The 69,494-nt window shown below is 42.6% G+C and overlaps 6 protein-coding genes and 1 long non-coding RNA gene across 14 annotated transcripts; 3 read left to right on the forward strand and 4 right to left on the reverse strand.

Moving 5' to 3' along the window:
- Positions 1-1,648: 1,648 nt before the first annotated feature.
- Positions 1,649-17,598, forward strand: tead3b (TEA domain family member 3 b; the record flags this gene model as incomplete). Its single annotated transcript, XM_034533528.1, has 14 exons — positions 1,649-1,883; positions 8,817-8,881; positions 9,838-9,900; positions 10,080-10,142; positions 12,800-12,811; positions 13,816-13,941; positions 14,081-14,121; positions 14,282-14,338; positions 14,761-14,825; positions 14,973-15,109; positions 15,529-15,702; positions 16,289-16,432; positions 16,546-16,698; positions 17,290-17,598. Coding segments are annotated over 14 exons (1,449 nt in total), but the record flags the coding sequence as incomplete, so codon positions are not given.
- A 2,269-nt stretch (positions 17,599-19,867) lies between these two features.
- Positions 19,868-27,581, forward strand: smpd2b (sphingomyelin phosphodiesterase 2b). Of its 6 annotated transcripts, none has more exons than XR_004609461.1 (12): positions 19,881-20,132; positions 21,420-21,534; positions 21,627-21,723; positions 21,935-22,011; positions 22,395-22,488; positions 23,635-23,724; positions 23,818-23,900; positions 24,139-24,271; positions 25,024-25,128; positions 25,241-25,424; positions 26,110-26,591; positions 27,108-27,581. XR_004609461.1 is itself a non-coding variant. In XM_034532079.1 (12 exons), exons 3-12 carry the CDS (start codon positions 21,485-21,487, stop codon positions 26,532-26,534), a joined length of 1,338 nt encoding a protein of 445 aa, XP_034387970.1. In that variant the 5' UTR covers positions 19,881-20,132; positions 20,719-20,907; positions 21,420-21,484; the 3' UTR covers positions 26,535-27,581. The 6 variants fall into 6 exon arrangements, 5 of the variants coding, with proteins under 5 accessions (XP_034387969.1, XP_034387970.1, XP_034387971.1 ...); XM_034532079.1 differs by adding an exon at positions 20,719-20,907 and having other exon boundaries at positions 26,110-27,581; XM_034532080.1 differs by adding an exon at positions 20,719-20,907 and having other exon boundaries at positions 19,881-20,123; positions 26,110-27,581.
- Positions 27,582-27,684: 103 nt separating this feature from the next.
- Positions 27,685-37,516, forward strand: pkp1b (plakophilin 1b). Its single transcript, XM_034532077.1, has 13 exons — positions 27,685-29,431; positions 29,943-30,001; positions 30,774-31,336; positions 31,467-31,608; positions 32,363-32,570; positions 32,953-33,121; positions 34,234-34,351; positions 34,920-35,096; positions 35,643-35,813; positions 35,906-36,059; positions 36,269-36,455; positions 36,628-36,712; positions 37,066-37,516. Exons 1-13 carry the CDS (start codon positions 29,242-29,244, stop codon positions 37,138-37,140), a joined length of 2,298 nt encoding a protein of 765 aa, XP_034387968.1. The 5' UTR covers positions 27,685-29,241; the 3' UTR covers positions 37,141-37,516.
- Positions 37,517-38,326: 810 nt separating this feature from the next.
- Positions 38,327-41,481, reverse strand: LOC117730396 (troponin T, cardiac muscle isoforms-like). The gene is made up of 7 exons (XM_034532085.1): positions 41,358-41,481; positions 41,196-41,273; positions 40,919-41,020; positions 40,709-40,818; positions 40,537-40,627; positions 40,011-40,051; positions 38,327-38,366 (listed from the first exon to the last, which is right to left on the reverse strand). The coding sequence occupies exons 1-7, from the start codon at positions 41,454-41,456 to the stop codon at positions 38,327-38,329; spliced, it is 561 nt and encodes a 186-aa protein (XP_034387976.1). The 5' UTR covers positions 41,457-41,481.
- A 7,734-nt stretch (positions 41,482-49,215) lies between these two features.
- On the reverse strand, positions 49,216-51,251 carry LOC117730395 (troponin I, slow skeletal muscle-like). Its single transcript, XM_034532084.1, has 7 exons — positions 50,953-51,251; positions 50,373-50,379; positions 50,218-50,259; positions 50,004-50,135; positions 49,823-49,912; positions 49,424-49,600; positions 49,216-49,320 (listed from the first exon to the last, which is right to left on the reverse strand). Exons 1-7 carry the CDS (start codon positions 50,964-50,966, stop codon positions 49,216-49,218), a joined length of 567 nt encoding a protein of 188 aa, XP_034387975.1. The 5' UTR covers positions 50,967-51,251.
- A 2,642-nt stretch (positions 51,252-53,893) lies between these two features.
- On the reverse strand, positions 53,894-57,841 carry csrp1b (cysteine and glycine-rich protein 1b). 2 transcript variants are annotated; one of them, XR_004609495.1, is made up of 7 exons: positions 57,748-57,841; positions 56,749-56,878; positions 56,106-56,274; positions 55,771-55,900; positions 55,536-55,629; positions 54,971-55,114; positions 53,894-54,452 (listed from the first exon to the last, which is right to left on the reverse strand). XR_004609495.1 is itself a non-coding variant. In XM_034532832.1 (6 exons), exons 2-6 carry the CDS (start codon positions 56,855-56,857, stop codon positions 55,038-55,040), a joined length of 579 nt encoding a protein of 192 aa, XP_034388723.1. In that variant the 5' UTR covers positions 56,858-56,878; positions 57,748-57,841; the 3' UTR covers positions 54,545-55,037. The 2 variants fall into 2 exon arrangements, 1 of the variants encoding a protein (XP_034388723.1); XM_034532832.1 differs by lacking the exon at positions 53,894-54,452 and having other exon boundaries at positions 54,545-55,114.
- Positions 57,842-63,718: 5,877 nt separating this feature from the next.
- On the reverse strand, positions 63,719-67,747 carry LOC117730874. Of its 2 annotated transcripts, none has more exons than XR_004609497.1 (3): positions 67,511-67,747; positions 65,386-65,546; positions 63,719-65,227 (listed from the first exon to the last, which is right to left on the reverse strand). It is a non-coding gene; the product is annotated as an uncharacterized LOC117730874 (long non-coding RNA). The 2 variants fall into 2 exon arrangements; XR_004609498.1 differs by having other exon boundaries at positions 65,386-65,595.
- Between the last annotated feature and the right edge of the window lie 1,747 nt (positions 67,748-69,494).

The raw sequence follows: 69,494 nt of genomic DNA on the forward strand, positions 1-69,494 counted from the left end.
AACGTCCCGATGCCTCTGGCCACAGCTGTTGCCGATGCAGAGGAATCAAAACGGTAGAGAAACTGAGCAGGAATTAAGTTCACACAATGTGGAAGGTGTTATTTAAGTTGGACAACATGTGGTTTTATTTAGTCAAATCCATCATGGTCTTGTATGTCATTGCTCCGTGTTGGCATCCAGTTGAAATGTTCTTGGGATTTTCAGCGGCGTTGAATCATAAATGTAAAACGAGGAAATGATAAGAAAGCCGTTTCTGGTTTTTCCAGTTCAGTGAAATGAAGGTGGAACAACAGTGGATGTAGCCTGAGAACAGCTTTCCATGATTCATGAAACTGGCTCATTCAACAATATCGCCAATAAAGCTTTTTTCAGGATCCATCATATGCTGGCTGAGTTCCTCCGCACATAATATGGCGGCTTGTAATTATACAATATGATCGATGTAATGAATTTGATTTAAATGTTGTGAGACAGAAAGTTTTAGTAACACATTTTTTTTACCAGAGATATATATATATATATTATAAGGTGGTGATTGTATTATTATTGGCAACACATGACATGAACGGACCAAAACCAACAATGCGTCAATAGGTCTCTCACAACTGTCTGACTTTTCCGTCTCTGGCACTCGGGGCCCAAGCCCATTAAGTCCTACTCGAGGCATAAATCCTTAAAAATGGGTCACACATCTAGAGTTTCATTCTTAAATAAGACTAAGTCATTTCCTAGAACAGCTGGCCACTGTAGTTTTTAGAAAACGCTTCTCAAACAGGAGTAAAGAGCACGCTTGTCGGGGACTATTTGCGGCTGCAAATCAATACAGAATTGATGCGAGTATTGATCCGCGAGTATTTTTACATGACCAGGAGAGTGTGTGTTGGATTGAATATGTGGCTCACTGAGTTCACAGCTTTCTTAAATACTATGGTCTGTTGTTTCTTTACTTCAGACCGATGCTATGACTAGCAAACCGTTGCTCTGGAAGCAGTTAAGATCTCCGCACACAACGAGAGGACAATATTGTTTTGGCGGAAGGAATCAAATATTTTCTTTAATTAATGAGATATATTTTCATTTTGGTTTAAGTAATTTATTTATTTAGTAAGTATCTGTGTAATAAGTGGACTAATGAACACTTATTACACAGATATTGAAGTCCTGCTCACTCTCTATGGGATTATTACTCAATGATGACCGGCTCGCTGTGCATTATCCTTTACTGAACAATGGAGTGGAGATGACGGATTATTGGAGGCCAATACCAGAAGTTAGCAGCGCCAAATGGGATGTTTTTTCAAAATTCACGCGAGGCTTAATTAATGATTATGTCGTATAACATAACTCGTGTTAGTCCAAAAATGCTTATTCATTTCTGGATTTTAGGACTCATTCCTTCACCACTCTCTCGCAAATATGCTATATTGGGGGTTTGACTGCAATCATTGATGATAATTAATAAATCTTTTTAACACGCTGCCTGGGTGGAGAAGGCGGACCGACCTGTCTTTCAAACTGTTTACACTGTTGTTGGGTGTAGTGTGTAATTATGATGAACATTTTGTATCAAATTCAAATCAATATGAAATGAAAACAGCTGAGCAACTTGATGTGTCTCTACTTCACAGGTGTCCCACCGATCCTTTGATTTTGGGGCTCGGGGTCGGGCCCAGGGGGAGCCGCCACCATTGCGTCCAACGAGTGGAGCGCCAACGGTAGCCCAGAAGATGGGCTGGACGGGGAAAACGAGGACAAGGCCATTGACGGGGACGCCGAGGGCGTGTGGAGCCCGGACATCGAGCAGAGCTTCCAGGAGGCCCTCGCCATCTACCCTCCATGTGGCAGGAGGAAAATCATCCTGTCGGATGAGGGGAAGATGTATGGTGAGTACGCTGGATTCCAGATTCCAGATGTTTATGATCAGTCCGGTTATACAAGTACAATCGTGTAGAATACTTTCCTTCCTCTTGTGCTCATTGTCCTATAGCTTTGACACAGAGGTGAATGTTTTCTTTCCACTCGGAGCTCTCGTTAACAAGTCTGTACCTGTCGAGTTGTGACCCAGGGGGCTGGTTCTTCCAGTCGCACCAGAGCTCTCCGAGCTGGTTATTGCGGTCCTGAGAGCATCTCCGCCGCTCTCCGTCTGATTTACACCTGTCTTTTTTTTTTTCTCCAGTGTTTTTCTTTACAGACCGGCTTTTTATGCTCACTGTTTTACGGCCTTTCAGTCGCGAAACCTGCTCTTTGTGTTTTTATCGCTGAGCGTAATGTTTCCCCACAAAACCGGTATCGCTGGGAGAGTTTTTTTTCTTCTTTTGCCTGTAGGTGACTGGTTGGCGCTGGTTTCTGTAGAAGCGCTGCGTTTGATGCCGGACGGCTCTGTTAAATTGGCAATAATTAGCACAGCGTGATACAAGAACAGGAACAAAAACATCACATTGGCATGTTGGAAGATTTTAAACATCCTTGTGGTTTCAGAATCGTTTCGGCTGTTTCCTGCAAGCTCGTTCATTAAATTGCAGGTGTTGAGCCTTTTAATGCGCCGAAAAAACTCCAGATGGATAAGTTGGCATTGGTCTCCGGTAGAATCACCGACATCCAGGTGTCGGGAATTGAGCGTGTTTGTCTTTCATTATTTTGATCCCACTTTCCCATTCCTATTGTTGAGACAGAGCACGCTCGCCTAATTCGATTTAGCATTTGAAGCTGGGTATTGTGCTGAATGGCAACAAATGTTGATTGACAGGAATTGGGCTGCCTTTCTTTTTTTTTATGTGCCGTTGTCCTCAACAAACCTCTTTTTTGGTTTTGTGAAATTGTATTATTTTCCCCATCGTAATTCAACTCCCTCAAGCCATGCTTTGTAAGCCTTTCCTTCCCTTTAATTATTGTCCACCATGTCTCAGAAACTTGCAATTGATTCCATCTTCAGAGCGGCCACAAAAAACATCAATCATTGCCACCAAAGTCTGGGCTGTATATTTTAGAAGCATTAGTGTTGGTTTTTAAATCACTTTTCTTTTTGTATTTGGGTGTTTTTTTTATTTATTTTTTTCTTGACGTCAGACGAAATTCTTTCGTAGTGATTCACCCGAGATTGGATCTCATTCACTCATTCGTCAGGCAGATTTGGATATTCAAGGACGAGCACATACCTGAGATAACTCAGCCACTGTTGCAGCTTCTGTTCATCTTAAGGAGCGGTAGTGTTGAGGAAACGAGAAAGCGGTTAGTTAACAGAAAAATGAATCGACAACTTTCTCCGATCCAGTTATCTGATTATTTACGTCATTTATCAAACAAAAATGCCAAACATCTGCTGATTCTAGCTTCTCGAAAATGCTGATTTGCTGCTTTTCATTTGTTTTTCCATTACCGTTACTTGGTTAGACAAAACACGGCATTTTAAAACATTCCCTTGGGCTTCAAGGGTAGGCAGACATTTTTGTTACTGTTTTTAAAAACCAAATCAAATGTTCATTCCAGACTCGAGGGACATGCTTAAAACGGTCTTCGTAAACGTATTCCATAATTTACAGAACGACCAGTTCACGACGTGCTTTTAATTGCTGTGCAGCCCTTAAGCAGTTCACTGCAGGCATCTCTCAATGTACCTAAGTAACCCTCCAGGCCTGTTTAGCAGTGTGGCGTTGTGTCCCCGACTCCATACATTTGTCATGAGAATGTCAACAAAGAGGCCGGCCGTGCTCAAACCTGCCCCCTTTAGCAGCACACTGTCAAGACCCCCCTTTCAGAGACCTGCTTTTTTTTTTTTTTTCCTAGAGCACTAAACACCCTCTCCATTTACCATAAGTCATCTGAGGTTCTGCTCGCAAGGCCAAGGCATACCCTAGAAGAAGTCGTCCCACAAGGTGATTACCTCAGACATCTAAAAGCTGCCCTGACGTGAGGTTGGGGGAATGTTAACGATTGCACAGTGTAATACTGTCTACCTTGCAGTCTCAGACTACCAGTGGCCTCCAAAGGAAGGCAAATCATCCCTCCCATTAGGAATTCCACTATTTCTGCCAGTTTTTATTTATTTATTTTTTAAATCTTTTTTTTTTTATTTGGTGGGAAACCTTTTGCAAATGTCCATTGCCTTCGCAAGATGACTCTCTGTACATGTGTGTTCTTTGCTCTTCAAAGCTGTCTATATTTCCCAGAAGCATTGCCAGTCATGTACGTGTGGCTGGGGGGTGACGAAAGGTTCAAAGAAACACTTCATTTTGATAAGTCACACATGTTAATAATCACTCCGGAACACGAACGACACTCAAAGAAACTGGGGAGGAAAGACTTATGGAGTATAAGCAAGTTCCATCTGCTGTCCACCGTGTGAAAACAAGGAGGTCGTGGCAAACTTTCTCATTTAGAAATAAGTGTTTTTTTTATTTTGAAGGTCTCGTGTACTACTTTCAAGATAAAATGATAGTTTCACTTTTATTATAGTTATCAACTATAGCTTTAAACCAAACTAGGACTCGACCGTTCGATGCAATGCCTTCAGTTTGCTTTAGTGATGTTATATTTGTGCTGGTCATAGAGCCAATATGATTAGCGAGCACAATCATGACAACGATTAAGAGTCTGTTATGTTTGTCTCTTAGGATTATGTCTTTCTAACATTAACGGTTTATTTCCAAATTATTGTTGCTGGCTAATATTAAACAGTTAAAATGCTAACTTAGCTCATTGACGAACAAAGTAACAAGTACCAAGGTCCAGATGTATTGGCATATGAAATATAGGGATTAGCACCACCTCCTGACTAGGAGTTATTATGAGTAATAGCACATATTATTGAGAAAGCTGGCTAACATTTGCGCTCCTGAATATTATCAGATCGTCTCAATGTCGGCAAAATTAAAAGTTTGCACACTTGGCATTATGGACTGTATACGCTTGGCACCAGTGTGCGTTTATGCTCTACACGGGGATGTAATGACCCCTCCCTTTTTTGTATATTCCTTGGGCTGGACCCCTTGCAGAGAAATAGTCCGATACAATAATTCCTAATAAACCACAACATTACATTTTTAAACTTTTGGTGTATGTATATTTTTGTGAGAATGATATCAATCTTCTAATGTAACAACTCTCTGTGAGAAAAAAACAAACTTGCATGGAAATGTCAAACAGAAATCCAACAAATAGTTGCGACTCAGAGGCAATCGGCCCTCGTAAAATTAAATATTTTGCACATTTTACAACCGAAGTTCAGAGGAAGTATCTCCAGAAGATCTAAGTGTGTCATTAATGTTGTCCGTCTTGTTTTGCTTTGGGGTACTGACATGTTGTTTGACAGGTATGTAAAATCCAAAGCACACACACACACACACACACACACACACCTCTCTCAGCCCTGCAGCAGTCACGACTGCAAAGCACTTTGGGTAATTTTTCAAAAGAGCGATTTTAGTGGGGAGCGAGGGAGAGGTGTCTTTTTTTACCTTTTTTGAGGTAAAAAAGTTGTGCAAAAAGATGTGTGTGTGTGTGTGGAGGTCTCGGGTAATGATGACTGAGCAGGCCTTCACTGTCAGCCCCCTCACTGAGATGTTAGGAATGTTTTCAGTCATGGCTGGGCAGTATGTTAGCAATTTAGGATTACCTCAATGTTATGAGAAGGGAGGAGGGGAGAGAATATGGGTGGAGAAAAGGTTCAGGAGAGAGACGGAGCAGGAGAGAGAGAGGGAGGAGGAGGAGGAGGAGGCGGAGGGGGGAGTGAGGAGAGATTACCTTTTTGCTCACTATCTTAGAGTGGAAGTGGAAATTTCCAGCGGTCGGTGTAGTAAAAGGGAATAAAAGATAGGCGTGTCCTGTCGGGGGAAGAGGTTAAGAATGGAAGCCTGCGGCGATCTGAGCGGGTGTTGAGCAATCAACCAGGGGATCGTGAGCAGCTCCAAAAAAAGAGAGAGAGAGAGAGAGAGAGAGAGAGAGACCATGGCCATTGTGCAGGACAAGCGAGGCTGTAAATGCGATTGTACAACTGTGTCTGTTTGTGTGCACCTGTCATGTTCCCCCTGCTGCCGCTGCCGCCGCTGCCCTTTGCACCGTCTCTCTGACCTTCGCCAACGTCAAGTCTGAGCACATCTCGGCTGCAGCTGCCATGAACAACCGAGGAGATCGTGTCCTCTATATTCTCTCGTAAAAAAAGAAAATGAACGACTAACATAACCAGTCCTACAGGGTCGCTGTTCCCGGAAAAAAAAAGGGCATACAAATGTGCACGTGCACACACCGTGCGGCTGCTGCTTTGAAGCCCTGACTTGTTTTAATATATGTCAGGTTGAGGTTTTAGTTTTTTTTTTTGCAGGCATCAACAGTGATTCAGAGCCTGTTGAATAAGTTCTGTTCAGCAGTTGATTTTGTCCCTGAAGAGTGATTGTTACCCCTCAAAATATGTTTTACTTTATGGTCTTCTAAGATTTGATGAAGTGGAGGATGAGGCACTTGGGACTGATTACTTCAGTATTTCTAAAATCATTTTAGCCAACTCTTGTTTTTTGTAAATAAGTGTGTTTAGGGATGTAACGGTTAAAAAAAAAATCAAGGCTGTGTTCAATATGTTGCAATGTTTTTCATGATCCAGTTTGTCTCCTTCCACAAAGCAGAAGAAGTAGTGCCGGAGAATGTTTCCCCTCGGCTTCCATTTCCAAATCATTTTAACATTCGACTCCATGAAAGGTTTTTTCGACACTTTGAAATCAAACCCTGGAGTTGTTTGTCAGACTCGCTTCAAAGTGGTGTCTCTGCAGGAAACCGTATGTCACATAAAACAAAAGCTGCAATTTGAAATATCACGAAACCAACCAGATGTTTTTGGAGGGAGAACAACTGGAGATATCATCTCAGCTCCCAACCACAGGACTGCACTGTTCAACAGATGAACAAAACACATGTTTGATTATGCCACACTATGTATTTTCTGTCATAAAAGCAAGTTACAGCACCTTTTTTTTTTTTTTAATGGTCTGCTTACACATCATTGTGAAAGGAGAGATTTAGTGTGTGTTTTTGAACCTCGATGCGGGGAGTCCTTAATGTCTGCTGTGAATTTTAAAGTTTGACCAACAACACCCAGAGACCACCTCACCAGAGAAGTTCTTATCTTTTTCCTTAAACTCACGCTGCAGTACTTTGCAACGAGATATCCGTGAAATCCGTAGCAGAACTCTGTGGTCGGGACGATGCGATGCGTTTTTTTCCCCCCTTCGGCTCCTCTGCTGAAGAGATTGAGAGTGACAGTTGCGCGGGGGTCGAACCAGCATTGTTCTTTCTTTGCCATCCTCTGCTGGGACGGCCGGCAGCAGGTGCTGCCGGCCGTCCGTTGAGCGCAGGGTCACACGGTGGTGTTGTTTTGGGAAAAGGGGGCTGCTTTGCTGCCAGGTGGCAGTTGTTGGCAGAGACAGTTATGGCTTTGTGTTTCCTCCCAAGAGTTACAGCATCAGCTGCCCCTGTTGCCCCTCTAAACCGACGACCCCCCTACCCCAACCTAATGGCCCTCACCCCGGCTATAACCCCTGCTTCTCCCAGAGCTGGAAGAGCTTGTGTGTGTGTGTGTGTGTGTGTGTTCGCCCGAGCTCTGGCTGTGTTCGCAGGCCCGGGCCAATCAGACTGGCTAGCACAGATGTGACAGGCTTAGAGGAATGCTAGGAATGCGGAGGCGCTGGAGCGGGCGTGTCCATCCTTGGCCCGGGGCAGAGGGGGGTTGGGGTGGAGGAGGGGGCGGGCTAGCTCAGTATCGGCAGACAGTTCAGCTCTACTCTGCTGGCCGGCCGCCGGGTTGACTGCTTTTGAGAGTACGGTGAGCGCTGCAAGCCTGCTGGAGATGGTCGGCAGTACTTTTATGGTAATTGCACTAACCAGGGGCCTTCAGGAGGCCAAGTGCTAAAGAGTGTGCAAAGAAACAGGACTCGTTTCTCCTGTGATTCTGTGTCTGGATACTCTAAAGACTCTGAAAACCTCCGAGACATACGGTCTATTGTGTGTGTTCAAGAAGGCATATCTTGACCAGTTTTTTTTATTTTTTTCTCCTCGTCGGTGTAAATTTCTCAGTCAGCAAGTTTCGAAGAGGTTTCGCTCATTATTCATAATGATACCGCGGTTCGACCTCTCCCTCTGGCCCAATTTTCAGCCACAGAAACTCGGTGAACGTGACTTGGCAAAGACCAGAAATATAAAAAGATTGATGTCCTGATTTCCCCCGGTGACAACATAATAATAATAATGCTCTTTTGCACTTCTTACAACCTGAAGATGACTTTAGTTTGTTCCCAGCTGCACTTGAATCTGGTGTACGCCACTGAATGAAAAGAGGGCCTGAATAGGAAGCCTGTTCCCTGCACAACCTGTTTGTGCAGAATCTCGAGAGTAGATGTCATGTCATGAAAAACACGGTTCTGTTTTCTAAGCGACTCTCTATAATTAGACTTCGGGGCCACGTGAGCCGACGATAAGTAGGTGTGAAACGAGCTAATGAAAAGTTTGGGGTAAAGCAAGAAAATCAACCTTTTTTTAAATTGCGGCCTTATTTCACAGAAGAAGAAGAAGAAGAAGAATTTTAAATACGATCTCCTGGAAGAAACAGAGGTGTTATTATGGGCCTGTGACCTGTAACCAAAAGTGTGTTTGCCTTGGGTCTGGGGAGCTCTGGGAAAAGGTCACAAAAGAGCTGCACGCAAACGTACGACAAGATCGCCACCTTCTGGCCATTTCAGGGTATCATCACATATCGACAAATATGCGTATTCTTGTTCTTGATTTTTTTTTTTTGTGACCTTTTTTTTCCTTTTCTTTGTCGTTTTGCTTCACAGGTCGCAACGAATTGATAGCGAGGTACATCAAGCTGAGGACGGGCAAAACCCGCACAAGAAAACAGGTGAACGAGATTCGACGATTGGATGAGAATAATCATGCATGAGTTTGTTTTTAGTTACTGACAGTAAGACATAACAGATACAACACCTGATGGGTGAAAGACATTAATAAACAGCAACAAATGCTATGTAATGGATTTATAGTTCCTGATGGCATGCTTAGTTACAAATAAGAGTAGATTACTAGTTATTTAAAGAATGAATCTGGTTTTATTACATATGTGTCAACAAATCCCATAAAAAGACCAACACCAACTGATCGTTCGTCTTTTAATAGCTATCAACGTAGTGTGTGGCCCCAAAACCCACTACATATGTCAATATTTGAAAGGTGGGTCATAGATATATGGTTTAGCTTTTTTTTTTTAAAGGCCTATTCAGCATACACAGAAGTTTTCTGCAGAAATATTGCATTTACTGGGGACTATTTTCAGCTGCGGATTAATACACAACTTTTTCTTCTTATTCCTATGTTGTTGTAATTTCCTACCAATAATTCCCTTCTGGATTAAAGTAAATATTAGCAGCAGGTTAGTGTATCTGGGATTGACTGAAAATATACAGAACGGACAATGTTTATAATTATGCCCAAAAATGTCACCCATAGTAAGGCTCATTTATTGTCAACAATGAAGGCCGATAATAATATAATAATAATAAGATATTTAAGGCTACACAGGCAGTACATATTGGTAGGATCAGTTCATTGATGGGTTTGGTCGTTTCATTGGATTTATTGACATATATTATATATAATATGGCCAGCCTCATTTCCTTTTATCGTTTGCATGAACTTGTGAGAGCTCTCACAGTGTGTGTTATCTCTGTAAGTGTGTCTGTGTGTGTGTGTGTGTGTGTGTGTGTGTGTGTCTGCACGCGCATGCATGCATGTGTGTGTGCATGCATCTTTGAGTGCATGTTGTTTTTATGTTAAAAAAACTGTTTCACACCCCTTTAGGTGTCTAGTCACATACAGGTGTTAGCACGGAAGAAGGTTCGTGAATACCAGGCGGGTATAAAGGTAGGTGCCACCCACCTGCCTCCCGGCAACACTGACTGGGCGTCTCTTTCCTCTTTGGTTACGGCTTCTCTCTCTCTCTCTCTCTCTCTCTCTCTCTCTCTCTCTTTCCTTGTCTTTTCACTCCCTGTCTCCTTTTCCTCTTCCCTCCTCCTCCTCCTCTCGGCTATTCTTCTGTGCAGGTTTCTAGCCACTTGCAGGTTCTCGCCCGGAGAAAATCTCGCGAGATCCAGTCAAAGCTAAAGGTATGCGCTTCACTGCGGGCTCGGCGGGGGGCTGGTAAAGGCTTGGCTTCGCACTAACCACCTTACTCGTGCACATCGTTATCAGGCGTCACTTTGACGCGAGGACCGAGGGCTCCCCGGATGCAGGCTTGGCGAGGGACATCCATCCGTTGAGGGATAAATCAGATGATAGAAACGTCGTTTTCGGAGCTCGTTCACCGCTTCTGTACCAGCGCACAAACAGAGACAGCTTGTTAACCACTGCTGTAAGCCAGAGTTGCATGAACTGTAAAACTAATCTCCCCCCCTCCCATAGTGAAAGAATAGTATCTGCTTTAGAGGAACGCCACACAAGCCGCTCTGATGAGCCCGGTGGTCCTTTTAGCGGCATGTCGCTCCAGCTCTGAATCTGTCCTCTGTGCCAGCGATGCCTCTGCAGCAGACTGCACTTCTCTAAGACTTCTTCTTTCCCTACAACTCTTTCTACTTTTGATACTTTTAGTTCCTCTACTGTGTCTGTTTGTGATGTGTGTTTTATTTTTATTTTGATCAAACTGAACAATTCACAAAACATCCAAACAAAACCAAATTAATCTTCATCAGATGACACCTTTTGACTTTTGTCTTGTAGCTCTTTCGATCCCTCTGGTCTCTCTTCATGCCTTTTTTTTTTTGCATATTAACTTAAACGTGATGCAGACTTGTGTAAATACCAAAGAAAATGTGGCATTCTTTAGTGCTAACATCAACTTTTAATTAACCCCATTAATGCAGACTAATCCGCCAGTGGACACCAGCATCCACAAGTCACTGTTTTTGTCGTAGGAAGACTCGACTTGTTCATAGCAGGAATCCCCAGATAATCAACTCAACGATACGATGCTACTGTGATTTTTAAACATGTTGTGACATGCAGAGTATTGCGATAACAAACATTGCAATTCAACTGCAAATGATGCAGTTTGTCAACATCTGTTTGTATCTAATAAGATAAAGTGTTCACCTCTTTTTTATTTTATTTTATTGGAGCTAAATGGGTTCGTGAACAGGCGGACAGGATCATAGTCCGATCCGGCTGACTTTACCCAAGACCGCACCAGAAATAAACGGGTCAATTTAGTGATCTGATAAAGCAAATATTACCAAATAGTTATTATGAATAGTTTACGTAATAAAAGATTGATACTTGGCATCAGATAATGCTACGCACAATGTTGCTTATATATATATATATATATATATATATATATATATATATATATATATATATATATATACTATGCTGCCATAATTCCACTTGTTCAAAGGTTTTCCCCTGTGAAGTCACAGGATTGACAAAGCAAGGCCGCCATATTTATCCTCCCCGTCTCCATCCAACGTCTTTTTCCAAAAACATTTTTTTCTCCATGTTGCCGTTTTGCTGGGGTCTGCGTATCTAAACCATACATACATCTGATTGTCACGCTTCGTCTGACATATTTTGTGGAAAGCGTGCCCAAAAGATTTGCCGACAGGCAGCCGTTTTGTGAAATCAGCTCGTCGGTTTTTCATGGCTTGTCATGTATTCTGTGTGGTGACTTTCATCCTCTCTGCTTGAAGGAGTGAATCATATTCACCTCACTTCTGACTTATTGCACACACACACACACACACACACACACACACACAACAATCTGTATTTTGTCTCACGACATATTTGACCGAATGAATATGAATACTTTAAATCACCTCATACTCTTGTGTACTTTTCCCAAATACATATTTCAATTTTGAATGTTTACTCAGCATGTAATTTAGTTCAGCCATTTGTGTTTATGCTTCCAGAGTTCACCTTAGTTGGATGATGGTATTGGCAGAACTTCAATGCGGTTCATCCTTAAATTTATTTTCCCACAAAAGCTTTTAAGTGTCAGATATCAACTAATAACTATGTGTGCCACGTCCAAGTATTAAATAAGGTGTTAGGAGGCAAAGTAGTGTATTTGCCATAGAGAAAGAAACACTAGTTTCCGAGCCACTCTCTTAAGTTAAGCGAATCTTTCCGCTTGGTAATAAAGAGAAATTGCAGCATCAGCTGAACAAACAGGAAGTAAACATGTGGCGTCTGAAAAGGACGCATGCTGTATACCGGCTGTACTTGTGATGTAACGCACTGAAGGCTTGTGCTGCAATGAACCTCCGAGGATTTCACTTTTTTTAATCATGTGTTTCCGCTGCCGGTCTTCTATTGGGGGGTAAATGTTTTTATGGGAAACTTACCGAAAGAAATATCATACTTTCTTTTTTTTAAAAGCGTACAACCGTACGTGTTGCTTTATCGTCGTCATACGTGATATGATGATGATTGTCTGAATTATCGTGTATCGTTTCAACCATTTACTGCTGTCCAATGAAATATTACAATAAGATAAGAATGTACATTATTGTAAAAGTTTTGGCGACATTTCTTCACCCAATAATATGAATATAGTTAAGAAAATACTGTCATAATTTAGTATTGAAGCATTCTTCAAATACCTTCATCTCTACTGAACCTCGTAGCCTCTAAACGAACGTTATGTTATCGCCTAGAATGTAAAAACAACAGATTGTGTCAACCATTTCACCATTTATTAACTCATCTTAACACGTCATTTAGAACTGCACCGTACTAATGGTTTCTCTCTTTTTTGATTCAGGCAATGAATTTGGTAAGTTGATCTGAATTGTGCAATATGCTTCCCTGCTCCGCTTTGTTTGGCAGCACCAGTGCACTGTCCCCTTGCTGTGGCCCTCTGCTGGCATGGCGTGCCCGCCGCCCCATTACTGCCCTGTAATGAAGCAACGCTTTGGAAGCAGCCACGCTTCGATGCACATCCTTTCTGATGTAGTGTAATCCCCTCAGTCTCTAGCGGAAAAGCCAAAGTCTTGCTTGCTTTTTGCATTACGGTGTCGCTCTTTGATTCGGGGTCTCGCTGCTGAGTCATCTGTCCTTTTTTAATTGCAAAGTCATAGCGGAATTGGCCGAAGTGCATTATAAAAAATTTAAAAAAAGAAGGAGCAAGTGGATGCATTTTTGACAATAGTTTTTGTTGTATTCAAATAAAAGCTTGAATGTGTTCGTAGAAAATCCTGAAATAATGTCTCATGCACCAGGGGTAGGAATTCGTTGGCTTTGTATATCTTTCGCTTCGTATTTCATCAACATTGTACCGCTTTCGTCCGCGTAGCAGTAACTTGATGTGTTGACGTTCGCTTTTCCGATGCGGCGCAAATCTGCATCTCCAACTATTGCACTCTCTTCATTCTCTTTTTTTTCCCCTGTGCGGATCCATGCTGACATTCAATTAGTCTTGGTAGCCGAGCTTAAATACCAGTGGGCCTTCATCTTCTCCGTTCTGCCCTTTGCTTCATTCTGTCAAGCTGCTCTTTCAAACACAAATTTGCTTCATTAAGCTTTGAGAATAATTAGAATAGGGGCTTTAATTGATCGTAACATGTTTATCGTAACTCTTAAAAGCTCTCAAGATTAGTAAACGTATCAATTTCAGAATCCAAATGTTTCGGTTGTTAATCAAACAGATACACATAGATGCAGTGTAGACACATAGACTCGGCAGTCCATACATAACTCTTAACTAACACCAGTAGATCATGTTGAGGTTACAGCGCCACCGTGTGGCTGACTCGTTGTTCCTCTTGTTTCACTCCATAGGATCAGGCGTCTAAGGACAAAGCCCTGCAGAACATGGCAGCACTGTCGTCTGCACAGATCGTCTCCCCGAGTATGATAAAGAATCACCTTCCACCACTGCCTCCTGCCCACTACCAACCACCCAGAGTTAGCCCCTTTTCTTACACATACAACACATTTACGTTATATTGTTTCGTCATCAGTAATTTCGTATTTCAACCATAAAACAAGCAAAAACAAACACATAAAACAATAAAACACCTAACAATGTTTTCTTGCTCTCCAGTTCTGGCCTTCTCTCGCGGGACAAGCTGGACCCTCTCAGGAGTAAGTGAACCCCCAACATGTCTGTGAAGGTGTATTTAGATATCTGATGAGAGAGAGTGGTGCGAGAGAGCAGTAAAGAGTAACTAAAGAGTGACTGATAGGTTTGCTACCAGGTGGGTATTGCAGGGCATGTTTAATGGATCACGTTTTTGCACATTAGGCTGATTCTAGATCTCAACCCGGGAAGGACTCCTGGGCTTGGCCGCACCAGCCATGCGTAAGTTCCCCCTAGCCGAGGTCCAAAGCAGAACTAACTCTTTTTCTACACCGTATTGTACGATATTGTTTCCTGCACTGATTAAAAACCACCGCCGGGCAATTTAACTGCCTTCAAATTTGATTGAGGAAAAAAAAAAATGTCTTCTTCGATGTCTCGCGTCCATTGAAAAAGCAAAAAGAAATTCTAAAGATTAGAATTTGTCAGCAAACGCACGATTCATCGATGCTATTCTGCATCTTTAAGAAGCATTGAAGCAGGTGGACTTACGCCTAGCTGGTGCAAAAGCACCTGCTTACGCTTTGACACTAACAGTTATTCACAATATTGATCAGAAATACAAATATAGAAGGACTCGTGTGCCATAAACATCTGCGTGAAGTCGAGCTTGTTGTCTCACTGAACCATTCGTTGTCTTTCAGTCTCAAACCGTTTGCACAGCCCCCGTACCCGAGCCTGTCAGGTCCTATACCACAATCCATACCAAGTAAGCATCGAGTGAAAAGCCCTGTGAGAATGTTTCAAAAATGGAAACCAGAAATGATTTTTAAAAATGCGTGTGTGTGTGTGTGTGTGTGTGTGTGTGTGTGTGTGTGTGTGTGTGTGTGTGTGTGTGTGTGTGTTGGCCATCCAGGTTATGAGCCTTTGGCACCTCCTCCTCCTCCATCTGCTACTGCTGTGCCGGTGTGGCAGGACCGGACCATCGCCTCCTCTAAGCTGCGGATGCTGGAGTACTCGGCCTTCATGGAGGTCCAGAGAGACCCAGACAACGTGAGTGACGATGCACAACAGAGCGTCCCACATACAGACACGGATGGGTTACGTAACGGGCCTTATCAGTCCAGGGCCCGGGAAGGGGTCAGGGGGGGGGGGGCAATTTTTGTTGCCTAAACCTAACCAAACTGTGATTGAAAATAATAATACAAAAACAAAAAAACACAATTAGGAGGCTTTTACATGTGTATGCTGTTGTCTCACAGTCCATCCATGCATTGGCAGTGTCTCCTAACCCGTCTGGAGGGTCCTAATGTTAAAAGCTATCTAACGGACAACAAACAATTGTTTGGGAGACAATGCAATACTCTTTCCTTATTCTCAAAAGTAAACCCAGTCTCATATGAAGTTCTGCAGCTGGCGTTCTCGAGGTTAACCACGTCCTCCCCGGTCTTTTTTGTCTCTGTCCACTGCAGTACAGCAAACACCTGTTTGTCCACATTGGACAGACCAACCCCTCGTACAGCGACCCGCTCCTCGAGGCCGTGGACATCCGGCAGATCTACGACAAGTTCCCCGAGAAGAAGGGCGGGCTCAAAGAGCTTTATGAGAAAGGACCTCAGAATGCTTTCTTCCTAGTAAAATTCTGGGTGGGTTGTTATTCATCTATTATCACCTACCAGTTATCATCATCGTCGTTATTGTCGTCCATTTATACATCATCGGCCTTCATGGAGGTTATATTGTTATTGTGCAATTGTACATCACTTTGTCTGGTGTTTGCCTGTGTGTATATATATATGTACCGGTATATATAAAAAAATCCCATCGCATTACTATCACATTTTTTTATAATTACCTCTTTGTGAACTGATAGGCATACAACTTTTTTTAAACTACCATTGCAGATTTTTCTATAACCGTTAATTACACAGTTTTGCAGCAAAGTATGCAAAACTTCCTTTTCTTATGACACAGAGTTGGTTTTCTTAGCAAAGCGCAATATTTAATCTTAAACAGATACGGAAGGCATTTCACAATAGATTGCTTCATGATGTACAGTTCTCTTTATTTTTGGAAAACCGTCTCTGCGCACGTTGCACAGACACAAAACACCGTGAAACTTAAAATGTTTTCTTGCAACGCCACAATCCATGTTGCTACAAGGACATTTGTCGTCCCATCCAAGTGTGTCGTCATCACCGCCAATCTGATGACACGTTTTCCCCTCTGCAGGCCGACCTGAACAGCAGCGGCATGCAGGACGGCCCCGGTTCTTTCTACGGCGTGAGCAGCCAATACAGCAGCCTCGAGAACATGACGATCACGGTGTCGACCAAAGTCTGCTCGTTTGGCAAGCAGGTTGTCGAGAAGGTAGAGGTAAGAGCTTGCAATCAAGTCTGTATTCTCCTCTCAAACAGCTGATATGCGGCCTCTCATCTTCACTACTCTGTGTGTGTGTATGTGTGTGTGTGTGTGTGTGTGTGTTACAGACAGAATACGCCCGCCTGGAGGGAGGAAGGTGTGTTTACAGGATCCACCGCTCTCCTATGTGCGAGTACATGATCAACTTTATCCACAAACTCAAACACTTGCCCGAAAAATACATGATGAACAGTGTTCTTGAAAACTTCACCATCCTACAGGTAACACACGCTGGGTTTTATGGGCTCGTTGAAGGAACAGTTTGACGTTTCTGGAAGTGCGTGTGGATGTGCACTTTCTTGACGAGAGTCGGATAAGATGCCACTCTCAGGTCTGTACGGTCAATTAGAAGCTACAGCCGGCAGCTGCATAGTGTAGCTTAGCTTAGCACAAAGAATGAAAGCGGGGAAACAGCTAGCTAGCCACTTAAAACTACAACATGTCGGTTTACACTGGTTTTAGTACATTACGCTAAGTAATGTCCTAATTAGTCAGCTTTAGATATGGTAGTAGGAGGATTGGTTACCTTCAGGCCAGGCTAGCCGTTCCCCCTGTTTTCAGTCTTTATGCTAAGCTAAGCTAATCCCCTGCTGGCATTAGCTTCACATTTAGAGCACAGGTGTGCGACTGGCATCGATCTTCTCATCTAACTTTCTGCACAAAAAAAGCCAAATAACAGCATTTCCTGAAATGTCAAAAATATTCCTTTGACAAATTCATAAATTAATAACAGTTTTTCCACTGCAGTATTTCGAAAAACAGACGACGCTGCTTCATGTTTCTCACTTGACAATTTTCCCTCTGCCCCTCAGGTGGTGACGAACCGCGACACCCACGAGACCTTGCTCTGTATAGCGTTTGTTTTTGAGGTTTCCACGAGTGAACATGGAGCTCAGTATCACGTCTACAGACTTGTTAAAGACTAACGGCTCCTCGGGGAGTTTTTTTTTTTTGGAGAAGCCAGACTAAAGCGTGACACAATCTCACTTCGACCAGCTCAACCATCCAGGAAAAAAAACAAACAACAACAACAAAAAAACATTCAAACAATGCCCGACCGAGCTCACATGGACACATTTTCTGCTTTTAAAAAGTCTTGTTTGCAAGGAGAAAAAAAAAAAGAGTAAATCTCAACGTGCCTGCAAATCAATTTTGAAGAATTACGGATTTTTCGAAAACAACCAGCTATTTTCCATGTGTTTAAACATGCTTTAGATGAAGTGGGTCACTTTTTGCCAAGGTAATTGATGGAGCCTGAAATGTTTTATTGAGGGAATGAGAATGTGTTGAAAAGACTCTTGTAGTACAGAGAGAACAGGACCACGGAAGGGGAAGACCAGAGCCAAGTAGTGTTTTTGCAGTAGGTTTGTTAGGAAAGCAAGTGCCTCGTCTCCAGAGATTATATCATCGCCTGCCACTTTGGAGTGCCTTTTTTAAAAAAAAATTTTTTTTACTACCTCTTGTTTTTTAAAACAAACAGAAAATAGTCAGACAGGTGTACTTTGTCCAAAAGAATTGGAAAGAAAACATCTCAGATTGACATCTTTTGAGGCGTATTTTTAATTTATTTGGACACACAGAGAAATGGGATGGGATAACTCATTTTCATGTAGCCTGTTGTTTTTATGATAAAGATCATCCCAAGTTTTACAGTCCACATGTAGAGGGAGAAGGTCAATTGTGTTATTTAGGTTCTGCTTCTCTTTTTTTATTTTATTTTTTAACATTTTTATTACACAGTTCAAAAATCAGGTCTTACAAGCATCTATCTATAACTGCCTTTTGACACTAGGGATGCCTTGTAAAATGCTAGCCTGACATAAAGCCAGGGCTTTGCCATCCTTACGAGATCCACTGTTAATTCTCTCTGTTTGAAGACATGTGCTTGGTTGCACTTAAAAGATCAAGAAGGGGAGATGAAAGCAACAGCAGTGCTTATTTTCTGCCTTGAGTTATGTAGCCTAATTGAAAAAAATGAATTGTTTCTGTACTGTGAGTCAGTGGATGCTAAAGGAATTTGTGTTACATAGGAGAATTATTTTTGGGGAGGGGGGGGGGGACTTTCTGTTCATATTTGTGTTCAAGTAACTCAGCACAGAGACCATGGTTTAAGTGGGAAGGGGGAGAGTTAATCACTGTTTCTTTTGTTTAAAAAAGAGATTGTATGCTGTGAAGTCGGTTCATTTGCTTCACCCTTCTCTGTTGTAATGTGTGGAGAAGCTGCATTCGTTGAATAAAGTTCAGTTTTGATATTTAAGACTTTTTTTTTTTTACTGACATTAAACATAAACTAATTTTTGAAATCAAACGAAATAATTGTCTTGAGAGCTATTGTCTCTGTGCTGTGGCGTATGACCATTGATTGTTATTTATAGGGTTGGAAGAGAAATAGCGGGAGGGCCGGGTGGGGTACTGGAGATGTATTGATCGTTTTCCACTGTGATGGAGATGTTAAAAGTATTGCAGGACTCATATTAGAGACAGGAGAACTGTCCTCCCATGGATCCTGCTAGACAAGTGTCTACTCTGTGTGGTTCACTGGACAATTGTGTTATAAAAGTTCAAATTTAAGATATTGTGCAGTGGGATAATTGCACCTGGCTTTGAATGTCATATTTCACAAGTTAGATACAATAACACTCCTCCTCTAGCAGGTTTCTCAATTCATCTTTTATACAGACATGTTTTCGCCATTATCAAGATTCATGTTTCCTTTTGATTCTGTTGTCTTTTGACTTTCAGTGTTTGCCATATGCCTCACTGAAAATAATGTGTGATTGTGCTGATATTGATAATTAATAATGAGATATCTAATGTATCATATTCTGAATGGTGTGGGCAGTTTTTTGTTTTGTTTTTTTTTGGTTTAAGGTGGTTTACTGTTGTCTTTGTTACCATTGTGCATTGCCATTTTATACTTCAAAGTAGAGGTTGGACTATGTAATCAAACAAATGTATCTAACAATAAAAGACGCATGGTGCCTTTGGGGCCATTTTTCCCCAGAAAACTTATTAAAAGTGTTTGTAAATTTGTTTTGTCCATGATGGGTCTTTTTTTGTGTGATATCTTTAGACCTATAGAAAATACATATTATGTTAATATTGGCTTCCACAATTACTAAAAGAACTTCACCTCCCAGAGGTAATTGCGGCTGCCGAACTCAAACCGGAAACTACTATCAAGTCGAGCCAAAATAAAACCGGATGTTTGATGAAAGCCTCCTAATTAAAATGTTGCCGACGAAATTATTGCTTATTTAAAATTGTATTTTAACTAAGATATTCACAGTTACATTTCACTTTATAAAAAAGTGCTCTATATACATTTACTCGGGGAGTCATGACGGTGAAATACGGACGCGACTCAAGTTCCGGTTTTACTTTGGAGGTACAAACACAACCGGAGGTCATTCACAAGTTCTTTTTTTATCCCAGCTGACTTTACGCTGGCAGGAAAAGCACACAACAATGGTAGTGGCCAAACTCCAATGAGTTAGTGTTGCGGGATGCTATACAACCGACGTCGTTAATAATTACCAAGGATTAGTTACAGTAATAATTAGCTGGCTAGCGCTTCGAAGCTAAACTAACATAACGGCACAGTAATCCGTCAAACGGTCCACTTGACTTCAGCTGACGTCAACAGGTTCGTGAGGTGAGTTGACTTAGCTAGCTAGTAAATAAATATACCATTTTGGTAACAAGTCAACAGCAGCTAACGTTAGGTTACACGTTACAGAGACTAACGTCAGTAAAACGGCTCCACAGCTAGAGTTGTTCAAGCAGTTAACGTCATCGACCCCGGTTACCTGTGGTGATTAACGGTTAATTATTACAGCTAAACGTCAACGTCACGTGATAACGAAGGCGACTGCGGTCTGAGCGGTTTCAGTAACGTATCAGCGAACAAAATACGTAATCCACGTGGTCTGCCAGCCAGCAGGGTGCTCTACATGTGCAGCATTTTGATGCTGATTTTAGCTGGACGAAGAGCTCTCGTGACAACATTAGACCACCTTTTAGTAGATGGTGTCAGAACGCGTGACCACATTTTGGGTTAAAGTTAAAGTCTGTGGCATTGACGTTAACATTTCATATAACTACGACATGTATTGTCTCTACACAGAGAGATGCTTTAGACAACTTTAGGTCCATGTTTAGCCTTATAAACGCAATTGTTTATTTTTGTGTTGTGGTTTTTGTTGTTGTATTAACAACCATTTCTTCATCTGACACTAAAGCCCCTTGGTTTTCACTGCACTGCTGCTCCTCGTGGTGCTCTCCAGGCAGCAGAGCCATGTCAGCACTGTGTTTTGGGGGCTGGTGTGTTGTGTCACTCCCACGAGGAAAGAGTGAATGCAATCGCCTCTTTACTTTGTCTCTTTGGAAATAAAAACTTGACCTCTCCCTGCTGCATGACACGGGGTCAGGTAACTCATTATTTAATAATCAGCTGTTCGGAATTTGTTGTATGCTATTCACAGTCTATTAATATCTAACAAAGCATTCCAGAGGAACACATGAGATTGGTTGACAGTTTTTTTGTGTTTTTTTCCCCCCGGTACAAATGTTGAAAATCTGCTGAAACAATTTAAGACCAAAAACTGGAACTATCGTCAGGCAGTAATCTGTTGCTTCCCATGCCAATTTGAACGTTTTATTTTGTATGTCTTTTACCACACGCATTTCTTATTGAAGCTTGTGACTGTGTGCTTTTTGAATTTCATAAAGTTTTGGAATTTAATTCACGTATGTATTTACCCTCGGTCTGCAAGTTCCAGTTGTCCAACTCTCAAATTGTGTTTCCGTGCTGAATAACTCCAATTCTATTACAATGCTTATGTGTATCTATTGGAACGTTTTTGTGCACTAATGTGTGTTGGATCAGGTAACAAAAAACAGACCGTATTAATAACAACAATCATTTCACGTGTCGCATTAGGAGCTGTCCCAGTCATCTCACCTGATCCGACACTCCATCATCTACTGATCCTCTGATCTGCCAGCATGGCTAACTCAGACTCTGTCAATGTCCGGGTCCTCTCTCTGAACTGCTGGTCAGTCGTCGCGGTTTGTAGTGATTCTAAATGCACCGTTTTTTTTTTTTGCTTCACCTATGTAAAAACTCTGTTTTTGTTTACTTCTTCAGGGGGATCCGCTACGTGAGCAAACACACTCTTCAGCGCTATGCCATGATTGGAGATATGCTGTGCAAGGAAGAGCATGATGTTGTCTTACTGCAAGAGGTTGGTGGATGCCGTCTTTCAGAGATATTAAGTTGCAGTCGACTGATTTTTTTCAGCTCATGCACTCCGTTAGTTTATTTATTTTTTGTAATGAAGACCAACCTCATAAGTCTTAAAACTTCTTGTAAACTCGTATGAACAATATTAATTATGCATAAATGACTGGTATTCTACTTTTCAAGTGACATATCTATTCTTTTTTTTTTTCCAGGTGTGGAGTGAGAAGGACTATCTCTCCTTGAAAAAGAAACTTGCCTGTAGTCATCCTCACTCTCATCACTTCAAAAGGTAATTTTGTTGTTGTCTCGTTTCAATCCAAGATTAAGGTTCATGATTCACACTTCATATTTTGAAAAAGCTCCTAAAAAAGTACTATAAGTGAAGCCTAGGCAGTCCCTAAAGGATTAACTTTTGTGCCTTGATTATTTCTTGGCCTCCATTACTAAAGCACAAGACTGAGATTAAGGAAAGGCCCTAACTTTCTAATCCTCTCACAAAAAATGTAATCTCTATCAGATACATTCTCACGTTGACATCAGATAATACATACTTAGTTAAGAATAATGTAGATCTGAATGGAAACCAGGGATGGGTCTTGTTTCTTTAGACAATAACCACGTACTACTGAAGCTTGACTACTTCTTTTCATGTCCTGTTTCTCTTTTTGTCAGTGGAGTCATCGGCAGTGGACTGGCCATTTTCTCCAAACACAGAATCCATGAGACGTTTCTATACCGCTACTCACTGAATGGTTATCCCTACATGGTGAGTCGAGAGAGCCCGAGACACAGACGGTTGTGTTTTGTAATGTACATCACAAATATGACATGATGATAGAGAACAATGATGAACAAAAATGGTTAAAAAGCCACTATTACACAACATGGTTACAAAGTGCTTCATAAAAGACATAAAAACAAGAGCTGCACCGTGCAATAACATATAAGCGACATAAAAATAAAGAACAATTGAACAAAGGCAGTAAATGCACAGAATATAAACTATTTCAGACAAAAAGTGTATTTTGAGTGCATAGACCTCTGCAAAGGCCAATGACATGCAAATATGCAAGCGCAACCACTCTATACGTAAATATTTCCAAAACTATTAACATGTCAAAATATGGTTATGGCTATAGCGGAAGTGTCGTAATCACAACTGTGCATTTATTATGCACTTCTCAATTTAGAAATATCACAAACACATTTGTAAAAACCAGAAAACACCTCATCATGTGCACATGTCCATACATGAAATGCTAATGCTTATCAAAAACAGTTGCTACGAAAAAATGTAGGTGAATTAATTACTTGAATATGCATATTATGAACAAAAACACATCACACAAACCGCTATGATTTAGTAACTTACTATTTACACTCGTAGAAAAATAATTGTTTCTCTTCAAATGCGATGGGTTGTCCCTCGGCCTGTGCGACACCCTTCCACCAAGTTGTGCACAAGGGAGAAGTTTGCCCTCAGGGCTTTCTGCCAGGAAACTGCTTCTAGTTTAGGCGCCACTCGTTTAGGTTGAGGAAAGGATCATGTTTGAGGATGTAATAAACTCTGTCTTGCAGAAAGCCCTGAAGGCACACTTTTCCATTCAGCAAATTAGGTCGGTAGTTTTTCAATAATTTAGCTTGGAAACTGAAAACATAACCTCCCGGGCGGAGATAAGAAATGTAGATCTAAGATAAATTGCTAGTTTGTCTCTAAGAGAGACCAATTGGGGAATCCCAGGCTGCATTTGGACTTAGTCTTGTCGTACAGGTGATTATTATGACTGAAGACCACTCTTAATTAAACATACAGGCCACCAATATGGATCGTCATCCCCGTCCGAGTGGATATGGGATTTTCTTTTGGTGTCGTCAACCTCTCATAACGTATCGTGTTTTTCCCAATACTCAGGCTCAACATGGCGACTGGTTTGGAGGTAAAGCTGTTGGGATGGCGGTCTTAAAATTCGGCAGCCTGACTGCAAACGTCTACGTGACTCATGTGAGGTTTTCCCAGCATCGGTTCTCAGCCCTGCCTATGTATCATAATACAGTTATTGATACATGCTCTGCCGGCTCTGTGTATTGATTTCAGCTGCATGCAGAGTACTGCAGAGACAAGGACTCCTACCTACCTCACCGCGTGGTTCAGGCCTGGGAGCTGCAGCAGTTCGTTCGGTAGTGTGTCTTTGTCTGTTGATTCTGCACAAAGAGTTTGGACCTCTGTTTGTTCACTCTGGAGTATATTTTGCATATTTTTCTCAGGTGAACTTCCCCCTGTTGCTATTTGAAGTTACTGAAGTGCTTATTAAAACAACACTACAGTGCCTGCCAGTATTCCTAAGAAGTACGTACTTTTAAAGTTAAGTTTCATCTCGTTTGTGTCCTTTTTGTATTACTGTATGTTTTTTTTCAGCCACACCTCTGTTGGAGCAGACGTGGTGATTCTAGGTGGCGACCTCAACATGCACCCTCAGGACCTCGGCAACAGACTACTGATGTCTTACACTGGACTCCGAGACTCTTATTTAGAGTCTGCTAAATTTGACGTAGGTAGTAACACTAGGGCTGCACAATTAAACACCATTTTTATCATAATCACTTTTTTTTTGTATTGTCATGCTGCAGAGATATCCTGACCCACACATTATATTCTACAGATTTAAGAAAACTTTTTCTGTTGTCCTCGTACAAGCAGTCAATCCCTCCTAATATTACAAATTACGGTATAAGGCAGTTGCAATGTCAGTAAATATAATTGCAATTACATATTACTTTCAAATTAGTTCAACCCTATTATTTACAACAATGGGTTGTTTTCTCTGATAAAATAGTTTACTTTAGTATCAATTAATGGAAAATTAAGATTCTAATTTTTGTATGTGGATCTTATTTTGTAATTGTGTACATCATTTGATTGGTTTTGATAGCATTTTACTTTGGAAGTAACAACAGTTGTAGACAGCTCTAAAACAGCACGGATGGCTAACAAGTCACTAAATTAGACTTCTCTACAATATGTGTGTGTATGTAAAAGTCAGGTGACCATAATATCATCCAAACACAAACATTTCTTGGTCAGAAAGTAGTTCTGCAACATTGTAACGCTGAATTGAGAAGTGTCATTGTGGCCGCATGTCTCAAGCATTCTGACAAGTTAGGTGTCATCATAACTGACAGAATTATAGGTCAAGTCTCTGAAAACAGGAGTCGGGTTGTAAAGCTTTCTTTTACTTTCTTTAACTGGTTGTTTCTTTTAACGTTTTTCAGAAATATATATTTTTTTAATACTATTTTCCAGGGATGTGAGAATGGTATGACTCTCATAGCTGACAACCCTTTTATCGATAAAAAGGAGCTCGCTCCCTTTGAGAAAGGAATTCGAATCGACTACATCCTGTTCAAGGTGGGTTGAAATTTGTATCCAAATGCCATAATCAAGATTTTTGGAGTCGTTAGATTTAATTTGTTCTGTGCTTTGACCCTCAACGCATTAACCTTTTTCTTTAAATTCCCAGGGATCTTCCAAAACGGACGTTTATTGTGATTTCATGTCGACCACCAAAGGCGCCGTCCACGACCATCCGTTCCCGTACTCGGACCACGAGGCTCTGACTTCTGTGTTGAGACTTGAGACCCAAACTCCAACTGAGACCGAGTGTGACGGGCAAAGAGCATCAAAGGAGCAGGACTCTGCTGCAGGTGTGTTAGCTCCGCCATGCTAGCTGAGTGTCGGTCAACCACTTTTGGTAACCTCAGCGGTTATTTAGTGGACTGCTGTGACATTCATGGTTCCCCTCAGGAGGAATTTTAATAACCGCTAATACCAACATCATGTTAACACCAACATATGTGTCGTCATTATGGGAACCAATACGACGACGGGGGAACAAGTAAAGTGAAAAGTGAGGTTATGAGGAGAGCAAGATCCCGTAAAAAGCAAATCAGATGGTCCTTTAATGTCAGTTACAGGTACCGGTATAGTCCTGCAGAATGTACATGTCTGGTACAGGCAACCAGCCATATGACTGACACGTTCTAATGACTTATTCTTAATGCTTGTCATAAATGCCACGCTGGATTCCATGCGAAATTCCTGCTGCAGTGAAATGAGAGGTTGTTCTAACCTTGGAAACAATACCACCTTTGTCCACAGGGACCGCCAAAGTCAACACAAAATGAACGTTCCTTGTGTTGGATTTAAAACACAAATTGCCGTCCTGAACCACGAGTTTAATTAACATGAAGCACATTGAATATTAATGCTTTATTGTAATCGAATGGAGCCTAAACGCAGCCTCACGGAGCTGCTAACATGGCTGGAGACTCCATTTTATGTGCTACGTCACTGTTGAACTTCTGTTTTTCTCCCTTTTCATGTCTTCAGGCAAGGTGGCTGAGTTGGTGGACATTGTGACCGAGGCGCGTACTGAAGTCAAAGTGGGCTTGCACTGCGCTGAGAGGATGCGCTACACGGCGTCACGTACCGGAGTGATGGGGCTGGCTCTGCTGTTTCTGGAGCTGGCCATCGCCGCTGTGCCCTGGTTGGCCCTGGGAGCAGAGCAACCTTTCCCTCGTACCTCCTTCTACCTGCTGGCTGCGCTGTGCTTCGCCATCCTGATCACCACCGCTCTGCTGTACGTCTTCTACACCATGGAGCTGAAATCTCTTCAGGGGGCTGAAGACCAGATGAGGCTGGCTGTAGGAAGTCTGCAAGAGAAGCTCCGGGGTTTCCCGCTGGCTCAGCCCCACAACGCCCATCTGAGACCCCCAGTGGGTCCCGAGCCCGGCGTCTTTAACCCCGAGGAGTAGAACGGGAGCAGACCGGCTCAACTGAAAGAAGCACCTTGATGTGAGCTTCACATCAAGGTACTTGAGGAGGTTTTATCCTGTGAATGTGTTGTATGCTCTTGAGATTTAGATTTTCACTGCTGAATGAGTTTCCAAAGAACGTTTCTGAAAGTAGTGCAGGACACACGCTTTGATCTTCTTTTTTTGTACTTTTTATATACTCGTCTTCAGCCTGTTATGCCCGTAGATTACCCTCAATGCACCGCTCCCTGTTGCATAGCATAACACGTCTGTGCTACTGCTGTTCCTAAAGGTCGTCAAGGGGACCGTCTGGGTTTCTTAAGCCTCTAGTCAGACCTGCATTCCACCCTCCGGTAGTTTCAGCGGGACCAGTTGTTTCTGTTTCTTTTTATTTTCATGCTTCCCTTTCGTGATTCGGACAGAATTGTCGTGGGTCCAGACTGTTTGCAGATTTTACCTTTTCAACCTTTTTATAGACGCCCTGTGGTCTCCACAGAACTGAAGAAACAGACACTCCGAATGTTGAAGATTTACTTCTTTTTTTTGACAGTAACATTTTTTTTTTCTCTGCAGGATTGTGGAGAGCTTCCAGTGGCACTTAAAAAACATGATCCTATGCACCAGTTCAAACTTACCATTGTCGTATTGAAGGGAAAAGGGGATGAACTTTATCGGCATGTCTCGTTCACTTGTCCTGCACTACGAAGTGTCTTTATGTATCATCATGTTATCACATGATGATTTCTGTGCAGTAGAAAATGTGCAGTGCACTCCGTCGACTAACCCGATAAAACACATCTTTTCATGTAGGATAGGCAATTACTTAATGATTTTAAAAAGGCTGTAAAACAGTATTATGACTCACCAGAAGCCTAACAATGACTGATCATTTTTAAACCTTATTATTTCACCTCGATGTTTGAAAGGCACTCGTTAGTTCTTAATTTAGTAACTGATGTAGAATTTAAAAAAACACTTGATGTTCATTCCAACTGAAAATTGTGATGGGCATGATTATGAAAGCAATAATAAAGACTTTATACTCTCGCTGCCTGACTGCTGTCGCTCTGGAGACGTGTGCGTGTGTGTGCGTTAACACACTAGAGAGCAATGTAACGTGTGTGGGTGTGTGTCAGGTGAACTTCCCACACAGGGACTCAACTGGCTTTTCAACAGTAATTACAGGATGAAGATGGCAAAGCTTTGGACAGCGTTTGCCAGATCACACAGGTACGCCCTCAGTACAAGAGCACCCAAGGGTGTGGCACATATCTCTTTTTCTTTTTCCCATGCAGGTGAAAATTTAAAACAGAATGTCAAACAGTCAGAGGTCCAGAGGCATTTCAGACTGCAAGACACAGTCCCTAAACACAATGAATACATATGCCGTATGCAAATTATGCCACACTAGACCTAATGCAAATAAGCTTTGGTCTTGTTTTTTTTGCACAAAACAAAATCAGTCGTGTTTTTACAAGAGATTGATGTATTGTTATTTGAAAGGCGGGCATAATGAAGTTGTGTCGCAATCAGAATAGAAATGTACACAACCCTGGCCTTTAAAATGTCAGTAAGTATATCATGTTTGTTTTACTGCAGAATGCATTTTCAACAAAAGCCTTTTTCTTTTCTTTTTTTTTTTTTTGCATGATATTTGAAATCGTAGTCCGAGAAGGTCTAAGGGAACTCATCCATAACCCAAGTATTTTACTTTCATATTATCCTATTACATTCCATTACCCAGCTTTTGCATTTTTGCAAAATACATACATGAAACTAAAAGTTATGCATTCAAAAAGTTACAGTTGAAGGACTATCAGTAAAATATACATCAAAAGTGGTATTAGTAGTGCAAACTTGCATATAAAGTATATTATAGAGGGTGGAAAGTAGCTTAGTACATGTACTGAATCAATGTACTTCAGTAAAATGTATAAATAAAATACTCTTTACTTGTACTGCTCTATATTTAGGTGGACATTATGTTTTACTGCACCACTGTGCATATTGCTTTCACAGATGTAGTCACTTTTCACCTTTTCTTTTTACATTTACATACAATTACCGTCTTTGTATTTTAATTTTATTTTTAAATAACTTAAATTACACAAAAGCAAAATCCTAGAAATGAATTTCCATTTGTTCAGCACAACTGTCTTTCTCTTCCCTGCTGCATTCATCATCACAGATGTGTCTCTGGGTTGGGAACCACTGGACTAAATGACCTCGAATATAAAGGGAAGCAACCAGCCACGTCAGCAAAAATACTACATAATCATCGATTTATCTGCTTTAAACCTCTAGTTATGCAGAATTACTGATAATACTTATGCACTATTAAATGAGTATAGCATTATGACTGCACTTGTTGCATCGTTCTTCTTTCTCCTAGATAGAAACACTCAAAAGTACATTTCACTTTTGCCTGGTGACTTTATCAATTTATTGCGTATTGCTACTGTTTGCTCATGGAGAATGGGTCACGTGTTTGCCAAAACCAGCGAGAGAAAGTTGAGTTAAAGAGTCGTGTGTTGTGTTTGAATGGGGCGCGGTCAAATGGCGCAGGGCAGGGTAGGGCAAGGTGCGCGCTCCCTCCCTTCCTTCCTCCCTCCCTTCCTTCCTTCCTTCCTTCCTTCCTCTCTGGCAACTCAGCTGCGCAGCGGACGAGCTTCACGCGCCCCCGGACGGTAAAGAGAGAGAGAGAGAGATGAGTCTGGAACCCATGAAATCGGCCCTCTCCATCGGCAACGTGGACCACACGTCGCTGGCGCTGCCGTCCGTCCACCAGTGCCGCTCGGGCCAGCAGCGCGTCCTGGAGCAAGTGCAGACGATCCGGAGGATCAGGTCGAGGACGTCCAGCAGCAGCAGGACCGGATTCACTTCTCTGTCTCCGACATGTAAGAGTGGTCTCCTCCCACTTCTTCTATAAAGAAATAATCTGCCTGCCTAGTTTTACCTGTTTTTACCTTTAGCTTTATCTGTTTGATTATTTATCTATTTTTCGAATTTGTTTTAATTTTATTTCACCCCCTTTGGCAATTTAGGAGAAGGCTTTGAAAGAAATCTTTTAGACCTTTTGGGAAATGTAATTCACAGGAAGTGTAATTTAATAATAAAACATGAACAGTAATAACAAAATGTTATAATTTACCCATTTTAGGGACCCTCTTTTTGGTTTGTGGTCAAATGTTTATGGTGGCGAGGGGTCGTCTAAAATCCTATTATGTTATGGCCCTGGCTTGTATATGTGTATAAATCACATTAAGTGACCTAAAGATATGAATTTATTAAAGAAAAAGAAAGAAAAAAACAGAAGACTCTTGAAACCTGAGACCAGTCTGTATCTGACATTTGGAAAGAAACAACAGTCATTTAGTTAACTTAATTTCCTTCCTCATGTCTCCTCAGCTCCTTTGTATGACACATCTAATGGAGGCCTCTTCTTCGGGAATGGCTTTTCTCAAGCTGTAAGTTCTGTAGCTTGTCTATATTTTGTTGTTTTACTTTGTTTATGGTCGTAGAGGTATGCTGAGGCAGAGCCGTAGCTACCTATGAGGGTTTTTATTATTTCATGTAACAAGACACACACTAAACAGTGTTTTGTAAGGGATCTTAGTTTGGACTTATTTTAGTTGCCAAATATTTTCAAAATTAATTGATTGTTTTAGGCTGTAAAGTGTCAGAAAATTGTGAAAACATGCCCATGATAGTCACCAAGATGGTGTCTTCAAATTGCTTGTTTTGTCCAAAATTGTCCATAAATATTTAATTTACTGTCCTGAAGGACAAAAAAAAGTAGCAAATATAATCCCATTTGATAAACTTGTATTTGGCATTTGTGCTTAAAAAAGGCTTACAACTATTATTTAAATAGTTGTGCATATATATTTTGCTAATCAATCAATTAATCAAATTAATAATTCTTTCAACTTTAAAATTAATTAATTCAACCTGAAAAAGTTTACAATTGTTTCTGAAATCCTGCCCTGGTCTGTGTGAATTACAACTTGTAACTTCCAATGAGTGAAATCTTACCACTATGTGATGCATCGGTTATGATGATAAGAAACAGGCTCAAAGATTTATTGTCCTCAGAAGACTTTTCTCCCATTTCTTCCTAAAAAAAAACCAAACTGTTTCCAGATCCATCCAGCACCACAAATATTTAGTTGAAATCATCCGTCCCCGGAGACGAGATTCTCTTTCCATTGCAAACACATGTGCTCTCCGGCTCTGCAGCTCATCCAAGAGAAGAACGTCAACTGGCAATCAGTCCACAACATGAAGGGATCCAGCGTGAAGAGGAGCACAGCGTCCGCCTATCAGAGCAAGAGTGGTTACGCCCCTCTCGGCTCCATGGCGGCCGGTCAACCCAACTCCGGCCGCAGCGAGCCTGATTTGTTCTGGCAGCGCTCCCCGACGCTGCGCTCGGTTCCCCCGCCGAGGCTGCTTTCCAACAGGGGCACCTACCAGACGGCGAGGGCCACCAATCGGTTTGTGACGATCGCCAGCGCCCAGCCTCAGCATCAACCTCAACATCAGCCTCAACATCAGCCTCAGCAGCAGCCTCAGCATCAGCCTCAGCAGCAGCCTCAGCATCAGCCTCAGCAGCAGCCTCAGCATCAGCCTCAGCAGCAGCCTCAGCAGCAGCCTCAGCATCAGCCTCATCAGCAGCCGGCGTACGTGAACGGCACCGGGCAGACCACATCACACAGCCAGTTCATGTCTCAAGTTAACTTGACCAAAACACTGCCCAGGTCTCCCGTCACAGAGAGTGTCCCGAAGGGGAAAGAAGATTCTGGGTCAGTCGGACACTTTTATTCTCTCATTTCCAAATGAAAACATATTTGTGCATCCTCTGTGTGTTTCTAAAATAGCATTTACATATATATATATATATATATATATTGTTGTTGTTGTTTCTTCTTCCAGGTCAAACGACAACAGTGGAGATGCTGATATCACGATGAAGGAGGCCGTTGAGTATCTTTCCAACGGGGATGAGACGTATCAGCACTGCGGCGCGTCCTACATACAGCACAACACTTTCATCGACGACAAGGCGAAAGAGGAGGTAAGGACCCTCGTCGTCTTCATTCCACGTGGACACGCTGCTTACGATTTCAGTGTGGAGATCTCGACAAATGGCACACATGTACCGTTCCTGCCACAAAAATGAACATTCAGTCGTTGCCCACTGACCCAGGGTCAGCCAGAACCCCCGCTGAAGATTTAGCTGTCCCTTCATGAAGCTCTGATACCTGTGAGCCCCTCGTGCATGGATCTGTAATTTGAATCCTGCATAGGAATGTCTCTTAAACAAGTAATTACAGGATGGAAACACACATTGACGGTCTACCGCTGACCCTGAATATTAACAGAAAACATTAGAAAATCTTAATGGGACGTTAACCCCCAAAATCCCAAAAATACACATCTTTCCTCTTACCGGTCGTGCCTTTTTGTTGGCATAAATATCTCCCAAACAAGGCAACTTGCACCAAAACAGTCTAGAGTGATACATATCGCTTCAGGTAAGAGGACAAATGTCCCTTTAAGGATTATTATATCTTTAATATTTTTGGGGGGGTCCCTGGGGGTCTCCGTCTGCCCTCTGGCTTTCCCCCCGTTTGTGTCGCAGCCTTGCTGCTGACGTGAAGTATCATTTATTTAACTCTCTTGTAATCCATTTTAGCAAATGAAGCCTTCATGTTGAACAAGTCCCTATCATTTGGACATTTGGTCGATTATGACTGCCCTAAACCCCCCCCCCCCCCCCCCCCCCCCCCCCCCCCCGCCCCCCTCCCTGGCGCCCTCTCGTCTCGCAGGTGTTGAAGCTCAACGGGGTCCATCTTTTGGTGGGCCTGCTGCGCAGCTCCAGTCCACGCGTGAGCCAGACGGCCTCGGCCGCCCTCCGTAACCTGTCCTTTAAAAGCAACAACAACAAGGAGGAGATGCAGCGCTCGGGTGGCATCACGGAGGCTGCGGCTCTGCTCCGAGACACGGACTCTGTGGAGACACAGAAACAGCTGACGGGTACAAGTTAGACGCAACCATACGCGCACACACCTATGTAAAAAGAAAAGTCCGACGGAGAGCATAATCCTGTTTAAATCCTCCTGTCAATCACTGAGCTGTTGAAGCACGTTGTTAAAATCCCCCATCACTGCAGGTCTAACAATTAACCTGAATGTTGTTTTAGGTGGAAATGTGTTAAATGATTAATTATACTAGGATTTGAATCTGAACGTCGGTTACCGGGCCAACACTCGGGTAATAAAATCATTGTAATGGTCACACGCCTTTTTTTAAATCTATAAAAATCGACATGACGATAACGTTTTTCTATATTTTCCCCCGCGGGCTGGAGAATGAATTTGTGATTGACAGCGGAGGTTTTTCTATTTTACCTTCCTAGGTCTCCTTTGGAATTTGTCCTCGGTAGACACCCTGAAGCCGGACCTGCTCAAGAGCGCTCTGCCCGTCTTGATGGAGCGTGCGATCCTGCCGTACACAACCGGACCCGACCGGACCGCCGGCAACACCCGGGACCCCGAGGTCTTCTTTAATGCCACCGGATGTCTCAGGCAAGCCAAAGACCCGGCCCCCGTGTGTTTGCTTCAGCTGTCATCAGGCGCATTAATACATTGATTTATACGTGTCGTCTGTAGATTTCAAACGTGTAAAACACGCTTTTGGGACGCGATCAAATATTTGTTTTAAGATTAAGGCAAAGTCAGCAGAAAAGTGGTTTGTCTCCAATAGCAGGACAGGCCTGAGTTACTCGTATTGGATGTGAATGTAGACAAATGAGACTGCAACACTCACCGATACTGCAAACTACTCGCTCTCTATTATCAGTAGTTTTACTGCTACTCGGTCGCACGCTCTCAACACACTTTTTTTCAAAGGGTGGGGTCAGCGGGAGGTTCAAGGGCCGATTTTTCTATGGATAAATATAGATGAATAGTACACAGTAGAAGGTTGTTATTAAGTCACCTCTGTGAGAAACACATGTCATATTTATCCCGGTACACTGGGATGAATAGCAGTTTATTTAAAAACACCAGCCCTGGCTTCAGAGATGTTGACTGAACTTTGAGGTCATTTACGAAGATGTAGTGTGTGACTTCAGAGTTCAACTGTACTGAGATTGTGTGCCTCGCATTCCACTGATCTTCACATCGGATATTATTTATTTCCTCGCATTACAAAACCTCCTTCCTACATGCCTTCTATGTCTTTCCAAAACCTTACAGACCTGTCTGCACCTTTTTTTTTTAAATTATTTTTAAATCAGCTTTTAGTTGATGCTTTAAAAAAAGAAAAAGAAGAAAAAAGGAGCCGCAGGAGTGTCGGGCTGCAGAGTCTGAAGGCGTTTTATTACTTTTGAATTTACCACCGCCATCAAACCGCAGATACAGCTGATATCAGCATGTTAGTGTACCACATGGCTCGTGTGTAAAACATTGACTGACTCACGATATTATCCTGGGAAAGCTGTCGTTGTTTGACTTGACCTGAGTGGGCGAGATTGCGCTTGTGTAACTTTAAGGCGAAACTGTACTCCTGCTACACTTGCACGACGCCGACTGTCGTGGCAGTGATGAAAGCACACAATGTATGGTCTTTGCCAAGAATACCTCTTTCCACGGATGAAAAACGCATCGTTTGACTCGTGATATTTCGTTCCAAACAGAAACCTGAGCAGCACGAAGCAAAGCAACAGGCAGGCGCTCAGAAGATGTCGAGGTTTGATCGACTCTTTGGTCAGTTACGTTCAAAACTGCCTGGAGGCCGGAACACCAGACGATAAGGTAAGACGGAGAGAGATTAATCTGCTTTTTCATGCTGCACTCTGTCTGTCTGCATCTCTTTTCACGTGTCACACCTTCAAGTGGAACGTAAAAAACAAAACAATGAATGCTCTGTGTATTAGTAATTTGCATGGAGCAGTTTTACTGCGACAGAAGGCATAAAGTTCTCAACAAATGGCCTCCCAAATTATGCGGCCTTCATACAGACAGTTTACAGACTCATTTGAACAGGAGAGGCAGGTGGGTGACGCTCGATATGGTACAGTATTGTGGATTTTTAAAAATGCCGTGATAACGGGGTCACCAGAGAGCAGGATAACTGTTCAATTATTCAATGCAACAATATTTCTAAAAAAACGTTTTTACTTTAGTCTTTAAATGATCTGTTTGCCTCATTTGTTTAATTTTCCTGTGGCAAAAATGGGATATTGGAAATGTGTCTGTCACATTTTCCATCTCGTCATCAATTATTCATGTTTTATTATTACGTATTACTATAGAGCAATTAGGTGCTGACCATCTCTGTGTCATAAACGTGCACCCTATATGCTGTGTGTTGTTGAAACAGTCCGTGGAGAACTGCATGTGCATCCTGCACAACCTGACGTTCCAGCTGGAGGACGAGGTTCCGGTTCTGTTTAGCCGGATCACGCTGTTGGCGAAGGCCGCCAACACGGGCCCCGGCCAGGGCGACGGCGGCCCCATCGGCTGCTTCAGCCCCCAGAGCAAATCGTTGGTGCACGAGGTGAGACGAGGGAGGTGCACGGCGGAGACAAACCTGCATACCGAAAGGATCATTTGAAACACTTCCTACAAGCGTTCAGTTTGTCTAGACATAATCTGCCGGTGTGTGTTGTCTGCTAGTCATTCCGGTCGTTACTTAGTTTTTGAAAGGCCTGGAGTGACAGTGTGAGACTTAGTGCTCTGATACCTTTTAGCTTTGTGTTGAAACATCTTCGGCTGCATGTGTGCATTCCCATGACACACGCTGTCATTCTTTATGTTTCCAGTATTATTTTAATTTGATTTCACCACCATATCAACGGCACGCAAATGGAAATGAGAAAAGCTGTTCATCCACTCCCAGCTGACACACCTCCCTTGGCGTTGGCATTACTCCCAGAGCCGTTCCCCCCCCCCCCCCCCCCCCCCACACACACACACACACACGCACACACACACACACACACACACACACAGTCCTGCATGCACACATGACACATTATAAATCAGAGCAGCCATGTCTCGCCTGTGAAATCCTGCGTTTCTGCCCTCCTCCTCTCTCGTCCAGCAAAACTTTGACTTCCCGGTCGTCGAGGACCCGCAGCCCAGTGGGGCCGGTTTGCTGATCCACTCCACGACGATGCAGAGCTACCTGTCTCTGCTTGAGACGAGCCAGCGAGAAGAAACACAGGAGGCCTGCTGCGGAGCCCTGCAGAACCTCACCGCCCATGACAGCATTGTAAGAAGAACTACGCTGTGCTGTTAGTTTCACACTGACCAGGATTAGGATAACCATTCATTTCTCATTGTCAAAACATTGCGTTTTCACAGGTCTCCAGCGTCATGAGCCAGACGATTGTGCAGAAACTGAACGGCCTGCAAGTCATCAGTCCCCTTTTAAAATCAAAGAAAGTCAACATGCAGAGGAACGCAGTGGGTTTGGTAGGAAACCTGGCCAAAAACCCCAACTTGCACAACACCATAGGTAAAAGACAACCAAAAGCGCGCCACCCGCTTGTTTCCAACATGAATATGATGAAGCTATATAGATCTATTTAGAATCGACAGTGCTTTTTTCATTCATTGGCTGATGTCCGATTTGAGTCGGGACCTTGAAAGTCATTAATTACCGTGATGAATAATAATAATAATAATAACACACCTGTGGGGTTTTTGTTTGCCTTGATACTGAAGCTCGTAAAGCGCTCCCCGAGCTGCTGGGCATCCTCAGCGCAGGCACCAAAGAGGGAAATGAGTCTGATGACACGCTGGCCATGGCCTGCCAGACTTCCAATAGCCTGCTTATGAAGGAACCTGAGATGGCCAAGCCCCTGTTAAACAACAACCTGATTAACTCACTGAAAGATCTCAGCCAGAACGGGTAAGATCGCATGTAAGAAAGAGAGAGAATGTGTAATCTTCAGCCTCGAAACCATTATTCAAGATACGGGGATTACACACGACTCACTGGGATTACATTTTGAATGCATGTTTTGATTTCCGCCCAGTCCAAATCGGATCTTTTAACAAATTGTTTCCCCCTCTTTTTACAGATATCTCCCCAAATCCAGCAAAGCTGCAGCCCTGCTCCTCTTCAACATGTGGTCCGAAAAAGATGTACAAAGCGTCCTGAAAAAGGTGCGTTTGAAGCCCGTCAGGGTTTGGGTGTGTCCGCTCCGTTTCACACCTTTTTTTTTTTTTAAACTCAACACGCCGTGTTCACGCCTCTGGCAGGTATTTGTGAGAAACAGAGGGAGAAACGTTGATTTAGGCAAGCGTTCTCATGGAATGCCCAGTGAGTGAGACGGCCGAGGATTCCGACAGGCGTACGACCTTCGCTGGATGCACCGCGACTCCCTTTTCAACTTTCCGACTCAAAAGCACGTTCTCGAGAAATGAGCCGCGGTGCAGTTTGGTTCCCGGGCGTTTGTACACTTACTGTAAGTACCGAGGTGGAGCACTAATTTTCCTTTTCACCATTTGTCCTGCAGCAAGGGATGAATAAGTCCTCGTTTGTGAATGACATCACCACGGCGGCGCACAGGTCGGTGCAAGTTGTGGATTAACGGCAGTTTACACGAATGGATGAAAGTCCCCTTTTCACAACAGAGAAACTCGCCCAAAGGTCCGCTGCACATCCACTCCGGAGAGCGACTAGACCGTCCATGTTTGAGTTTTAGAGTTTTAACTGCTTTCAAGTTTCTTTTATTGTACAGTCTGTGCCTGCAATCTGGGACCGAGCGCTTTCTTTATTAGGTATTAACATATGGGTTATGATTTTATTGTCTGTTCATGTCTGATTTTTTGGTATTTTTTTGTTACGTTTGCAATAAAAACAGTGACCTTTTCTTTTCTTTTTTTTCGTGCGTAGTGTATATGATCTTGCAATATTTGTCATGTGCCCAAAAAGTGTCATTTATGAATAAAGCTGTCAGAGCTCCACTCCTCGAGTTGTAACTGTGTTGCTTACTCCGTGAATATGAATTAATTGCCCTTCATTCGTCAGAGGCCCTTATTAGCGCAGGGTGAAGAGTTTAACGAGTCCGCCCCTCTGGGCTTCTGGGCAGATTAACAATACATCTTTTAAATTCTGTTTACTGCACCCATATCATTTATTTTATGAGGTTTATGAACACGCTCTGAGAGCCAGACACTGCAGCTGTTGTTGCCGTGGTTGCATTGTGTGTGCCTCAACAGTTCAAACCATGTCAAACCCAACGGCCAGTAGGGAATCCTCTGGTCACTTTAACTCATTTTACACTGAGCGATGTGTGTGCTCATACTGGTTATTGGTTATAAAATGAGTACACAATTATGCTAAAGAAGGTGTCGAATTAGCGTGAAGTTAGCGTTCCCACGAGTGAAGGAATTAAAGACTTAAGAGGCAGAGGCAACCATTTCTGGTTTGTTAAACAAAGATTTTCTTTTAATTCATTGCAACCACAAATACACACAAGAACAAATTATTAGTCTGTGTGGTAGGACATGGAACTGGGATTACATTGCAAATCCATATCCTTTCAGATAGTCAAGTCATTTTAATGCGTCACCTGCCAAATCCCTGTTTAATAAACACAAGCTGTAACGCCGCCGTCGGCTACTGCTACACTGCTACATTCCTGCAGATGAACTTGGGTGTGCCGTATTTAAGAGCGTTCGTAATGTTGTCCATGCATGTTCAAGTATTGAGATAAAATTATTATGCAGTTATTGTCATGCGTTGACCGTTTTCCTTCAGCTTGATGTCCCACGTTACTTCCTCAGGCCACGCTTGCTTCTGCTGCCCTTTGATCTGAGAATGAAGTGAAAGTCGTCAGATTTCCGCCATATCAGCCAAACCTGTAAAGCGCACTGAACCCTATTCCCTCCCATACTAATTGCATGTGTGTTTTGGAAGCCTTTAATTTGTGCTGCGTGTCTCTCGTGAACTTCAGACATTTTATTATTTCTTGTGACGCAAATCGCTCACTTTGGCTGCATTTGACATTTAAATTATTTTAGGGAAATTCACGCAGCAGAACGGAAACTTCAGACGTCACTGCTGGAGAGGAACGGGCCCATTGAAGTCCGTTCCTCTCCAGCAGTGGACTACAGAGAGCTGCTGCTGGCCTCAGATGCTCCGCTGACAGCTTGTCATAGCTGTCTGCTGTTGGAATGGGATTTGCTACAAAATACTTGGCCGCTATCTTTATCTGCTGTTGCTACCGAGGTACCTGAGCCCTGCAGCGTCACGATGAACACATACATTTGTACATTTCAGGTGAAACTTGGTTCGTAATTGGTTTGACATTACATACCATTTCTGAACATGAATTGGGGCTGTCAAACCAAGGATCTATTTCACTGGGATTCCTCTTTTGAAATGATCAGTTACAGAATTATAGTCGACATGTTTCGCAAAAATCAACGTCATATTCTGCAGGAAAAACAATATAAGCTTGTTTAAGGTTTGTTCAGAGCCTGCACCCTTTAGTGTAGCCTACATCAGGAGGAAGGGTCCACGTGATTTGGATGGCAGCAGGGTCTGGTCACTGTTGTATTGTGAGCTACATCAACACAGATGATATCACATAGCAGTGATAAGATCTCACAGCTGTTGTCCCTGCATTTAAACCCCATCTATCCTTCAAGACGGAGGAGTGCATGCATGTTGTTCAGATAACCCGACGTGCCCTTTGTTGAAACACGTCTCGTATGCTCGGCCCCCTTTTTCTATATTCCAGGTCCCGTCCAGGCAACTCTGGGACACTTTAGTCCTGCTGTCACTGCAGCCGACTCAACCGGCTGCAAACTGATGCCGCTTCAAACAAAACGAAGATTAGCGTAGCGAGAGAAGCTGAGGGGACGTTGAAATAGGAGGAGGTGGAAACTTGATGAGGTCACACCAGGTGAACGTTTTACTTCAGGGCAGACTTAGTGTCTGCAGGAAAATGATTGATTCTTGGTTACCTGAACGTTACTTGCATTTTGTATTTCTACCCAGTCATGATGAAAAATCATATTCAATGTCAGATGAACCTATGTTGCGGTGGTGGAAGATGTAAAAGTAAAAGTTGCAATACCACATTGCAGAAATACTTTACTGGAGTTAAAGTAGGACAAAAGAGTTGGCATCAAAACATACTTGTACAAAAAGTAAAACTACTCATTATGTGGAATGGCCCATTACAAATTAATGTTTACTATATCATTGGATTGTAATGGTTAATGCATGAATGTGTGTTTTTTTTGTATCTAAACTGGTAAATGTCGTGCAAATTAATACATTAATTTATTTATCTCGTAAGATGCAATGTACCTAGTTAAAAGAGGGCATGGACTGCATTTTATATACAGAAGTGATATTCTGTATTACTAATTTACCACATAACTACTTCATGCTTTCATGCAGTAGCCTACATGTGTTAAAATCATAACATGTGCACAATAGACTTACACTTTCTGGTGATCACTGACCCGGTTTCTCAGCACCGTGATCTGTAGAATTGGTAAAAAAAAATGTATTGACATCCTACTGAAGCCAACATTTTACGTTTGACCATTTTAACAAAATATAATGCCATCAAAATGTGTCTGAAAAAAGAGCATGAAGCCTAAAATTAACCTACTGCTTGTTTAAGTTAAAGCTAGCTGGTGAGATAGCTACAGTTAGCGTTAGCTGAAGCTAAATCGATCAACTTTTTCCTGTCTCCCTTCAATTAAGAAATACATTTCTGATGATTTTACATGTTAGTAACTCAATTTGACATCCAAAATACTAAATAAATGAGTCCAGTCAAACTGTTACCTGAGAGGAGATATTAATATCACAACATATCTGTTAAACTGTTTGGCTAGCTAGTCTAAAGCTCTTTCCTCCTCACTGCTTTTCGTAGAGCAGTACAGCAGTCTAGGTAGGCCTGCATCCCATAATCAAAAAACGGTTGGTGCCGTATGCTGCACATGATGATGCGACACCTTACCTCGTACTTTTGCTTCGCTTGATTATACTGATGATCAAATTTCTCGGCCTCCAGCTGGCGAACCCGCTCCCACATTTCTTTGGCCTTTTCCCTGCACCGGCAAGGACGAGAAAGCGTGAAAATGAGTGAAAATGAGACATTGTTTTTGTCACTGCGTTTATTGATATCTCACCTGAGTTGGTCCTCTTTCATGTGATCAACGTCTAACTCTTGGCGTCGGTCGTTTAGGATCTTCTTCTTCTTTTCTCGCTCCGTTTGTTTTTTGGCGCCCGGCTGTGTCTGCTGTTCAGGAAGAAGGGCACATGGAGCGATGTGCACATATATACACGCAGGAAATAATGCTTTGGGAATTTGTTTAAGATCTAATGAAAAACATCTTCACGTTGTATCCGGTGTAACTAAAGTTGGACAGAATCATCTTCTTCCTTGCGTCGTCGGCGGCTTTCTTCTTGGCCTCTCCCTCTTCTTTTCTCGCTTTCTCTTCCTGATGGGAAACACGAGGGTCACGTCGTTTACAGAGTTTTGATGTCTAAACTTTAATTTAATTCAATGTTAGAATTATTTATAGGTGAGAAAATGGCACTTGGGGTTTAGGAAGGTGATCTATCTCACAGTTTCACTTGGTCCTCAGGGTTGTTTTTCTCTCTTCGTATACGTACGTTCACTCTGTTCTGCCGTTCTTTTTCTCTCTCCGCCCTGATCTTCGTCTGCTCTGCTCTCTCTGACCTGCGTGTCTCCTAAAGTAGGAAAGAAAATACATTTTGACAGACCAAAAACTAAATCGCGTCGACTCAAAATGTGCAAGTGAGATGTGAACATACAATGCGATCTGTGAGGCTGAGAAGCTCCTCCTCCTCCTTCTTACGCTTGTCAAAGTGAGAGTCGATCAGGGTGTGGAGCTCAGTGAGGTCCTTCTCCATTCTTTTTCGGTGAATGTCCTGAAATTGTGGCGAGAAGTTGAATTCTGAGTTCATCCAATAGCAGGTGTAACTTTGATCAGTGCTGAGATGAACTCACATCAAAGTCCACTTTCTCTCCATCTGGGATCTTAGGAGGCGCCAAGCCGGGCACAAAACCAGGCCTGCGGAGGAGGATAGAAAAATGACAATATTCTTTACGTTAATATGTCTCTGACTTCAATTTATGTTATATGAATACGTAAAAAAAACCTCTGTTCTTACTTTGCCCTGCGCTTTGCCTCGTCTGTGTACGTATAAAAAAGAAACGACAATGTTAAATCTTTAGTTTATGAGGCAACGTATTATACATATAAGAAATGCTTGCACGAATAAACCCACAGAGCAAAATTGTGCTACTGTTGCACAACAAATGGTCTCTGGACTTCTTAAATAACACGTCCATACCTGCATCATTGTCCTCTGAAGTCTCTGCTAAAAGATGAGAGGAGCAGTGCAAAGTCAAACATTTCACACTGAGAATTATGATACTGGTGAATGAAGTCACAGATGACTCTCAGTAAGATTGACATATAATGTTATTCTATATATATATATATATATATATATATATATATATATATATATATGTGTGTGATTGTAAAAATAGGAATCCGAGGAATTTCTGCTGGTAAATTATATATTTTTATTATTCAATATATATATAGTTCATTGTAAAAAAGTTTTTAAATTTCATGTGAGGAATTACTGCTGGTAAATTATATATTTTATTAATATTATTTAATACGGGCAAAATAATACACATAACAAATCCACAAAACCAAACCACAATTTCACCTCACCAAAATTAAAAGACAACAAGTGACAAAATAAAACTAACAAGGATGCCTTCAGTAATTCAAACAATTGGGGAACCGATCGTTTATTTTATCAATGTTTTTTTCTTTTTTTTTTCCTTTTCGATGCCCTTCTGGTTTTGAAGGTCGCATTACAATACATCAAGTGACCTTGCTGATCCGTTCCGCACAATCCTGCTTGTTTAAAAAAAAGCTGTCGATAATGAATGGACCTCCGTCGACTGAGCTGACAAAGCTGAGCAGTGATGCCGGATTATCCAGAGAGGAATGCAGATGTGTTTAGAGGACACGGCTTCAGATCCTCATCACAGATAAACTACATGTTGTCTGCACCCAGTGACTATAACAGAGAGTACGTTGTGCAATCCTGACATGATGTTGGACTATTTGTATTTTTTATATATATATATATAACTGCACAACTCAAATTGGGAATTTAAATACTAACTGGATTTTCAGCAGATATATATATATATATATATATATATATATATATATATATATATATATATATATATATATATGCGAGTACATCAGTAGTACAGAGACATAGAATAACATTATATTCCCAGATGTATATGTCATCACTGTCTAATCTCCTCGTAAATTGGAGTGTGAAGTGTAGCTTAACTTTAAAATGTGTTTAAAATATGTTTTTTTTTTGCTGATTTTTGGAGAAACATGGTTTTCCTTGGACAGCGACAGTATATTAATTGTTGTACATGTACACCAACATTTTCATTAGAATACATGGTAGACAACAGCGTGTTAAGAATAAAGTAATCTATTTACAGCTGGCATGCAAACAGATATTAGCATAAGCATTACTACCTTCCACCTCCTCCTCTTCCACCCCCTCCTCTACTACCTCCTCCACCTCCTCCTCCTCCTCCTCCTCCTCTGCTACCTCTTCGCCCTCCTCTTCTGCAGCAAAGCAAGCATGTACAGTTAGCAAGCAAACAATGGGAAAATCTCAAACAGCATTCATTAAAAAATGATGTCTGTGTATTTTTGACAGTGCCTTCAAAACCTGTATTTCAACTGTTTTTATTGTACTTTTTCCATTGTTCTTATATACTCAAATGTTTTTTTAATTTTATAATTCAATCAGGGATGTTTTACCCAGCCCTGCGACAGACCTGTCCAGGGTGTACCCTGCCTTTGCCCAGTGCTCTAGGATATCACTGCAGTAGGGACACCAGCTTTCCCACAGCTATTGCACTATTTGCAAAGTAGATGCCGTGTTTTGTTCTCGACATTTCTCTCCTCATTTAATTGGGCCTCTGTGGGGAAAAGTGACACAGGGTCTCTAGTCAGAGTGCCTTTCGGTAACTCGACCTTCTTCCCCGGCAAAGAAGGTAAGCCGACCCGCATTTAGAGGACCTAAATGAAAGTGGGTATTGTGCATGTGGCGCTGTCTTCCCCAAGGTCCCGTATTGTGAACATAAGCTGACCCACATTGCTCTCTGACAGCGCCTCTCCTCCACCTAGGGGGGGGGGGGGGGGGGGGGGGGTCTGTACAGAGGCCCACATGGACCGCCTCACAAAAGGAGACAGAAATAGAGGCACAACCCTTTGCCTCTTTGATGGCGACCTGTTGCGCCTTTTGAATCTGAAGGACAGATCCACTGGGATGTGAACAGCCTCAGATGGAGAGGACTGACTGAGAGGACAAAGGTCAATCTGGCAAAAGAGATGACGGACAGCAGCTGCTGCTACGGTGGCACCAACACGCCAAAAATACAGTACGCCGTATGGTGAAAGCCAGCGGCTTAGCAGATGCAGTGTGTTAAGCGACGGTAAATGAGAGGCTCAAGTGTGCGAAGAACAAAGTCGCAGAAGAAAAATACACCCAGCCACTTAAAGTTTGGATTTAGAAGCAATTTTCATCGATATTGTTTGTATTAAAGCATACCAACGATATCCTCGTAAACTATATGGCAATGTACTTCACATGTATATTAAACAACCAATATTCATGCTTTTTTTTTTTTTTTTTCACGCGAAGCAGCTTTGTAGCATCCAGCCAGTCAGAATGAACAAGCAGCTTATTCACTACACTCCAAATACAAACTGTGGCGACCCCATCTCGAAACCGGCAAACGGACTTACGTTGTCCCCTAGAAGAAAAGAAGAACAAAAAAAAACTTACAAAATCACACCCAAAAATAGAATTTTGTTACAATCGGTTTCCACCGGTGCTGGGATGTGTATCACTTTTTTATTTTATTTTACAGAATCGAACCGTTTACTCACTCGTTAGAGGCGTCTTCTGTGTCCGACATGTTTAGGATGCAGCGCCTGCAGAAGTAAGTCCAAATTCAAAGAAGGAAAGGGAGCGACACTCCACCGACAGCAACCTGGGGTGAGATGATGAACGTCAAATTGAATCCAAGTCTCAATTTACTGATTTAAATACTCTTAAGAAGAGCACACGGACTTACCCGGATAGTGCGATGTGCTCTTCAAACTGGGCTCAATGGGGAATTGTATACTGTGCCCTCCTCTGTGGGCCATAAGCTTTTAAGCCCAGTAGTGGATCACATGGCGGCAAGCTACCCATGTCTACAATGGGTGGGCACATACCTGCAAACAGATGGCAGATGGCACTAACTAGAATTGGAAAACCGGAATTCTCCATGGACTTGCATTGTCTATTTTTACACGGCCAAACCTAAGGCTGAAGAGCGCAGGATTATTCCTCTCAAAGGGTTTCAGTAACTCAAGTCTGCCAGACAACGGGAAGGTTAGAAATAATCCTTGTAAACCTCCTTTTGTGGTCAGAAAATACGCAGAGGGGTGGCTAAAGCGCCCTTGATGTACAAGCAAAGAAACCTTTATTGAATCGTTACGATTCTGCAGATCAATGGCACGTTTATGGCACGTCAGTGTATCGTGAAACAGCAACAATGGGTTCCCTAAACTGGATGTGCTACCTGCTGTTATTCCCACAGCAGGTTGCCAAGGGAATGAGTAAAATAAGACTCACTCCCTGCACCTTGCCTTTAATCTCTGCTCTCACATGTAATAACGTATAAACAAGTCCCTGGCCCTTCCATGCCAAGTCTTTTGATACTCCCAGTGTGTTCTTTTAATATTGTCTCTGACCCCACAATCTGGATTCTGACTCATCATTCGTCTCTGGTGAGCCAACGTCACTCAAACAGTCAAGTCTTCAGAAACCAAAAGGATCCGGTATCTGAAGGCTGTCGTTTCAAATAGTATTAAAAGTCTTTGAACACTATTCATCTAAAGCAATGCTATTAGTGTTTTTACATCACTAAATATTTTAGGATTAATCATGTGAGCAAAGTTTGACTCAAGCATGGATGGATTACTGAACGGGCCTGCTGGGCACATGCCCCCCCCACCCGCCCTACAAAAAGTCACTTAAAGAGACACTTACCAACGAACGAAGAAGAGACTCAAAATGAACACAAAAAAAAACAAAATAACTACAAAGAGGCTCAAAGCAGCTCCAAAATGACCACAGAGAAACATCAAAACTACCAAGAGAATCACAATGACAAAGAAAATGACCACAAAGAGACACAAAACAACCACAAAAACAATTGTTACGTCTCATGTGAGTTGCTCCATATGTAGCAGAGGAGGTGGGGCCTTTTGCATGTTTGTGCCCAGGGGGCCATTGACTCATAATTGAGCTCTCACATTATTTGGCACATAATAGTAAGACCACCAAGGGAAGCATGAGTTTCCAGAAACATTTAGAAACAATGAATTATTCTTATACGTGTGTGTGTGTCTGTTAGTTTCTGTTTAATGTGCTTTTGATTGAATGGTTCAAAATGATCTCTTACTTTGATGCAAAAATGTACATGAAGTAATTGGGTAAGTACTAGTTGTGATTTATTTGTATAATGTCTGTAATTAGGACCATTTACATTCTAGAGATAAACTTCTGTTTTGTTCTTTTCTATATAAGTACAAGAAGTAATGCATATTTTACAATATAAGATAAACACATTAAAGCCGACACGTATCTCTCTTTAATGAAAAGTTGGCGGTGTGTTAAATATAGACTTCTGTGTGGCCTCTGGTGGAATCAAATAGACTCAACTGATCTATCTCCTGTTTCAACATGTTTGTAATTTAAGGCTGATTCACCTGAACATAACAATAGCCCATTGTCATTAATGAGCAGAGCCTTTGACAGGAATATGAACTGCAGATATTCCGCTTTACACACGACATGTTTTCAACCCCCTTAATAAAACACAGTGAAATAAATGAGTACGTGTGTGAATGTTTACGGTTGGTGTCGCTTCATCCGTTTGAGTGGAGTGCAACACAATCAGACGTGTTCAGTCAATCACACTAATAAGCCTCAACAACTTTCCTTTGATTCAATGACACCTTCTCTTCATGATTGTATTGTTCCAAACCCCACCCATCTGGCACCGGAGTCAACTAAAACAAACAAGAGAAAGCACTTAGAGCCAGATGCTTGTATACCCTGAGAAGACAGCAGCCCTGGCAATGTATACCAGACCAAACAAGCCATTTATGTATTTAGATCTGTTATTCATATAATCGTTACGATAAACTGTGAATTTAATGAGACACAAACAACACTTTGATCCAGTTTGTGACTTAAGTCGTTGAAGTCTGTCAGTAAAGTGATTATGAACGGATGCTGACACCTTGTGGTGGAAACGTCACCCTACACTTATCTGTACGTCACCTTCTTTATATCCATAAGAGATTCACAAGAATTAAAAGAAATACAAATAAGAATTATCAATTGATATAGTGGCCTTCTGTTGAAACCCAAACCTCACATATAACAATTTAGAGCTTAAACAAATATTATAGATTACAGCTGAAATAATTGAATCAAAGGCTAGATTGATAGAAAGTAATTGTAAACTAATTTTACAACAGATTTTTGTTTATAGTCTGAGTTACAGTTGCTGTTTCTCAAATGTGAGATTAATTTGATTTATTATAGGCTCGTTCGAGATGAGCCAGTTCTGCGCAGAATCGATCGCCGGCGATCGGCGCGCAATGCATGCCGGTTAGATTTGTGTCCGACTTGCTCCCGACTTGCTCTGACGTCATGCACACGTGGTTAACGGTCCCCTCACGAGAGCGAGGCGTCCGTCGATTTTAAAGCCAGGCGCCGCAGGAGCTCTCCATCGACTGAGTGGCCCAGTGCATGATGGGAAACGCCTGGCTGTCGCCATATCAGAGAGCTGATTGGCTCTTAGATCTGACAGCAAACACCACGTGTTGTAGAAAATCCAGGGCGAATTGTAAGTCTCTCTGTGTGCATGTGCAATTATTGAGACTGATCTGACCCCATATGTTACAGTATGTTGTTCTAGTGTGTTAATGTTTTAAACATGCAGATGGAGTATTCTCTATAGTATACATGTTTACTCTGTTACACAATTATTAGTTATTATACAATGAATAATATGTTAAACAAAGGTAACAGTCCAGTGTGAGAACTCTGTATGAATATATTTTGGATTATTCAAAAATATACTTATTTTGGATTTCCCCTCATACATTTAAGAGAGAGACAGTTTCTGTTCCATTTCATTTATTTTATTCATCCATCCATCCATTTTCAATACCGCTTATCCTCATTAGGGTCGCGGGGGCGCTGGAGCCTATCCCAGCTGACATAGGGCGAAGGCAGGGGACACCCTGGACAGGCCGCCAGTCCATCAAGGGCTTATTTTATTCACATGTATTTAAATCCACAATACAATCACTGTTTCATTGTACCACTATACTAGTGTATTACATATACATTCATATATGGTGTCTCGCTATTGAACTTCCGTGCTCGCCACGGTTTGTCCATGACATCTGATCTGCGGCTGTATGTCTCGGACAGTCAGGTGAAGGTGAGCGGTCAACTGATCACCACCTGGTGGTGAGTCGGATCAGATGACGGCTAGAAACGTGTAATGAGGGTGAACTGGGAACGTCTGGCGGAGAGGATCCTGTCCAGGAGGTCTTCAACTCCCACCTCTGGAAGAACTTGTAGATATGTATGTATATATATGTATGTACTGCTATATATGTATATATTAGTGTTGGGCACTACGTGTATATATATACACACACACATTTATATATATATATATATATTTATATATATATATATATATATATATATATATAGTTATATATACACATATATACACATATATATATATACATACTGGGGTGTGAGGTTAGACCATGTCCTGGGTGTGAGGTTAGACCATGTCCTGGGTGTACGGTTAGACCATGTCCTGGATGTAGACCGGACCCGATCTGTTCGCAGCACGGTACGCAAGTACCAATGTTTTGAATCGGATGCGGGCGGCCACCGGTAACCAGTGAAGGTCGCGGAGGAGCGGAGAAGTGTGGGTACATTTCGGGAGGTTGAAGACCAGTCGAGCAGCTGCACACGTTCACCTTGTTGCATTGAGAGTAACTGAATCAAGCTGAGCTTTCGGTTTGGTAGCCTGTGTTTGATGTGTATGAATGCAAAGTTTCACTTCTTTTGATATTCAAAGAATGAAATGCAACCAAACAGACCCACCAGTGAAGAGAATGCACACAGGCAGTCCCTAAGAGTGCTACGAACAAATTATAATCCATCAATATAGAATTGACAAAAATAAAAAAAATAGAAATAGATACTTTCATTTTACGCAATATTTATTTTCTTCTTCATTACAGCGTCTTTATTATGGCACGTCTACGACTATACTATTGTGTCCATTTCAGTGATAATGAAACGAAACACGCAGACAATTGAATCTAACAAACAAAAACAAAAACAAAGAATCTCTGTGACCCGGTGAAGTGCATCAGAGTTTAAATGAATTGTATCCGTCGTGCTGCATTCTGCAGGCGATCGGTAACGCCAGACGTCTACGTTACTGGGTTTGGCCTTTCGCCCCGTCGAACATCTTCTTGCGGCCCTCCATGCCCGACATGGCCTCCACGTTCTTCCTCCAGTCGCTCACCTCCGCCGTCTTCTCCTGCACAGGTGTTGAGGCATCCGTGTTAAACAGTGACGCCTCGGGCCCAAGCGTGCGAGCCGCGTGTCGTTGAATGAATCACGATTGTGTGTTTTTGCCCCACCTTTTCTGTGTCCTCCTTCTTGACCGATTTGAGATTAGCTCGCAGGTCCAGAGAGACCTTGTGCTTGGAGCCCAGCAGGGAGCGCAGGATGGCATCAGCAGAGACCCTCACCCTTCTCAGACCAGGCCTCTTAAACTTCCCCCGCAGGTCCAAGACCTTGATGTTCAGGTCTTTGATCTATGGAGAAGGAAGTACATTTAGGTCATTTTCTGCACACGGTAAATATAAATTCAACCGTTGTCCCGTTGTGGAATCAGCTGATATCGACATAAATAACTCGTCTCACTTCGCCAGCTTGCTGCTGCAGCTTCGACAAATGCGTCTATTTTATCTTTTGTGTCGCCGGTGTGGAAATGATCAACGCGGTTCATCGTTGCCTTTTTAGTTGCCTGCCGTTACCTCTCTGGTGTTGTGCGAGACTTTGGCTTCGATATCGTACCGCTCGTCGTCCACCGCGTCTATTTTGGCATGCAGCTCTTCGCATAGCCTCTAGAAAGAGAATAAGAAGAGGTGGATGTGAAACATTATTACTTCAGAGTTTGCAAATGTCAACGACTCTGTGGTGAGCGTGATCTTCTACCTGCAGCTCGTCTGAGGACGAGCCACCGATCTGTACAGGAGGAGATCTTTCGTCCAGGTACTTTGCCTTCTGGTCCTCTTTTTCTTCGAACTCCTGCTCCAGCTCCTCCTGGGCCCTGGCGACCATCAAGCTCTGAAATACCACACTCAAAGTCCATTTCCCTGTGGGACTCACTGTGACGGCGCAGTCTTTGCAAATTGGCCCGAGGACTCACCTTTAGCATGAGCTTCCGAGAGGCGGAGATTTGAGATTTTCTCTGCAAAAATGTATATGTTTTTGGACAATTGACTGCAACATTTCAATAGTCCAGCGACTTACTATGTGCGCTTGTTAAATGATTCAATTCCTTAGTGGGTAGTGAAGTCTTACCTCCGGTCTGTGGGAAGAAAAATAAAGACAGGACACAGAGATGTAGCGTTAGCATACAATTGCAGATTGCAAAACACTTTTATTGATCTAATCTTATAGTCGGCATATCATATTCCGTGATCTGTTAGGGCTGGGCAATATTTACATATGATAATTTATCATCTTTCAAAGGTATCGTGATGAAATCATATCTTGAGATATCGTGATACCCAAATACATCGTCTAAATTGACATGTAATAAGAACAATGTCCTGCTGCAGGTATGAAAATACTGTGGACATGTAGTTTAATTCCCTTCAGTCTTTCACCCACCAGAGGGCGATAGAGAGACCTGATCTCACACAGTATACAACAATATTACCATGTGGTTATTTCATAGACTATTAGTTGTATTGAATTACCAATACATATGCTAAGTTGATATTAGTTATATATATATATATATCATTATCGAGATGTGAAATGACCTATATCGGGATAGCAGATGTTTTCTCTAGTTCCTATAGATAAACGACTTGCTGTATGAAACTGACACTCTGATTTGGAAATGGAAACAATAACAGAAACACAATCCACTTACGCTTTCTCAGGCATCTTGGCTATTTCAATTCCCCCTGGAAGACAAAAATAAAAGTGTTTGCCTCTGAAGTGCTCACCAGTGGGGACCAGCGGGTCTTAACTGTGGTTTCCCTTTTTAGCGCCACCGTAGCTGCAATCCACGTGTAGTGTTACAAGTTACCGCGTTGATCTTTTAAAGCTTGTCCTCGAAATGTTAGTATTTACTCCGTGGCTTTTATTGTTCTTTAACAATGATTTGCAAATTATACATTAAATTACTACATTGTCTTACTTTTAGAAAGGCCTGCTGGACAAAACCATCCGAGTGCCGATAGCACGGTCATTTCGACATTAATTTATTAATTAATAATGCAAAAGGATAAAAAACAAATGATGTGCGTGTTCTGCAGTGCTTTGGGTGCTTTATACGTTAAAACTATGCTAATCTGTCAACCATTTGAGAATTTGTATGACCGTAACTACCAATGACTAACATTATTGATAAATACTACCAATGACAAATGGTTTGGTCTGAAAGATTGTTTTGTCACATCAACGTTTCATGACCTGAAGATATTCAGTCTACTCTCGCGTAAGACGAAAAGCATCATATACTCGCAATTTAAATGCTGGAATAATGAAATGTTTAGCTCTGGCAAAATTAATCTGGATACATTATCAAAACAGTTGATTATTTTTTTTCTGTCAATCCTCTAAATGCAACTTATCATTTCAGCGTTAGATTTTAATATATAACATTAATACATTGCTATCTTTCCCTTTTTTAATATCTCTAGATTTATTGTAGACATTTCTGTCTGTTTCTTTTTCTTTCAAATCTATGAACAGTCTATATTTTCGGACTTACTTTTCATAATATTATTTATATATACGTATATGTCTTATAATATTATAATCAATACTGCAAGATAAAAGTGCATGCACTGCAAATAGAAGAGTGTATCCCTATTGCCCACTCAGTGTTCTATGATTACATTACATTTAATTTAGCTGACGCTTTTTATTAAGAATAAAGTGATTTGTGATCATGTTATTATATTAAATCCAATTAACAGTACTTTAGAGAGTCGTTGTAGCGATGCAATTTCTGTTAAAACCTTTTTTTAATTGAATGGAAACTGAAACAATGAGTTGACTAATCAACTCATTACTCGGCAGAAAAGTGATTCATTTTTTTAAGTCTCTGAAATGTTAATATTTGCTGCATTTCAGTGTTTTGGACATTTTAGGCAGCACCACAGACTCTGGAAACCTGTTATTAGACCAAATGATGAACCGAGTCATCGATGAGGAAAATTGTTTGGTTGCAGCCCTTCATGGTAGATTAGTCAAGCACTTACTCAGATTATTTCATATTCTTTGATCCAAAATGACCAATTTCTTGTAAACCACGTAATCCAATTGATCGATTCCAGAGTAAATTCAGTTCCCAGCTCCGTCCACATCAGCTTACCTGATGCTGTGGATGCAACGCGATGGAGAGGAGAGCCACCAGAATACTTATCTCCTGGTCCCCTTTTGTCCCTCCTCTTTATCACAATGAGACTTAAATAGACACACACACACACACACACACACACACAGATCACTACCCTCTGCTTCTTTATAAAAATGAAACAAGTGAGAAATGACTTCAGTCAGTCGTTAATCTGTTTTTCCTCTTCCTCACAGCTTCAGGTAGGATCTTCTCTGCTCTTGTACGCCAGCGTTCCAGATCCTAACGGACGGTTTAAAATGTTATCTCGACTCTTTATTGAAGCAAACTTTAAGCAGCCACAGCCAAACAACTTGTCTTGTTGCTGTCGATGATTATCTGAGATTTTCTTTGGCTACTGAGAGGGATGTTGGAGACGTGCCCTGTCCCGCCTGAGACTGCAGGGCCCCGCCGGTCTGATTAGGATAATAGCTGCAGGCGATGCTAAGTCGAGGTTTTAAGGCAGGAATGCAGTTTCCAGTTTACATTTAGACAACGGCCAACAACTAAACTTAGACAAATTGCAGCACCATGTGATGCGGCCACTCTTTGCTTTAGGGTCCCGGCTCTCGAAACCGTATGTGTGTGCACGCTTTTTGTCTTTGGAGTTTCGTGTGTGCAGAATGTCAACACAGACGACTGGTTCTTGTCGCTGCGATCACACGTGTAAGTGCTCAATTCACTCGTGCGAGGACTTGTTGTCTTTGCATGAATCCACAGCATCCCGTGTGCCTGCTCTGTGTTTGTGTTAGAGATGTAATTGACCCTTCGCTAAGTCCCGCCCTCCAACACAGACTTGCCAATCACAGCGTATTATCGGCTTGCTCTGAACTGGGTCTGACAACTCTGCTCCAACACCTCTCAATCCTTCATATTTTCTTCCTTTTCAGGCTGTTTTGTTGTGTCCCTGGGACACAGTGACTGTGGCCTGCTGGGCCACCAGCCCTGCTATTTATTACATGTTCATATTCATAGGGATGTGCATTGTTTACAATCCCATTAAGGATGTGACTGTATCCTTTCTATATCTTTTGGGGATAGTTATAATTGTTAAATTTGAAAGGACTGTTCTTCAGGACATTAAAGTCCCCGATGCTGATTTGATTCATGGCTCTGAGATCCAGGCTGTTGGCTCATGGCAGCTGATTATAATTCCTCGGTGTATATATGGCACCAGGATTAACAAAGTGCTGGACGGTCTCTAGGAAACTGAACACCGACTCCTATATTCAGATGCTAACGGATTACATTGCACTTTTACACGACAGTCTTATGACATTTTAAATGTCATTACCATTATTATTATTCTTTTTTCTTTTTTTTTACTGGAGCACACTGTGAAAAGAGTCCTGCATTCAAAATGTTACTTAAAAGTACAAAAGTATCATCAAATTATACTTGCCGAATGGCCCAATTCAAATAATGTATTCATCACCCTTGGATTTCATTTAAGGATGTATTAATGTGTTGATCACACAGCTGTTAAAGGTAGAGTTTATTTTAAATGCTCACATAAAATACCCAGCAAGCCCGACCCTTGAAAAGAGGAGCAATATTTTCGCTTCATTAAGAAACTGTGGCAGGCCAAAATAGACTTTGGCATTTAATACTCACTTAGTGTGAGATCAGGTCTCTCTATCGCCCCCTGGTGGGCGAAGGACTGACGGGAATTAAACTACATGTCCACTGTATTTTAATACCTGCAGCAGGAAATTTAAAGCATATATACTGTATATACCATGTATTATGAATGTAACAAAAGACAACTCTGGAACAGATCCCAGTGTGGTTTCTAGTCTTACAGTCAACAAACAAACAAACAAACAAACACACAAACAAACAGCTGCCAAGGCCGCTCTGGCCGGTGTGCCAACTCCTCGGAGCGGGCAGAGACGGGGCCGAGCACTGCGACTCCGTTGTTCACCACAACCGCTGTCATCTTGCTCCGTTTGATGATGATCAGACGGAATAGCGAGCACAGCCAAACGCCACATAAAGCAACGCCATGATGTCATCACACCGCAGCCCTAAAAAAGAACAATGACATGTGTGTCGAGCATGCCAAACTGCATCGCGGGGACTAAGAAGAAAATTCCATTGTTTGTTTGGGGTTTTTTTCCGCTGTCCGATATTTATTTTGCGTGTCGGCATTAAAGCGCGTCTGAAGACACGATGTCCACCATTTGACAGCTTTATCTCGAGCGGAACGGAAGCGTGACGTGAGCTTGGCGTCAGTCTTGAAACGCGTTGATCTTATTTTGCTCCCACTCAGACGGCGACCGATTCGGCTGTTAATCAAACTCAACATTGGCCCAACTTAATTCAACTTAATTCTGTTATTACAGTGGAAGGGTGTCTTTGCATTGCAGCCAGTTTAATGAGTTTTTCTTTTTAAACACACACACACAGACACACACACACACACACACAATGTGCACCTCCAAACACAGTTAGAATTTAGTGCGTTTTGGAATATTTAGCATGAGCATATCTTGGCAGTCAAAAAAAACCTGAAAAAGCAAAAGCTACTGCGTGAAACTCGTACAAAAAGCTGTGAGTTGTGAGGACATCAGAGCGATGTCCGTCCCAGGTGGGCTGAAGGCTTCCAGGCTTCACTGGGAATGAGCCAGAGCTCCTGCACCCTGACCGAAGCCAAAGCCTTTGGGGCCGAAGTTCTTAGCGTAGCAGCCTGTGGAGGAAATCGCAAAGACTGAGAAACGACACAACCGGTTTACTATAAACCTTCAATGTCACAAGTTCGACTTGCTTATTTATAGCATTCATGATCGCATATGAATAAACGTTACTAAATGGCAAAAGGTCAGAGGGTCTGCCTCTGTCTTGAAAGTCAAGGTCAACCAGATGTCACCCGGTGGCGTGACATCCAACGCACATTTATAAAACAACGGCATGCGCAGTTTTTGATCAAGCACAAGGACGACATCTTCAAATTGCTTTCTCATCCCCCTTTTGACCTTTCAACAGTCAAATTTGCCGTCGCATAAGACAAAACAAAATCAGCAAATCTTCTAATTTCTAAAGTTGGACCAGGAGAATGTAGATGACATTTTCTGCCACACACACACACACACACACACACACACACGGACCTTTACAGAAGATCTCCCCGTCTCGGTCAGCGACGGTCGTGGACTCGAGTCCTTTGCCACACTTGGCGCAGCGAAAGCAGCCTTTATGCCAGGACTGGTGAGAGAGAGAGAGAGAGAGAGAGAGAGAGAGAGAGAGAGAGAGAGAGAGAGAGAGAGAGACGGTTCACACTCAAACGTAGACACGGTCCAATCCTCCACTTGAACTGAGATAACAGTGCACGTCGATGTTTCTTACGTTGCCACCGGCTACAACCTTCTCGGCTGCGTACACCATCTTCCCGCATCGAGGACACACGTCCGAGCCCCCGGCTTTCTGGGCGAACTTCGAGGCGTTGGGGTTGTTCGTAGGGCAATGAGGAGCTTGCCTGTCGAGTAAAAAAAAACCCAGAGCTCTAAAGAAGACGGAACAGCCGGACGAACAGCCTCATTGAACCTACAAAGAGCGACTAACGCAGCCTTTTTTTGTAATTGTACATCTTCTTCCAAACACACTTTGTCATTCAATCATCTGCATGTACAGTATTTAGCTTTATACTGATCTTAATAAGGAGGAAGTGGTGCTTTTCTCACACTTCAGGCTTGATTCCGAGTCCCTCTCCCGTGTCCATACTCAGAGTTCCGGCTCCGCCTCCGAAGCCGTAGCCTTTTGGCCCGTATTTCTTGCCGTAGCACGATTTGCAGTAGATCTCATCCACATGGACGGCCACTGTTGTGCTGTCTAAGTTCTTCTTACAGACCACTAACGACAAAGAAAAAAGGGGGATGAAACACAAACGAGTGAGAAGTCCAAATCAAACTATTCTTCCTTTTACTCTCAAAAGCATCTAAAAGCAAACTAAAGTCTATAAAACACCTTTTATTCCCCCCCCCCCCCACACAAACGTTTAGCCGTGACATCACCTCAAACTATGCGTGGCATTTTAAAGAAGCCCACTTTGTGCGTAAGCTGGCTGGTACAAACACCCGTCTGTGCTGGAGGAGGAGTACGGGCACCTTCCTCAGCCAAATAAGGAAAACCAAACCTTTTGTCACATGTTCCCACTGGATCCAAATAAGGACTAAGATGTCTGATGCTCACTCTCCTCCCCGGGTGCCAAATACTCTGCATTCCACCCCGGCACTTCTTTCACTGATTTTTTTATTCCGAATTGTTTACGTGCCGGAGGTCTGCTGACAAATAGAGCAGATTACCTGATAACTTGAGTATACTTACTGCACAGAAAGCAGGATTTGTGCCAGCTCTTCCCCTCGCACTGCATCTCCTCGGCGAAGAAGACGGTTTTCTGGCAGCAGCCGCACTTGTTTCCTCCCCCAAAAGGCATTCTGTAAGCTTGCAGGAGAGCCTGTTGGGTACATATTTCATACGCTGTGTAAATATATACAACGCCTCTGTTCTGGAGGACAGATTAGAGCTGCTCAGCAGGCCGTGCGCTACACTTAAGGCTACATGCAACGATACCTATAAAAGGAGAGGTGGCAGTCTGCTACACGCTGCTCTTTGTTCCAGCTCGACTGAAGGATCCATCATCCCCGATTTGTAAAATGCAACGTCTGCCTGCTGCCGTTGCTCAGAGAGCACCAAACGGTGTTAACGCCACTGAGGGTCATCTATCTACGAGATCGCTTTTGGATAAACAGGAAATGCCCTGCATTTTATTTTGTAATCAAGCATTTTTAACAATCGTGACCTCAGACAACCCAATGCGCCACGATACAGATGTTCTGAGTACAGCTACTCAGACCGTTGTTTGAGAAAATAATGAATAAAAACACAGTTTTTGGGGGATGATTTAAGCGGCGTAGGACGATGGGAACACCGTGAAGCTTTTTCTGCACTGGCACCTTTTTCAAGGTTGTTTCTTATCTGATGCTTTTCCTTTTATGATTGAAGCATAAATAGTTGTTTTTTTAAAAAATCTAAAGACGATAAAGAGGTCATTTTAAAGTTAGGGAGCGTATTTGTATGCAAACTAGCAACACTTTAAAGAGATTGGATTAAAAACCAACTTTGTCTACATCTGAAAACACAGAACATTTAAAAAAAAAAAAAAAAAAAGTTGCTGCTTTTTATTTAAATGTTATTCTTGATTTCACCAATTTGATCTCAGTAAAAAAAAAAAAAAAACTTTTCACTCTACTATTAAATCTTCCAGTTTACATGTTGAGGTATTGAACAATGTTTTCTCTATTCTCATAAGTTAAACACACCTACCTGTAGTGAGGATCCCCGCTGGCTGTTTGGTGGTTGAAGGAATGAGCTGAGGACGGGACACCGGGCGGATGAGGAGAGGCAGAGGGAGGCTGAGAGGGCAGCAGGCTGAACGGAGGGAGGAGTCAGGACACAGAGAGAGAGAGGGAGGAAGGGAGGAAGGGAGGAGGAAGATAGTGAGAGTCGTTATTGATGGAAAGGGAGGGTGGGAGGCTGAAAGGGAAAAATATAGCCGCCATCTCCATCTGTGAGAAACTTCACAGGGAGAACTTCTCGCTGAAAAACATCACATTAAATGTTTGAAGCAACAGATGAAAGAAACTTTGTGTAAAGGAGCCCAAACACGTTGGTGTTCAAGGTGATTCTGCCCTTCAGTGAACCCGAATAAAAAGAAGTGGTAACTGTTGAGGACTTCAGTACCCAACAGTAGTACATTTACAGTTGATTAATCCAGATTAGTATTGTTCTTTTTTTGTAAATCTGCAAAAAAAATCCCTTAAAGCCCACTGCACTTTAACTTATTTGTTTGAATATCCGATTTAAGAGCAACATGCTGATGGAAGTATAGTTCTGTCTTCTGGCACACTATAGTACACTATATGGGTTGCAAATAATTTATTAAAACTTTCATTTTTCAAGTGACAGCCCTATTGTATACTTTTATTTTCTCAGGGATCAGACTGCTCTGTGTCGGTGAAAGCTGTGGCCTTCTTTAGTGATGACACTAAACATCATTCATTCATTTTTCTTTTCCTCCCCATCTGTCTGGTATTTAGCGAGGGAAACACATGACTGGTGGGATTGAGGTCAGATGACTGATTTGGCGAGTCAAGAGCATCCCAAAAACCAACTTGGACGTCAGTTTGGTTTCATTGTCCTGCTGCCTGGTCTTAAGAGTGGGGGAAGAAGAACAAGTGCTGCCTTAAACCCCCGTACAACTACAAGTACGACACGGCTGCACCGTGTTTACATGGAGGAACTCAACGTGATAATAAATAGAAACATGCAGTCATGTTTTCTTAAGCCGGAGGGCAATCAACCTTTTTTATTTCGTGATAACAAACTGTGTTTGTTTGAGATTCTCGCTCTGAACCACATCTGACATTTTCTCACGATTCGTCTGGAGGGCAACGTGTATATGAAGTATCGTTTGTTATAGTGTGTTAGACGTGTGTCTCTGACAACCAGCTTTCTAGCATTTATTCACGTTTTTTTTTATTTTCACCGCTGGGTCGCTCAGTGCCACGTGAGGCACATTTATGTAGAAAGACGGTCCGTTGAATTTTAGCGTTAAGGCTCCAATTTACAATTATTTTCTCAATTATTCAATTAGTTATTTGCTCTATGAATTGTCAAGGAATGGTGAAAAAATCTGTTTTTCCACCCAAAGCCCGAGACGAAATCCTCAAACATCTTGTTTAATCAATTAACAAGACCGTATGTTTGCGTTTGTTTTATTTCTCTTTTTATATGATGATTTAAAGGAATATATACATTTCAGTAAACTTCTGATTGGACTATTATAAAAACATGAATTGTATTTTAGGAAAGGAATCCTCTTGTGTGGGCCAAAACAATTTGATTACATCATAATAATTAGAAGTAAGAAGTTAACTTATTTGTTTCACTTTGCACATGTGAGAGACGGATGGATGGTCAGGTCAGTGTAACTATGAAGGAAGATGAAAAAAAGGAAATATGGATGTTGGCGCCTCCAGCTCGGCTCACATATCTCCTCCAGAAGAGGAGACTGAGGAAAGGTGAAACCGATAGGTCTGTGACTATACGGTCGATACGAGGAGGGGAGTCAGAGCCAGAAGAGAGGGATGCTGCCCTCCTCCCTCTCGCCGAGCCCTCCAGGCTCTTCACCATCATAGGAAGAGACAATGATGAACTCAAGAAGTCTATTTATAGCCCGCGATTGGCCAACACTAGCCCTCTGTCTCGGCTCCGTGGACATCCGCCTTGGCTTGTTGTGCATGTGCACATGTGATTATCCTCATGACAGGGAGGGGAAAAGAGAGGAAGAGAGGAGAAGAGTGACAGAGCCTCAGTGGATTTAATCCAGAGGAAGAGGAGAGGATAAGAGGCAGGGACGAGGCTGGGCTGTGATCCATCCGTCAGAGTACGGAGGAGTGCTGATTGCTTATTGGAGTCTCATACAGGAAGGAATTCAACACAATCTCTCTCTCTCTCTTTTTGTTTTGCATTTGACATGACTTGAAGCCAGGACTCCTCCCCCTGGTGATGGTCTCTCTTTGGCAGCGTTTCTTTCTTTCTTTCTCAGAAGCTTTGCCAAGTTGTGAGGAGAAGGAGAAGGAGCCGGAGGAGGTGAGTTGACTTCACGCTGAGAATGTGTTCGAATAGCGACGAGCCGTCACCGTGTTGGCGTATTTGGCTTTCTGAGCTGCGGTGTTTAGTGTTTAATCCACTGCGGCTCATGCTTTCTGCTTTGGCTGGCTCTGTGTGTGTGTGTGTGTGTGTGTGTGTGTGTGTGTGTGTGTGTGTGTGTGTGTTACTTCTGCCAGAATAATCTCATGGCCCCTCGTTTTGCAATTTTTTCCAAATGCATGTTCTTGTAGGTGTTTTTAACTTCACCGGAGAGCTGAAATACAATTAGTTGGTTAATGGATCGGCGGGAGATTAATCAGCATCTATTTTTTTGGGCAAAAAATGCCGCAAAGGTTTCTCAAGTAATAATAATATTAATATTTAATAATAATATTTGGACCTTCTTTGATATGAAACCATGTCTCGTTTCGTCTGACCACGAGTCTAAAAACCAAAAGATATATATTTAGATATCTTCAACTTGGGCTTTGAGAAACTTTGAAGGGCACTTTTAAAACTTTTGTTCTGACCTTTTATGAACCAATTGATGAATTAAGAAATGTGTCAACAATGAAAAATAACCCTCCAGCCATACTTTGTCGTGTTATTATTTGAACGTTGCATTATGTGGTGAACAGAGACTTAAATCCCACTCATTAAACATTAAAGGGCCCCTTTCTTTTGTCACTAATCTGCCTAATTAAAACTGGTTAGCATTACAGCTCACGTTGTTCAAGCTGTGTGACAAAACAAAGCCAAGTCGCCCCAAATGTTTGTAATATTTCCCATAATGTCATCATTTATTCATCCAGGAAACATTATTGGATGCATTTCAGGAGGAGGCGGGTGGGCTGCGTGACACAGCTGTGTTCATGGCACTTTGATGGTTTAAGTCGCTCTGCAGCGACAGGCGAAGAGATGCAGTTTCACAAAGTAGCCAGTAGAGGTCGCGTAACGGGCACAGAGGCTGTGTGAGTGATGCCGAGACACACCCTGGTTGCTCTCCTCGCGGAGGGTCTCTCTCGCAACTCTGTGAGCCAAAGGTGACGAGGTTCATCCACCGAGCAGATTGGAGAGAGAGAGAGAGAGAGAGAGAGAGAGAGAGAGAGAGAGAGAGAGAGAGAAGTGCACGGTTGATGAGCACCGAGGGCGAGGCAGGAAGAACCCCACTATCACTTACATTCACCCGGGCTGTTTGTACCTGCCTGTGAACCCACTCGCTCTTTTATCTCGGCACCTTTTAATTAAGATGCAATTATGTGCCAGAGATGTAATAATGTAGATGGACATTTGCAACCTTCAATGTCAGATAGTGTGTGTGTGTGTGTGTGTGTATGTGTGTGTGTGCAGATTAATTACATATTTCTGCGTCCAGCCAGTGCACATCTTTGACTGTAATCCTCACTTATCTGCTGTCTGTGACTCCTCACAGAGAGTGCAGGGCTCTAATTTCCCAAACTGCCTGTAGTCTTTAATCTCTCCGCATGAACTTCAGTCATCCTGCAGAGCAATTTGACTGCAAGCAGAGGCAATTTGCTCAAATGTGCACGGGGGGGGGAATACGCCATGACCCACCGACGGATCACCAACCGTCGCCACGCATCTTCACACCCGCTTGTTTCATTGCTGTCGGCCATAAAACATCGGTCATGTTCCAACACATGTCCACATGGCCTGCCCATATTCTTGCCTGGCAAGTTGGATTATGTGAGTCATTTTTAGCAATATTTTGGCTTAACAACACAATATGCTGGGGGCTTGCCTTAGTCACGGTTTGTAATACCCACCTTCCAAAGCTTCTGCGAGGGGGGAAAAGCGTGTGTGAGCCCACGCTGTCACCACAGCTCCTGTCTTTCTTTTATTTCCTCCACCCCCCCCTCCCCGAGCTGACACCTCCGAGTCGGCTTCCTTTGGCCCAGATCCCCACCGAGGGCGGCCAACTACAATCACGCAGTGACAATTCAACTCAAGTCTAGTTCACTGGGTCTGGCTGTGACTCAGGACACTGAGCGCCAGGCGGAAAAGATGCAAACATACGCAACCCCAGCCAAGCTGTGAGAGAGAGGGAGAGAGAGAGAGGGGGAGAGAGAGGGAGAGAGAGAGAGGGAGAGAGAGAGGGAGAGGGAGAGGGAGAGAGAGAGAGAGAGGGAGAGAGAGAGGGAGAGGGAGAGAGGGGGAGAGAGAGGGAGAGAGAGAGAGGGAGAGAGAGAGGGAGAGGGAGAGAGAGAGAGAGAGAGGGGGAGAGAGAGGGAGAGAGAGAGAGGGAGAGGGAGAGGGAGAGGGAGAGGGAAAGGGAGAGGGAGAGAGAGAGGGAGAGAGAGAGAGGGAGAGAGAGAGGGAGAGGGAGAGAGGGGGAGAGAGAGAGGGGGAGAGAGAGGGAGAGGGAGAGAGGGGGAGAGAGAGAGGGAGGGAGAGAGAGAGACAGACACACACACACACAAGGCAGTTTTATGGGGGTTTCACCAGGTGTGGGTTTGAGCTCAGCACTTTAGTTCAGAACGACTTGGATTGGAACAGCGCCAGGTCCATTTGTAAGTCAGAGAGAGAGAGAGAGAGAGAGAGAGAGAGACTAAGTAGTCTGATCCACAGGCACCAACTGCAGCAGAGGATCTGTCGAGAGAGTATTGTTATGCAAGCAGGGAGGGAGCAGTCCCACTTTGATCCAGGCATCGGACGGAGGCTGGGATGCTCCCGTCCTCCTCCGAGCTGGAGGCTGCTGTGTGCCTGGCCAATCTGGGAATTAGCATAACGGAGAGAGCGGCGCACTGTACTCTGCAGCGTGGGGATCACGAGAGGGACGGACTGACGGACAGCTGCTCATCACTCCAGCTTCTTCCGTTGCACTTGTTAAGTTTTTTTTTTTTTTTTTTGTCAGCCTCAATTCGGGTAAGTTTGAATTCCTGGTTGAAGACCGAGAATGTATCGTACTGCATTTGACTGGCGAGAAGCATGCACCTGCAGAGTGTCATTTCTAATTGAAATGGACTTCAAATCGTTTTATTGATCTGAACTTTGATCGAATGACCTTGTTGGCAAAAAAAATAAAGAAATCGGGAAAAAACAAGTGTAGTACTCCAGATTGCATTATACTGTTGTGAAAGACCGTTTAACTATTTAATATCCTGTGTGTGACAGAAACATTTCTATCGTGTGTGTGTGTGTGTGTGTGTGTGTGACTGCAGTAAGAGAGAGAGAGAGGGAGGGAGGGAGGGAGAGGGAGAGAGAGAGAGGGGTAAGCAGGACACAGTCAGGCTGCTGAACTAATTCCTGCAAATACTTTACGGTGCCGCGCTCGACTTTTATGTTCCTGCCGGTGACTGGGAGTCATGTGCCCAGTAATGGTCTGGGGTGTACTGCTGACTCATACCAGTGTGTGTGTGTGTGTGTGCTACTGGCTACCACTGCATCGGGCTCATAACTCACACTCACACTCACACGTCTCCTTAGTTTACGGTGAGATCCAGTAGACCGAGATCATTCATGTGTTGCTGTTTGATGAAAGAGAGGATCAACATCAGTGGTTTGTCAATGTACTATTTTCAATAAAATACCTACTTCTGCAAGGTCATCAAAATAATACTTTTTTTTTCTTACCCTACTATGGACTAAGCAATATGTTAAATGAACAGTTCACATCCCAACGTAATGAGAAATATGACCTGAATCCGCAGCTCCTCTTCGTGCTTTAGGGTCTTTCAGCTCATTTTGTTTTTATTTCACCATTCACTTTCGTGTCGTTTTCCAACACAACAGGAAGCTTTGTTTCCAGGCGGAAAAGCTCTTTAAAAAACACGGCACGCTACCTGCCAAGCACCAATTGGTAGAACGATGAAGAGCCAAAGAGACCGATATTTCATTCCCAGGTTGGTGGAGACCAAAACGGAGCTAAAAGCAGTGTGAATATTGGATTTGATGTCATTGGGTGACCAGAAACGCAACTCCAAATAAAAGCTTATGTTGCTAAATTTGTAAATAAGCAGTTGTTCGCCAACGTAGAATTAATATATTTAAATAATGTTTACAGCTTGTTCCGCTGCCCCACGAGTGGCCCAAAAAAATCATCTTGAGAGGAAAGTTTGAGAGGATCCCTGGAGTCCACGAGTGAAAATAATCCAGCAGATATTCCTGAGGGCCCACGACAACACATGCTACCATATAGTTCTACACCCAGGCCAAAATACAGACCATAACGTAATTCAATTCTAGATACAGAGTCCACGCGTGGCTCTGGGAATACCACTAATGGTGGGTGATGTCATTGCCAATAAAGCAGCGGTGTGTGTGCGTGTGTGTGTCTGTGTGTGTAACTTGCATGCACTTTTGAACTTAACTTCACTCTGAATTATGGTAAAACATCACACACAAAAAATAGTGTCTGGTGGGAAGACGACAACTCTTATGGAGGTGACAAAATGCTGCTGAGGGCAAAACTTTCCCTTCAGCTGCCTGCAACATTTCCACACAAAAAAAACACACTTTCTCAAGCTCCGCCCACGAAGCTTCCTTCTCATCAGAGACGTATACCGCTGAGAGCTTTGCGGTTACATTGAACGACTGCGCAGTAAATCCATACGGCTGACTTTGAAATTACACATACCATCAACATAAATATGATGATTATAATAGTATAGCGCACGCACGCACGCATGCGGGCAGGCAGGCACAGTGACTTTGTGACGGGATGTTCTCGAATGCCGGAGAGCATCATGTTCAAAGGATTTGTGTTCCCTTGTAAATGCCACGTCTCAGTGTGTTCCGAATCCAACTGTCTCTTTGTGTTTGTTCGTGTGTGTGTGTGTGTGTGTGTGTGTGTGTCTGGTTTGGAAAGTCTTGTCCACAGACACGCTCCCAGTGGCAGACATGTTCCACCTTGGCTAACCCAAAACGAAGGCCTCGGAAAAAAAACTTGATGCATATTTGATGTGTTCCTCACGAAAAGCTGTTATACAATATTTGAGTGTCCCGAACAGAGATTTGTCTGATTTAGACGCCACACGAGACCGAAGGTGACTCCCCCCTCGTTGTGCAGAGGGTCTGGCTTCATCTTCTTGTCTTGATGGTTTCAGTCTGTGACGGCTGCCATAGGCGAGGATGTCAACCGTGAGCAGTTCTGGGTGCAAATGTCAGGTCAAGGAGGATCTTTTACAGCACGCTGCAAAAAAACCAAAAAAAAAACCCATTTTAAATAGATAATTGAATGCATGATTTGATCTAAAAAATTGACTTTGGCTTCCTAAAGAAATATATAAGTCTTTGATTGAAGTGTAGTCGGATGCAATCAATTATATAACTTGAGTCGTAGAAACCTACTTTAGGGTAGTTCTTCAGGTCACAATTAATGTCACCGTAAACGTCTTGACAGCTGCTGAGTGACAGGTTGCAGTCACGGCACCTCCTCCCCCCCGGAGGACCTGACATTTCAGTTCAGCCCCGCCCCCCTCCGGGATCTGAAGCTGAGGTTGAGCCGCACGCTGATGGAAGGACACAGGAGGCTCTCGGTGATAACACTGTTTGGATGAACTTGGAGATGGGAGACAGTGGCCGTATGCAAATGCTTTCATAATACATGCACGCTATTCAGTTCAATATGTGGCGTGCGTCGTGGAGCTCCTCTGCACGTCTGACTGTGATTTAAGTTCAACAGGCTCAGCGACTTTCTGGGAGGTTGAACGCACGATTAAAAATCCAGATGTCCACAGTCTCACCCAAAGCTCCACAGAGACTATCATTTAATTTTTTATTTTTTTTTGCGTTTCATGTGAAATGTTTATATCCCAAGTTCTCTTGACTTATAGTTAGTTTTGATCCGTTCTCTATTGAATTATTAACTCGGGGTCCATTACGGAAGTAAGCTCGAAGTGCAAAGTAAAGCCAACAAAGTGGCTGTAACCCAAAACCCTCAGAGTTATGCTCCTTTAGAAAATGTATTTGATGTGAACGCTGGTGCTGCACAGCTGCGTGTTCACGCCCACGGAGTGAGCTGTTAACCGACCATAGGAATGATGACCAAAACTGAAGAAATCAACCCAATACAAATGTAACCCTTAAATTAGGCTTATTTAGTTGACTTTGACAATTTGTCTACAGCCTACTTTTGTACTCGTCTATTCATTTTGACTTATTTAGGCCACTTCAATTTTATGAATCCCTTTTGGAAATTGGGTGAAGAACAGTATAGAAGTAAAGACGGTTAATTAATAAAAACTCATTTCGTCCACAGTGGAAGATCAAAGTCATTTCCAAAAATGTTTCAATTATAGTGAGAGGTAGGTTTTTTCCAGTTTAGATTTGGACAAACCGTCCAGTTTTCACTTTAAATAACTCGACGAGGAATCCTGTGCTGACCAACAGATGGAGAGCGGTGGTCAGTTTTGGTTCTGCAGGGTTCCAGACTGAGCTCAGCGGTGCCACTGAGAGCCATATGCACGCAGGCTTTCACTCCAACCATTTAAACTGTCTCCACTAATTAATTTCCCCCCCCCTCCCATTCTGGCTGAAGGTGTTTTTAATAGCACAATGAATGGAAACCTGCATTCACGTCTGCTCTGCAAGTGGTTGTGCTACAGCAGCCGGCGCTAACGTTTCTTTTTCTGTCTTTCTTTTTGTGCTCAAAGTGCTTGATGGGGAATGAAAACGCACGAGTTGTTTCCTCCGCCGGCTTTCAGAACCGAGAAGAGCCGACGCTCAATGTATCATAACGACGTTGACTTTGACTGACGGCTGAAGGAAGGACTCTGACGTTGTGTTTGTAGACGAGGGCGTAGAGGTCGTTTGGGTTGTAAAGAGCCTTCTGTGTCTTTGCTTTTGGATCAAGACACGCAACACTTCCATTTTAGTACCGTTTTATGAGACGCATTTAAACTAATTATAATGATGTTCCTTAAAAAATGGGATTAGGATTTCACAGCAGGGTTGTGTATTGGCAAGAATCTGAAGGTACAATAGATATGAAACGGCGGTTACATACACGGAAAAGACTCTTTTTGCCAATGAAATATTGGCTGATCTTTGTGTGTAAACTTAAAAATCAATACAATGTTGTTTTTTTTAATCAGACCTGTATCACAAAACATCTTGTATACCAAACACTTGATATTTATGATATCCTGATATTTGATTTTGATTTTTTCATATTTGAGTCCTATAATGTGCCGTTTATTGTTTGTTTTTTCTCGAACTCAATACACACAACAATTTAGGTTCCAACTTTTAGGGTTATCAGTCCGATGTTGTCATTGTTACGCTTTCCCGATTTGCTGATTTGCGATAAACTAATTATGCCTCTGTTATTGACAGAATTTGTGACTTAAAAAAAAAAATTAACTCACTCGCACATTGTTTTTTGCCCTTTTAAATGTACCCTGTAGGTCACCATTCACATGCCTTCAATACGATCTACACACAGAGAAACAGAAAGCTGCACATTTTCACTCACTGCACTCTTTTTCTCGGAGGCCTCGAGGATGAGAAGGCATCATGCTTCGAGGGAGAAGTGTTTTTTTATTTTCTCATGCATGGACTGAATCCCTCGTCCTGTTTTGGAGAGTCCCCAAGTGTACTTCCGACGTTCCCAACCTGTTCTAATGACCCAGTTCACAGAACCGACGGCCCGCCACAGACAACTGCCCACACTTTGACTCGTCACGGCGCTGCAGTGCTGCCTTCCCTCTCGGTCCACTTTAAGAGAGCTGTGTCTGTTGCGTAACGGCAGCATCGCCGCAGAGGCAGGTTGTTTCCCGTTGCATCAGGGAGCTCACAAGACAACATCCTGTGCTGCTTACCATCCCATTTCCTCATCCTTCTGGGGGCAGCGTGTCTACTTTTGTCTCGGGTTTAAAGAAATAATTTATGCCAGAGCGGCATGCAGTGTAACCTGGAATACCACTTATGTGGAAGGCCTCGTTGACCCGGTTCTGCTTTAAGGCTGCAGACGCTAATCGCTTAAAAAAAAGGCCTCCTCCAAGTTTAAATTGGAATCCGGCTCCTCTAGGCTTGTGTTTTTTTTCTTTTTTTTTCTCTTTTTAAAAAGGGAATCGGGTCACTGCATGATTTGAATCAGTCCGCGCAGCAGCTTGAAGCAAAAACAACAAGAGTCAACAAAGCAACCGTACTGAATGCAAATAGTCACGTTACTTGTTTCCCAATTTAATGTCGGCAATAAAAAAGAACATGGAGATGACACTTTAAAGAGAGAACGCTTATTGTCTGTGTCTGTAGCCTGTAGTGCACTGTGTGTGTGTGTGTGTGTGTGTGTGTGTGTGGTTCATTGCACTTTATTGTTTATGGGCCGATAAGGTGTGAAATGGCTCATAAAATGTTGGAAGGAAAACCAGCAGGGGTCCGGAAGATATAAAAAAAAACTAAAAAAAAAACTGCAAAGGGAAAAAGGAACAAGATTCACCGCTGTGTTACTGTTCTGAACTGGATTGAAAGCGTGATGCACCCCATCAATGGCCTGACCCGCCAGGTGGGTTTGTTACACAGAAAAGAAGTCGCCATTGGAAACCGTTTGGAAAAGGGGAGGGTCTTTGTAGGCGATCAGACGAGAACCGTCCGTCAATCAAACTCTCACCCAAGTACCGCTCCCTGCTCTTCTTTGGATGGGGAAATGTTTTCCAATTCCGACGTGACGACGACACTAACGTTGTTGTTTAGAACAAACAGTCGCCCCTCTGTGTTGCCTCGCTCACAGCCGAGCCACGCCCGGTGCTGATTGGTCCGTGCTCCGGCTCGACGGACGCAAACGCATTACTGGAAATACAATCGATACAATCACAGTGTTAACAATTAATAATTAATACATGCTATTTGTAATGGTGCCTCACTTTCTCTCCTCTGGATGTGAAGGTTTTATTTCACTGAAGAGTATTAATTTTTGATGATGTTAATGGGGGGGTTCTTCATCATAGCGCCGCCTACTGTCAACAGGAAGTTGACTAAACACTGTTAAAGAACGGAAAACTTCAGAACCTTATGAAGGTCAACTCGAGGGCTTTTTCATAGGGAGACACAGGAGGAAAAGCACAGCTGTAAATATTCCGCTGATTCAGTTCGAGGGTCCTGTTGTAGTGCCCGTGGGCTCACTGTCACACTGTCATGTCTCGAGGCATCTTTGATGTCCTTAGTAACGCCTTAGTAACGCCTTTTCACATCGGAGATACATACCCTGCCGTTTCGTGACTAAATGATGCTGCCAGAGGGCCTTGAATGTATCGTAACATCAGCAATAACCTGGTCCAATGTGGACTTTCCCCCTTTTAAAATAGTTTCACTTTGCTTGGATTATCTCTGATATTTAGTGTCTTCAAACACAGCTGGCTAAAGCCGACGCGTTATTGTGGGTGTCGATGATGTCACGGCATTACTGGCCATGGTTAATCACGTAAAGTGACTTATAAGGGATAAATCCCGGTTATGGA

The sequence above is a fragment of the Cyclopterus lumpus genome, chromosome 5 (assembly GCF_009769545.1).
Source record: "Cyclopterus lumpus isolate fCycLum1 chromosome 5, fCycLum1.pri, whole genome shotgun sequence".
Lineage (NCBI taxonomy): Eukaryota > Metazoa > Chordata > Actinopteri > Perciformes > Cyclopteridae > Cyclopterus > Cyclopterus lumpus.

Bases quoted from the DNA above. Each gene is read 5' to 3' on its own strand.
- smpd2b (XM_034532078.1), top strand. From the start codon at position 21,485: ATGGCTAACTCAGACTCTGTCAATGTCCGGGTCCTCTCTCTGAACTGC. The intron at 21,724-21,934 runs GTTGGTGGATGC...TTTTTTTTCCAG, and splicing joins ATGTTGTCTTACTGCAAGAG to GTGTGGAGTGAGAAGGACTA. The intron at 23,901-24,138 runs GTAGTGTGTCTT...GTTTTTTTTCAG, and splicing joins GAGCTGCAGCAGTTCGTTCG to CCACACCTCTGTTGGAGCAG.
- pkp1b (XM_034532077.1), top strand. From the start codon at position 29,242: ATGAGTCTGGAACCCATGAAATCGGCCCTCTCCATCGGCAACGTGGAC. The intron at 29,432-29,942 runs GTAAGAGTGGTC...ATGTCTCCTCAG, and splicing joins CACTTCTCTGTCTCCGACAT to CTCCTTTGTATGACACATCT. The intron at 35,814-35,905 runs GTAAGAAGAACT...GCGTTTTCACAG, and splicing joins TCACCGCCCATGACAGCATT to GTCTCCAGCGTCATGAGCCA.
- LOC117730396 (XM_034532085.1), bottom strand. From the start codon at position 41,456: ATGGAGAAGGACCTCACTGAGCTCCACACCCTGATCGACTCTCACTTT. The intron at 40,628-40,708 runs GTGAGATATCAA...TTGCCGGTGCAG, and splicing joins ATGAAAGAGGACCAACTCAG to GGAAAAGGCCAAAGAAATGT. The intron at 38,367-40,010 runs GTAAGTCTATTG...CTTCATTCTCAG, and splicing joins GTCAGTGATCACCAGAAAGT to ATCAAAGGGCAGCAGAAGCA.
- LOC117730395 (XM_034532084.1), bottom strand. The intron at 49,601-49,822 runs GTAACGGCAGGC...CCTTCTCCATAG, and splicing joins TCTCGCACAACACCAGAGAG to ATCAAAGACCTGAACATCAA. The intron at 49,321-49,423 runs GTGGGGCAAAAA...ACACCTGTGCAG, and splicing joins AGAAGGAGGACACAGAAAAG to GAGAAGACGGCGGAGGTGAG.
- csrp1b (XM_034532832.1), bottom strand. From the start codon at position 56,857: ATGCCTTTTGGGGGAGGAAACAAGTGCGGCTGCTGCCAGAAAACCGTC. The intron at 56,275-56,748 runs GTAAGTATACTC...CTTTGTCGTTAG, and splicing joins CAAATCCTGCTTTCTGTGCA to TGGTCTGTAAGAAGAACTTA. The intron at 55,630-55,770 runs GTAAGAAACATC...CTCTCTCACCAG, and splicing joins AGGTTGTAGCCGGTGGCAAC to TCCTGGCATAAAGGCTGCTT.